The 72,089-nt window shown below is 37.8% G+C and overlaps 1 protein-coding gene across 2 annotated transcripts; it reads left to right on the forward strand.

Annotated features, from left to right (window-relative positions):
- Nucleotides 1-4,005: 4,005 nt before the first annotated feature.
- Nucleotides 4,006-34,580, forward strand: gata2a (GATA binding protein 2a). 2 transcript variants are annotated; one of them, XM_061922526.1, is made up of 6 exons: nt 4,006-4,095; nt 4,245-4,600; nt 6,553-7,125; nt 22,061-22,206; nt 32,051-32,176; nt 33,537-34,580. In XM_061922526.1, exons 2-6 carry the CDS (start codon nt 4,372-4,374, stop codon nt 33,834-33,836), a joined length of 1,374 nt encoding a protein of 457 aa, XP_061778510.1. In that variant the 5' UTR covers nt 4,006-4,095; nt 4,245-4,371; the 3' UTR covers nt 33,837-34,580. The 2 variants fall into 2 exon arrangements, with proteins under 2 accessions (XP_061778510.1, XP_061778509.1); XM_061922525.1 differs by having other exon boundaries at nt 6,553-7,124; nt 22,048-22,206.
- Nucleotides 34,581-72,089: the final 37,509 nt, after the last annotated feature.

The raw sequence follows: 72,089 nt of genomic DNA on the forward strand, positions 1-72,089 counted from the left end.
TTTTTCCCATTCAAAATGAATTGGCCAGTTTTCAAACTTCCACAATTTCCACATTTTTCAACCGATTCAAACCATTCCACTTTCAACCTATTCCAGCATTCTGGAAATTCAAACTTATTTTTTTCAGAATTTAAAAAAATTCCAGGATTTTCCAGAAATCCAGCTTTTACAAAGCTCTATATCCATCCTTTTTTTCTGGCAACTACTCCGCTCACATTTTTCAACCCACTTCAACAGTTCCACCGTCAAAAACATTCCTCTTAATCAGGACAAAAAACTAATTGTTTATTGAACTGGAAAAATTCCCGCTTTTCCAGAAATTCCATAACACCCTTTCTTATTTCAACATGTTACTACTTCAGCATTTCTCGACCGATTTGAAAAATTCCCAGACTAACCATTTCATTCAGACCTTTTAAGTTTTCTACTATTTTCCCCAAAAAATCCCAATTTTCCCGAAATTCCATTTACTCCTTCAAAATTTCTTGACTGATTTAAACAATTCCAACACCAACCAATTCAGCTCATTCAGGACATTCATGCTACTAACTATTTTTTTTTAAATCCCGCTTTTCCCCAAATTTTCAAATTTCCAGGAAGTTCCCATTGATATTTTTCACATTCAAAATGAATTGGCCATTTTTCAAACTTTCACCATTTTTACATTTTTGAAACGGTTCAAGCCATTCCACCATTCTGGAAATTCAAACTTTCCTTTTTCCGAAGTTGAAAAAAATTCCAGGATTCTTGCTTTTACAAAGCCCTATTTGCACCCCTTTTTTTTGGCGACTAGGCCTCCCACATTTTTCAACCGTTCCACCGTCAAAATATTCCTCTTAATTAGGTAATAATTACAACAACAAAAAAAAGTTGTTTTTTGAACAGGAAAAATTCCTGCTTTTCCAAAAATTCCATAATACCCTTTCTCATTTCAACATGTTACTACTTCAACCTTTCTCGACCGATTTGAAAAACTCCAACACAGTTAATTCAGGGACCATTTTCTACCATTTTCACAAAAATTGCCGATTTTCCCGAAATTCCCTAATACCATTTACTCCTTCCACATTTGACTGATTTAAACAGTTTTAAAACCAACCAATTCAGCTCATTCATGCTCCTAATCATTTTTTTTTAAATCACGCTTTTCCCCAAATACTCAAATTTCCAGGAAGTTACCATTGACATTTTTCCCATTCAAAAGGAATTGACCAGTTTTCAAACTTCCACAATTTCCACATTTTTCAACCGATTCAAACCATTCCACTATTCTGGAAATTCAAACTTCCCATTTTCTGAGTTAAAAAAAATACACGGATTTTTCAAAATTCCTGCTTTTCCAAAACTCTAGAAATTTGTACCTCCCTTTTTCAAACTTAAAAAAAATTCTGGGATTTTCCAGAATTCCTGCTTTTCCAAATCCCTATTTCCACCCTTTTTTCTGGTAACGACTACTCCCAAAATTTTGCAACGCTTTTCAACCGCTCTCCCATCAAAACATTTGTCTTAATTAGGACAAAAAACAAAGTCATTTTTTGAACTGGAAAAATTGTCGTTTTTCACGATATTCCGAAATACCATTTCTCAATCCAACATGTTGCTACTTCAACATTTCTCAACCGATTAAAAAAAAAATTCCAACACCAACCATTTCAATTCATTCAGGGACCATTCAAGTTTTTGCCATTTTCCAAAAAATCCCAATTTTCCAGAAATACCTTAATACCATTTACTCCTTTAACATTTCTTGACCGATTTAAACAATTCCAACACCAACCGATTCAGCTCATTCAGGACATTCATTCTCCTAAAACACTTTCCAAAAAATCTCGCTTCTCCCCAAATTTCCAGGAAGTTCCCATTGAAATGAATAACATTTTTCCAAGCTGCACAATTCCCACATTTTTCTACCTATTCACACCATTCCAACATTAACACATTCCACTCATTTTGGACATTCAAACTAACACTTTCCCAAGTTCCAAAGAAAATTCCAGTTTTCCTGGAAATTCAAAATCTTCAACATTCAAACAACTCTTACATTGCATTCACATACAATTCATTGTGGAATTGCCTCTTCTACAAACCCCGTTTCTATATGAGTTGGGAAATTGTGTTAGATGTAAATATAAACAGAATACAATGATTTGCAAATCATTTTCAACCCATATTCAGTTGAATATGCTACAAAGACAACATATTTGATGTTCAAATTGATAAACTCTTTTTTTGTGTGCAAATAATCATTAACTTTAGAATTTGTTGCCAGCAACATGTGACAAAGAAGTTGGGAAAGGTGGCAATAAATACTGATAAAGTTGAGGAATGCTCATAAAACACTTATTTGGAACATACCACAGGTGTGCAGGCTAATTAGGAACAGGTGGGTGCCATGATTGGGTATAAAAACAGCTTCCATGAAATGCTAAGTAATTCACAAACAAGGATGTGCCGAGGGTCACCAATTTGTAAGTAAATTGTCGAACAGTTTTAGAACAACATTTCTCAACGAGCTATAGCAAGGAATTTAGGGATTTTTACCATCTACGGTCCGTAAAACCATCAAAAGGTTCAGAGAATCTGGAGAAATCACTGCACGTAAGCGATGATATCACGGACCTTTGATCCCTCAGGCGGTACTGCATCAAAAACCGACATCAGTGTGTAAAGGACATCACCACATGGGCTCAGGAACACTTCATAAAACCACTGTCAGTAACCACAGTTGGTTGTTAAATCTGTAATTGGAAGTTAAAACTCTACTATGCAAAGCAAAAACCCATTCATCAACAACACCCAGGAACGGCGCTGGCTTCGCTGGGCCGAGCTCAATTAAGATGGACTGATGCAAAGTGGAAAGTGTTCTGTGGTCTGACAGGTCCATATTTCACATTATAATTGGAGACTGTGGACGTGGTGTCCTCCGGAACAAAGAGGAAAATAACCATCCGGATTGTTATAGGCGCAAAGTTCAAAAGCCAGCATCTGTGATGGTATGGGGGTGTAATAGTGCCCAAGGCATGGGTAACTTACACATCTGTGAAGGCACCATTATTGCTGTATAGTCCATACAGGTTTTGGAGCAACATATGTTGTCATCCAAGCAACGTTATCATGGACACCCCTGCTTATTTCAGCAAAACAATGCCAAGCCACGTCTTACAACAGCTGTTTTTTTTAGTAAAAGAGTGTGGGTACTTTCCTGGCCCGCCTGCAGTCCAGACCTGTCTCCCATGGAAAATGTTTGGCGCATTATGAAACATAAAATACGACAGCGGAGACCCCGGACTGTTGAACGACTGAAGCTCTACATAAAACAAGAATGAAAAAGAATTCCACTTTCCAAGCTTCAACAATTAGTTTCCTCAGTTCCCAAACGTTTATTGAGTGTTGTTAAAAGAAAAGGTGATGTAACACAGTGGTGAACATGCCCTTTCCCAACTACGTTGGCACGTGTTGCAGCCATGACATTCTAAGTTAATTATTATTTGCAAAAAAAATAAAGTTTACGAGTTTGAACATCAAATATGTTTTCTTTGTAGTGCATTCAACTGAATATGGGTTGAAAACGGATTGCAAATCATTGTATTGTGTTTATATTTACATCTAACACAGTTTCCCAACTCGTATAGTTCAATAATGTTATTGAAATATAAATTGCATTAGAACATGTTAATATGTTGGTTGACAATACAGCGGCGTCTTTGTGCGGAATTCCATTTTCTAAATAATCATATTAGTTAGGATCAGCAAGTATGTTAAACGTCTGTCTTAAAGCGCTAAAACGATTATCATTGTCGCCATTGTGCGGCTTGCGGAGAGACAGGAGATATTACACCGCTGATTGAGAAGTCTTTCACTTCAATTGGCAGAAAAAAAAAAAAAAAAGTAAAAAAAAAGAGCGAGGACGCAGGGAGCCAATTGCGGCGGCGCGGCTCGCCATTGGCTGAGAGCGAGGCCCCGCCCCCCCGCGGCTTGATATGGGAATTTACTGGCGCCAGTCGCGTCAGTCCGCGCCACATCTCATTAAAGATCCCCGCCAGCGCCGCGATCACACGGCCGACACTCCAGCCTGGAACAGCTGATCCACAACAGGTAGCCACAAGACACATTTTTGTCTGCTTTTATTTATTTTTGTTGATCCTGGGAGAAACACTTATTTGATAAACTTACTCTAGTGCGCCTGCGTCATTACGCGACGTTGATTCCGTATCTCTCTAAAGGTTATGATTTCTTCCTTCCAGATAACCCGGCCAGCGGGAGAAGAAGACGGTTTAGTCTGAGGATTCTATTGGTGACTTTAAACCCGACTCAACGCGGGGAGCGTGTATTATTATCAAGAGGATTAAACTTCTGGAGGGCAAACATACCATGGAGGTCGCAGCGGCAGATCAGTCTCGGTGGATGGCGCACCATCACGCCGTGCTCAACGGCCAGCACCCGGACTCGCACCACCACAGCCTGGGCCACAACTACATGGAGCCCATGGCGCCTTTGCTGCCCCAAGACGAGGTCGACATGTTCCTGAACCACTTGGACTCTCAAGGGAATCCTTACTACACCAACTCCCGGGCCAGGGTCACCTACAGCCAAGCGCACGGTAAGATGCGCCCCTTTTTTGTTTTTAAATCACCTGTTATTTAGTATTTTAGTCGTTTTTATATGCAGAAAAAAACACACAATTATTCCTGCAGTATGGGTAAAATGCGCTGATTTTTTTTATTGCATATTTTAAAAATATTTCAGTCGTTTTTATATGCAGAAAAAAACAATTATTCCTGCAGTATGGGTAAAATGCGCTGATTTTTTTTATTGCATATTTTAAAAATATTTCAGTCGTTTTTATATGCAGAAAAAAAACAATTATTCATGCAGTAAGGGTAAAATGCGCTGATTTTTTTATTGCATATTTTAAAAATATTACTCATTTTTATATGCAGAAAAAACCCACAATTATTCCTGCAGTTTGGGTAAAATTCGCGGATTTTAATTGCATGTATTAAAAATATTTCAGTCATTTTTATATGCAGAAAAAAAAACATATTCCTGCAGTATGGATGAAAGGCACTCATTTGTAATGGTATATTTTCAAATATTTTAGTCGTTTTATGTGCAGGAAAAAATAAAAATATTCCTGCAGTATGGGTAAAATGCGCTGATTTTTTTTTAAATTGCATACATTAAAAACATTCAGTCGTTTTTATATGCAGAAACATTTTTTTTCCCTGCAGTATGGGTAGAAGGCACTCACTTTTAATGGCATATTTTCAAATATTTTAGTCGTTTTATATGCAGGAAATAATAAAAATATTCCTGCAGTATGGGTAAAATGTGCTGATTTTTCAATTGAATATTTTAAAAATATTTCAGTCGTTTTCCCAATGCAGAATTTTTTTTATGCCTGCAGTATGGGTAGAAGACACTCATTTTTAATGGCATATTTTCAAATATTTTAGTCGTTTTATATGCAGAACCAATAAAAATATTCCTGCAGTATGGGTAAAATGCGATGTTTTAAATTGAATATTTAGAAATATTTTAGTCATTTTTATATGCAGAAAAAAATAATTATTCCCGCAGTATGGGTAAAAGGCAGTAATTTTTAATGGCATATTTTCAAATATTTTAGTCGATTTATATGAAGAAGAAAAAAAAGCAAATATTCCGGCAGTATGGGTTTAATGTGCTGATTGTTTAAATTGCATATATTTAAATGAAGAAAAAACTAAACAAATATTCCTGCAGTATGGGTAAAATGTGCTGATTTTTTTATTTCATATTTTTAAACATTTTTAATCGATTTATATGAAGAAGAAGAAAATCCTGCAGTATGGGTAAAATGCTCTGAATTTTACATTTAATATGGTCGAATTTAATATGTTAAAATATCGTTTTATATGCAGGAAAAAAATAAAAAATATTCCTGCAGTGTATGTAAAATGCGCTGAATTTTAATTGCATATCTCATAATATTTTAGTCATTTTATATGCAGGAAAAAATACAAATATTCCTGCAGTATGGGTAAAATGAGGTGATTTTTAATAGCACATTTTTAAGTATTTTAGTCGTTTGTATAAGCAGGAAAATGATGAACCCATTTTTGTTTTTATTACATATTCAATATTTTTGTCCTTTTTAAATGCAGGAAAAAAATCCTGCAGTATGGATAAAATACACTTATTTTAATTGCATGTTTTCAATATTTGAGGAAAAAAATAACCTTGGTGACATTTTCCCTGCATATTGAGCAACATAAAAGGAATTTGTATGACAGCCAAAGGAAAGGGAAGTGTGTCATTTAACCCTCTCTGCTCGGGCAGGGAGAGAGAGAGAGACTTCCCGGATATAAAATAAAAAAAACCGCAAAATTCACTGTTAACAATCCTTACTCGGAGGGCTGCAGCTGGGAAGAAGACACTTTCCCCCCCCCCAGACGTTCTGTTATTTAAGTTTGTCACTTTGAAAAAACGCGTCATAATTCATCAGGTTTTTGGATACAATTTGAAAGTTTGGAGAAAAAAAGCTGGACAATAAGATATTTGCAATTGCAGCTCGTCTCACTGGGAACCAGGTCTGCCGGCCACACCTCATCCACAGCCCCGGCATTCCCTGGCTGGACCCCGGCAAGGCGGCCCTGTCCGCCGCCCACCACCACAACGCCTGGGCGGTGAGTCACTTCAGCAAACCCGGCCTGCACCCGACCAGCTCCGGCTACCCGTGCAGCAGCAACACCGGCACGGCTCCGGTGTCCTCCCTCACGCCGGCGAGCCACTCCAGCCCGCACCTCTACAGCTTCCCCCCTACCCCGCCCAAAGACGTGTCCCCGGACCCGGGCCCCACCTCCCCCACCTCCACGTCGACCAGGATGGACGAGAAGGAGTCGCTCAAGTACCAAATGCCGCTGTCGGACAGTATGAAGATGGAGAGCTGCAGCCCGCTGCGCGGCGGCTTGGCCTCCATGAACGGCCAGGGCCAGGCCACGCACCACCCGATCCCCACCTACCCGGGCTACCCCCTGCACACGCCGCATGAGTACAGCGGGAGTCTCTTCCACCCCGGTAGTCTGCTCGGCTCGTCGTCCAGCTTCACGCCCAAATGCAAAAGCAAAGCCCGGTCGAGCTCAGGTGAGTCCATGGAGGTTTTTTTTTTTAATTTTTTTTTTGTTTTTTTTTTAAAAACACACACTTAAAAAAAATAAAAAATAACATGCATTATAAAAAAAGTGATAAAATAGTTTGTTTTTAATTAATGCATTTTACTATGTATTAGGCGAGTTAAAATAAACCGTGTTTAATTCCGTTAAATGCTGACACGAATAACGTCGTGTCGTGACGTGTTTTTTTGTTTTTTTTTAAACGCGCCCTTTATTGCACTTAAAAAAACGAGGGAGTCACGACGTCCTGGCTCCTGCCGTATCCTGTATACCTCCGAGGGAACAAATCACGACCTCCACCCCTCCCTGCAGCCCCCACGCAACAAACAAAGAACAGGCGACAGAGTCCCGCTGTTTGTGTTCTTAAGCACGGCCGTGGCGCGTCGAAGGAGCCCACGCAGCTTTTCTCCTCTTTGCGCCAGCTTTGTGCCTTTCCAATTATTCAGAACTGCAAAATATATCGTTGTGATGAGCTAAACATGTAAAAAGACATTTTAGATCGGGGCCACATGGAGGAAAAAAGTAAAAATCACGGCCAGATAACTTAAAAATAAAAACGACTTCAGTGTGTTTTCTTGGTTTAAAAATAGAACAAGCACAATCTAAAATCATAATGTTGTTGTGTTTTTTTTTTTTTTACAATTACCTGTATACTTTGTTTGCCGTTATTTATATTTTCTAAATAAATTATGTGAAAATATTAATCAGTCAACTAATGAGGTAAACGTGTAAAACCTCATTTTAGATTGGGGACCACATGGAGGAAAAAAGTAAAATCACGGCACGATAACTTAAAAATAAGGACGACTTCAGTGTGTTTTCTTGATTTAAAAATAGAACAAGCACATTCTAAAAAAATACATACAAATCATGTTTTTTTTTTCTACAATTACCTGTATACTTTATTTGTCTTCATTTATATTTTCCAAATACATTATGTGAAAATATTAATCAGTTAACTAATGAGGTAAACATGTGAAAACTCATTTTAGATTGGGGGCCACATGGTGGAAAAAAGTAAAATCACGGCAGGATAACTTAAAAATAAAGACGACTTCAGTGTTTTTTTTGGGTTCAAAAATAGAACAAGCACATTCTAAAAAATATATATACAAATCATAATGTTGTTGTTGTTTTTTTTTACAATTACCTGTATACTTTATTTGTAGTTATTTATATTCTCTAAATCAGGGGTCTCAGACACGCGGCCCGCGAGACGTTATTTTGCGGCCCCCACCTTAATATGAAAGTTTAATATTAGTGCGGGCCGTGAGTTTTATATGGATGGCCCTTGACAGCGTTGTGTTATTTGGCTCCAAAATGGCTCTTTCAACGTTCTGGGTTGCCTACCCCTGCGTTAGTGGAAAAGCGGCAAATGAGTGGAAGCGACAGAGACGTTGCCATGGAGACGAGGGTTTTCTTACATGCCCAACTGCAATCACACCGCGACACCTGTCTGTCAGTAATAACAGTCCCCGATAACCTGGACCAATTCAAACTGTTATTTGTAGAGATGTCCGATATAATTTCCTTTAAAATGTAATATCGGAAATTCTCGATACTAGTTCCAAAAATTAAAATGTATGACTTTTTAAAACGCAGCTGTACGGAGTGGTACACGGACGTAGGGAGAAGTACAGAGCGCCAATAAACCTTAAAGGCACTGCCTTTGCGTGCCGGCACAGTCACGTAATATCGACGCCTTTTCACACGCACAAGTGAATGCAAGCCATACTTGGTCAACAGCCATACAGGTCACACTGAGGGTGGCCGTATAAACAACTTTAACACTGTTACAAATATGCACCATACTGAGAACCCACACCAAACAAGAATGACAAACACAATTCGGGAGAACATCCGCACTGTAACACAACATAAACGTGGCAGAAAAAATACCCAGAAAGCCTTGCAGCACTAACTCTTCCAGGATGCGAAAATATTTTATTTTCTTGCTGCTCAGTCCCACCCAGACTCTGCATCCAGTGGCCCCCAGGTGAATTGAGTTCGAGACCCCTGCTCTAAATAAAGTTAAAGTACCAATTATTGTCACACACATACTAGATGTGGCGAAATTATTCTCTGCATTTGACCCATCATTAAATAAATTATGTGAAAATATTAATCAGTCAACTCATTGGTGTTATTTCCAATCTATCAAGGTAAAAAAAAATACATCAAAATCTAATTACAGGATGTTATTTATGTAGTTTGATCATATTCCTAGGTGGTTTATTTTGTACATACATAGCAGGGGTCAGCAAACTAAAATGTTGAAAGAGACATATTGGACCAAAAATACAAAAACAAATCTGTCTGGAGCCGCAAAAAATTAAAAGCCATATTACATACAAATAGTGTGTCATGAGATATAAATTTAATTATGAGGACTTAAAGGAAACTAAATCAGGTGAAATATAGCTACAAATGAGGCTTAGTAATGCAATATGTACATACAGCTAGCCTAAATAGCATGTTAGCATCAATTAGCTTACAGTCATGCAGTGATCAAATATGTCTGATTAGCACACTCCACACAAGTCAATAACATCAACAAAACTCACTCAACGTTATAAGTTTGGTGGACAAAATGAGACAGAAAAAGAAGTGACATAAAACACGTCTTAGAAGGTCGGAGAAAGTTTTGCATGTAAACGAACTATGGTGAGTTCAATGACCGCCAAAATTAGTAGGACAATACGGCGTTTACCAAATACTCGAATTAGTGAAGCATGTTAAAAATAAACAGTGTGCTTTATAGCAATTAGGGAGGTTTATGTCATGTTTGTCCTCCTACAGAAACCAAATTAAAACAAGAAATATGTTTTTTCCCCCTCATCATTTCCATTTTTCATTTATTTTGGAAAAAGCTCCAGAGAGCCTATAGGGCGGCGCTAAAGTCCAGAGCCGAGGGTTGCCGACCCCTGATATAAAGCATCTATAAAGATACAAAGAATTGCTATTGCGACCTCTAGTGGACACATTTAGAACAGCAGTTTCTTTCATTAAAAAAATTCAGGTTAATTTTTACACTTAGCAAACTCATCAGGCCCACGGGCCGTACTTTTGACACCCCTGCGTCATAAGAATTGAACGCACAACAGATGTATAAACTGTTGTGTCGTCAAATAACTGGTGGCCATTGTTGTTTGATCCATTTTGGACAATGGCTGTCAGATCGTCTGACGGATGTGAGCTTTTGTCGGCCAAAAAATGTTGTTCTTTGACATTTTAATAGAGGCCTGCCTGCACGTGTCGGAATCAGGAACTGTATCGACTATGACATTATAAAAAAAAGAAGAAGAAAAAAAGACGCTTATCTGTTAAAGTGGATGTCCAGCGTCAGGAAATGTTGATTGATTGGTGCAGGAAAGGCCACGGTGACATTTCAGCTGTCAACACACACAAACACACACCGATATAATAATAGCAAAATACATCCATACATATACACATACATACATACATACATACATACATATATATATAATATAATAACGAGTTGACTTGGTGATTAATCACAAAAAAACTATCTCATGTTACTTTACCATGACCACAGACATTATGACGGTCAGTGATCAGGTCAATGAGTGAGGAGACTCCGACTGGTGGTAAATTTCGCTTCAAAATACACCCCGATTGCACTTAAATACAGTTTTTAACCATCAAGTGAGGTGCATTCAAGTAAAACATTGGGGAGAAAAATGGTGGGCTCTTTTTTTTAGTTAATTTAAATCAAGCAAGCGAGGAATAACCTGTGATTAATCATGATTAATCACAAAGTGTGAATAATACGGTTTAAAAATAAATTATATATATATGTATATATATATATATATATATATATATATATATATATATGTATATATATATATATATATATATACAAACACATACAGTATATATACATACACACGCACACACATATGTGCATATATATATATACACACACACACACAAATATACATATATACACACATTTTTGCATATTTATATACACACACATATATACATACATTTATATACATACATATATATATACACACATACATATATATATACACACACACGCACATATACATATATACACACACAAATATATATATATATATGTATACACACATATATACACACACACACACACACACACACACACACACACATATATGTATATTTACACACATATAAACATATATGTACACACACATATACACATATATATAAATATATATATACACATATATACACACATATATACATATATATAAATATATATATACACAAATATACACACATATATAAATATATATATACACATATATACACACATATATATACACACACATTTATATATATTTATACATACATATATACACACATATATATACATATACGCACATATATATACACACACACATATATATATATACGTACATATATATACATGTAAATTTACACACACACACATATATATATATATATATACTGTATATACATACATATATATATATATATATACATACTGTAGATATATACATATATATATATATATATATATATATATATATATATATATATATATATATATATATACACTGTAGATATATACTGTATATATATATATATATATATATATATATGTATATATATATATATATATATATATATATACTAGGCCTGGAAAATTTAAGGAGTTAGCGTATGTGATTAATCACCCAAAAAATGGTGCATTATTCGTATATGAATGCATATTAATCACACTATTTTTGATACTCTTTACCTTGACCGCAAATGATTATACGGTCAGAAATCATGTCAATGCATGCGCCAGTGAAAAGATGAGCCAGGAAACTGCGACTGGTAGTACAGTTCTCTTCAAAATACACCTCAACGGGACTTTGGATAAAACCAAAGGCAATTGCACATAATGCAGCAATTAATTCTCGTATTGAAGCAAAATACACATTAAATCGACAAACAAAACATATATTTGAGAGAAGGTTAGTAGTACATGGACAATAAGCAGTGGACGACAAACAACGCTGGGGAAGTATACATCCACGGCAATGTTGACAACAAAAATAACAGATAAGTTACTGGATTTTTCGGACTATAAGGCACACTTAAAATCCTTTCCTTTTCTCAATAATCCACAGTGTGCCTTATAACCCGGTGTGACCAATGTAAGACATTATTCTGGTTGTGCTTACAGACCTTGCAACAATTTTATTTGGTACATGGTGTAATGATAAGTGGGACCAGTAGATGGCAGTCACACATAAGAGATACACGTCGACTGCAATATGACGCCAGTAAACAACACTAGACCTTTCAATTGAGAATATAAAACATTACAAACGACGCTGAAAAATCTGTCAAAATGCTTTAGTACGACTTTGATAGATAGTCGGAGCTTTACGGCTACCATAGTCAGGCGTATTGTGCTTCAACATTTGGGTATTATTATGGTGCGTGTATAAGGACCCCAAAATGGCACCTTTTACCGGATTTATTTGGCGTTTTGTTTTGCAATATTGTGCAAAACTAACTTTTCATATCTTCTGGTATCTGTTGATGTGTATTTGGGATTTACATAAATCCTGAAAATTTGCATTCATCCGCCACTGTAGCCCGTGTCGCCGTACTCGATAAGCTTCGTCTTTGTTTCTATCTTTTTGTTATGGGACATTCATTCTCCGCTGTTTCCATTTCTAATATAAAGTAGGTTAAAGTTGTATCTTATAGCTGTCAGTGGCCTTGCTAAAAACATACCGGTGTCGTGAGTTTACATTATTCACCCAAGGAACTTTTGTTTTTAGAGAATTCCGGTCGGACGGTTTTTCACGGGACACATTTTCCGCGTTGTTTCACTAGTAAGCCACCGAAGAGTAGATTCTGCTCCGTTATTGATTGAAGTAAAATCTGTAAGTCCATAAAACAGCTCCTTCTTTTGACACTTCTTCCACTCCCGTCCACTAAGGGGTGAATACTTTTTTCAAGTGAAGCCACAAAAATAAGACCGCCCGCAAAATGGCGCATCCTGAAGAGAGGGTCTTGAGCGACTTGAAGATAGTTTGTAAAACATAACCTTTGCAAAATTTGAACCAAAGAACCTCCATTACATGTTTTGTCGACCACAAGATAGAGTTTTAAATGTAGAAAATAAAATAAATCATAATATGACCCCTGTAATGCGCCTTTTGTATAAAATTATCCGGAATAAACTTTATAATCTGCTGCGCCCTGTGGTCCGAAAATACGGGAAGCAATGTTTTTGTAGAAAATGTGATTAATCATGATTAATCTAAACTCAAAAGTGGTTCATTTGACTTGAAAAAATAAGAATATTTTGACAGCTCTAATATTAGGGCTGTCAAATTCTTCTTTTTTAAAGAGTTAACATTAATGTGATTGATCACTATAATGCATAGATAGATAGATAGTACTTTATTGATTCCTTCAGGAGAGTTCCTTCAGGAAAATTAAGTATGGCATTAATCATGCATATACAGAGATTAATCACAGCATTTATTTGGACCATGCTTGCTCTTCTACCTTAACCGTGGATAGGCAGCGTGGATGGTGATACGGACAGTGATCATATAGTGTAGGGGTCGGGAACTTTTTTGGCTGAGAGAGCCATGAAAGCCAACTATTTTCAAAAAGTACTTCCATGAGAGCCATTTAATATTTTTTTTTAACACTGAATACAACTAAATGCGTGCATTTTTAAGAAAGACCAACATTTTTAGAGTATGATAAGTCTCTTATTCTTTTTAATAACATTGGTATTCTGAAGATAATGAATAACATGCTTCTTACCATTAATGCGACTTCTTGTGCTGCATGGTTTTGTAATCTGGTTATTTTTAACACTGTGATTACTAGAGTAATTATCCATTACCGAATTTTTCGGAGTATAAGTCGCACTGGAGTATAAGTCGCACCTGCCGAAAATGCATAATAAAAAAGGGAAAAAACATATACAAGCTGCACTGGAGTATAAGTTGCATTTAAGGGGAAAATGTATTTGATAAAACCCAACACCTAGAATACACATTTGAAAGGCAATTTAAAATAAATAAAGAATAGTGAACAGGCTGAATAAGTGTACGTTATATGAGGCATAAATAACCAACTGAGAAGGTGCCTGCTATGTTAACCTAACATATTATGGTAAGAGTCATTCAAATAACTATAACCGGCCAAACTATGAAAAAAAAACTGCGACTTATAGTCCGAAAAATACTGTTGATAGATAGATAGTACTTTATTGATTCCTTCAGGAAAATTAAGTATGACATTAATCATGCATATACAAAGATTAATTACACCATTTATTTTGACCGTGGATCGTGATACGGACAGTGATCATATAGTCCAAAGATGAGCGAGGAGACTCAAGGCCGTTGAGCTCGCTGTGGAAAAGCCTGGACTTTAGATAACACTGTTAAAGTAGAACAATTGAAAAATGTTCCTATTTGACACTCTGACAGTAAAATTGCATTTGTGTCCAAATATCAAGGTCTTTCTTAAAGTTAATTTAAATAATGCATTTAAGTAATTTACTGCGATTGATCTGATTAAATAATGTAATTGTACAACATCATTGTATATACCGTATTCTTCGGAGTATAAGTCGCACCTGCCGAAAATGCATAATAAAAAAAGGGAAAAAACATATATAAGCCGCACTGGAGTATAAGTCGCATTTTTGGGGGGAAATTTATTTGATAAAACCCAACACCTAGAATACACATTTGAAAGGCAATTTAAAATAAATAAAGAATAGTGAACAACAGGCTGAATAAGTTTACGTTATATGAGGCATAAATAAGAACTGAGAAGGTGCCTGCTATGTTAACGTAACATATTATGGTAAGAGTCATTCAAATAACTATAACATATAGAACATGCTATAAGTTTACCGAACAATCTGTCACTCCTAATCGATAAATCCCATGAAATCTTATACGTCTACTCTCTTACGTGAATGAGCTAAATAATATTATTTGATATTTTACGGTAATGTGTTAATAATTTCACACATAAGTCGCTCCTGAGTATAAGCCGCACCCACGGCCAAACTATGAAAAAAAACTGTGACTTATAGTCCGAAAAATACGGTACTTATCATGTTAAGCAAATTTCTGCTCAGATTTATCTGAGAGCCAGATTCAGTCATCATCAGAGCCACATCTGGCTCTAGAGCCATAGGTTCCCTTCCCCTGATATAATGCAAAGATGAGCGAGGAGGCTCAAGACCGTTGAGCTCGCTATGGATAATCCTGGACTTTAGATACAACTGTTAAAGTAGAAAAATGGAAAAATGTTCCTGTTAGACCAGTGGTTCTTAACCTGGGTTCGATCGAACCCTAGGGGTTCGGCGGAGGTCAAGACCCACCCGACTCATCATGTAAATAAAAACTTCTCTCTATCGGCGTATTACGGATACGGCAACAGCAGAAGTAATTTGTTGTGAGTTTATGCACTGTGTTGGTTTTGTTCTTTGAACAAGGTGATGTTCTTGCACGGTTCATTTTGTGCCCCAGTAAAAAAAAACATGGTAACACTTAGTATGGGGAACATATTCAACATTAATTTGTTTCTTATTAACATGCAAATTAGTAACATATCGGCTCTTAACTTGTCATTATTAAGAACATGCTAATGCCTTATTCGGCAAGACTTTATTATAACCCTAACCCTCTAACCCTAACCCTAACCAAATAACTCTAAATTAAGTCTTTGTTACTCAGAATTAGGGCTGCAACAACTAATCGATTAAAATTGATTATAAAAATAGTTGGTGATTAATTTAGTCATCGCTTCACTGGATCTATGCTATGCACATGTGCAGAGGCTACTTTATTTATTTATTTGAAAAAAAAATATATATATATATATATTAGGGCTGTGAATCTTTGGGTTTCCCACGATTCGATTCAATATCGATTCTTGGGGTCATGATTCGATAATATATCGATTTTTTTCGTTTCGATTTGATTCTCGATTCAAAAACGATTCTGTATTCATTCAATACGTAGGATTTCAGCAGGATCTACCCCAGTCTGCTGACATGCTAGCAGAGTAGTAGATCTAAAAAAAATATATATATAATTGGAAAGGACAATGTTTTATCAACTGATTGCAAAAATGTAAATTTGTTTTAACTATTAAACAAACCAAAAATATGACTTATTTTATCTTTGTGAAAACATTGGACACAGTGTGTTGTAAAGCTTATGAGATGCGATGCAAGTGTAAGCCACTGTGACACTATTGTTCTTTTTTTCCATTTTTATAAATGTCTAATGATAATGTCAATGAGGGATTTTTAATCACTGCTATGCGGAAAATATAACTAATATTGATACTGTTGGTGATAATATTCATTTTTGTTTCAGTACTTTTGGTTTGTTCTGTGTCGTGTTTGTGTCTCCTCTCAATTGCTCTGTTTATTGCAGTTCTGAGTGTTGCTGGGTCAGGTTCGGTTTTGGAATTGGATTGCATTGTTATGGTGGTTTGTTGGATTGATAAAAACAAAAGAAGAACAAAAATATCTATTCTGAATCGCACAACGTAAACGATTCGATTCATATTCGAATCGATTTTTTCCCACACCCCTAATATATATATATATATATATAAAAAATAAACCTTCATTTATGAACTGCAACATTTACAAACAGCTGGGAAACAATAATCAAAATAAGTATGGTGCCAGTATGCTGTTTTTCAATAAAATACTGAAAAGGATAGACATGTAGTTCGTCTCTTTTATCCGATTATCAATCGATTAATCGAAGTAATAATCAACAGATTAATCGATTATCTAGTTAGTTGTTAATTACAGCCCTACTTAGAATATGGTCCAAAAAACTCTTAATTAAGTCTTTGTTACTTAGAATATGTTACCAAAAACACATACCGTCCGTATTTTTCAGACTATAAGTCGCACCCACGGCCAAACTAAGAAAAAAACCTCGACTTATAGTCCGAAAAATACGGTAACTCCGTCTTGAATTTGAAAAAAAAACATTTAAATTGTATTAAGAAGGTTAAGAAGCACTGTATTAGACATTCTGACAGTAAAATTGCATCTGTGTCCAAATATCACGGTCTTTCTAAAAGTTAATTTAAATAATGCATGCAAGTAATTTACTGCGATTGATCAGATTAAACAATGTAATTGCACAATATTATTGTAGGTATATTTTACAATCCCTTCCTTTCAAATTAGCCCCAAAACCCGACCCTCCTCTTCTTTGCCTGCCCTTTTTTTTTTTTTTTTTTCCAAAGAAAACCTTTCATCTTCCCGTTTTTCTTAATTTCAACACTAAACGTTACGTAAGACGCCGGCCCTCGCTGATGAATATTTAACGCACTAAGGACCCCCGCTTTAATGCGCTTTGCCGGACTTGCGAAACACTTGAGGGGAAGACAAAGGAGGTATAAAAAGCAGCGAGATGCATTTCAAAAGGAACCGAGCTTCTTTTTTTTTTTTTTTTGTAAGTTGCTCAGGTCAAATTCCATTGTAGAGCGAGGGTGGGACATTGGGTGTCGCTGGTATTATATCAGCAATAATGAGGCCATACTCTGGGGAGAACGGGATACTCGAATTAGGAGAGTTGAGTAACAGGCCCGTTCGGTAGAGCAGTGTTTTTCAACCACTAGTGTGCCGTGAGAGATTATGTAATTTCACCTAATTGGGTTAAAAATATTTTTTAAAAACCAGTAATTAGAATCCGTAAATGTGCCGTTGTTGAGTGTCTGTGCTGTCTGGAGCTCGGCGGACTAACTGTGTAATACGCTTCCATATCAGTAGGTGGCAGCAGATAGCTAATTGCTTTGTAGATGTCGGGAACATTGTTTGTTGTGATCAGGAAGCGTTTAGGTAAAAAATTTATATAACACTTCAACCAAAAACAAATAAAAGGCGAGTGCCGCTAAGCATCGATATTCAGGGATGGCGATGCAAAATGAAACTAAAACTGAACTGGCTGCAAAGTAAACAAAAACGAAAAGAATGCTGGACGACAGCAAAGACTTACAGCGTGTGGAGCAGACGGCGTCCACAAAGTGCATCCGTAACATTATCCCCCCAAAGAGGGATAGCATCCGCACAACTTAAAACAGTCTCGATTGCGAAAACGCAGCAGGTGCGGGGAATAGCGTTCAAGTAAGACATGAAACTGCTACAGGAAAATACCAACAAAAGAGGAAAAGCCACACTGAAAAAAAAAACTCATAAGATTTACTTAGGTAAAATTTAATGCTGCAATATCAAGTAACAAGGGAATTCTACTTACCATATAACATAACAGTTGTGAAGATATTAAGTAACAGTTACTTAATTACATCCAAGTTTTAAGTTATATTTATTTAAACAAATTAAGTAAAGTCTACTTGTTTTACATCGGCGGGAACATCATTTCCCTCAAAATTTTAAGTACATTTTATACACCATATTTCCTTGAATAGCCGTCGGAGCGCTAATTATTTTAAAACCTCTTCTCACTCCTGCGCTTATCAATGGCGTCCAGGATAAAAATGAGTGTAATTTCAAAGACTTCAACAGAATTTTATTCTGCGGCCGCGGCACGGTGGTCGGGGACTTTATTCTACGCTATGCTGTTTACATGCCGGAAGGACGCCTGCGTTTCGCTGTTTCAGATGCGTAATTGCAACGCATACTTTGGTCAACAGCTATACCTTTTACACTGACGGTTGTGATACAAACAACTTTAAAATTCTTAATAATATATGCCACACTCTGTGAACCCACACCACACACATTTCTGATAAACCTCGACTCTGTAACACATTATAAACGCAAGTTAAGAATTACCCACAAGGCCACCTTGCAGTGCTCTGTGAAGTTGGCCAGAACCTGTTGTCCTGTGCGCATGCGTTTCGAAACACTGGATTTTCGGAGTAAAGTTTATGTAATATTTTTAGGTTTATGTACGTACAACTATTAAACCAGGGGTGTCAAACTCAAATACAGAGTGGGCCAAAATTTAAAACTGAACGAAGCCGCGGGCCGAGGTTGAACAAATTAATCCTCTAATAGTGACCCAAACAAGTTTTGCATTGAATATTGACCAAGCAGGGCTTATATAACTTTATAGTGACATGCAAAACCGAGTTTTAAATAATAATAATTAAAAAATATCAATGGCATATCAAATAAAATAAAAATACAAATTGAATGCCTCTTTTCGGCGGCGGGTTTGAGTTGGGTGGGGGGTTTGGTGGTAGCGGGGGTGTATATTGTAGCGTCCCGGAAGAGTTAGTGATGCAAGGGGTTCCGGGTATTTGTTTGGTTGCGTTTATGTTGTGTTACGGTGCATATGTTCTCCCGAAATGTGTTTGTCATTCTTGTTTGCTGTGGGTTCACAGTGTGGCGTATATTTGTAACAGTGTTAAAGTTGTTTATACGGCCAACCTCAGTGTGACCTGTATGGCTGTTGACCACCAAATATGCCTTGTGTGTGTGTATGAGCTGCATATATCATGTGAGTGGGCCGTGACGCTGTTTGTATAGAGGAAAAGCGGACTTGGCGACATGTAGAGAACGCCAAAGGCAGTGCTTTTATGGCCCGCCCCCAATATTATTGTCCGGGGGGGGGAAATCGGGAGAAATTCAAGAGGGGCACTGAACTTCGGGAGTCTCCCGGGTAAATCGGGAGGGTTGACGAGTATGAGTATTAGTGGCGAATGTGGCGTTACAGGGGCGGGCCAGCTCTAATGTTAATTTGATATTAGGTTGATTGGCAACACTAAATTGGCCCTAGTGTGTGAATGTGAGTGTGAATGTTGTCTGTTTATCTGTGTTGGCCCTGCGATGAGGTGGCGACTTGCCCAGGGTGTACCCCGCCTTCCGCCCGATTGTAGCTGAGATAGGCGCCAGCGCCCCCTGCGACCCCAAAAGGGAATAAGCGGTAGAAAATGGATGGATGGATGCCTCAAGGGCCAAATTAAATTTCACAGCGGGCCAGAGTTTGACACCCATGTATTAAACATTTAAATAGTATGAGAAAACTTAAGTGAAACTTACTCTTCCCCCATAAGGGACGGCGTGGCGCAGTGGAAGAGTGGCCGTGCGCAACCCGAGGGTCCCTGGTTCAATTCCCACCTAGTACCAACCTCCTCACGTCCGTTGTGTGGGTGAAGTTGTATCCGCTTTCATCAAGTGCTTTCTGGTACGGGGGGGTTGCTTGGTCGAATTCAGCTTTGCTGGATGACAGCATCGATAGCCTTTTATTAATTCCGGTAGGTATTCTTTTGGTGGTGGTGGGTGGGTGGTTGCTGTCATGGTGCACGTATTGGAGTGTTGTGTTGGGTTTCGTGAATGGTTGGTAGCTGTTATGTATATTTATATATGGTTATATACATATGACGGCGTGGCGCAGTGGAAGAGTGGCCGTGCGCAACCCGAGGGTCACTGGTTCAAATCCCACCTAGAACCAACCTCGTCACGTCCGTTGTGTCCTGAGCAAGACACTTCACCCTTGCTCCTGATGGGTGCTGGTTAGCGCCTTGCATGGCAGCTCCCTCCATCAGTGTGTGAATGGGTAAATGTGGAAGTAGTGTCAAAGCGCTTTGAGTACCTTGAAGGTAGAAAAGCGCTATACAAGTACAACCCATTTATTTATCATTTATAATTCATGTATTACGTTAATAAAATGTTTAATTTTACTTAAGTAACTGTAGTTCTTACTGAATGTTAAAAAATATTAGGTATAAATTATGATAATAGAGTTTACAGCTCCAAAAAGTCACTTTTTTCAGTATATTAAAATAGGAGCGCAGGACAGAACTAAAACACTACACACAGGAAAACAGCAAAAAAACTCCAAATAAGTCACGGCGTGATGTGACAGGTCGTTACTTTACACATACTTTGAGAGAAGAGCTATAGTGATGCATGGTCGGTCATATCCAACAATTGCGATAACAACTTTTTATCGTCAATCCAATCCAATCCACTTTATTTATTTAGCACATTTAAACAACAATAACGTTTCCAAAGTGCTGCACAGCCATGTTAAAAACAATTGTAAAAAAAAATAAAATAAAATAGAATAAAAAAAAGTATATATATATATATATATATATATATATATATATATATATATATATATATATATATATTATGCTCCACCAATGACTGAATAAAAACTAAAAATAAATAAATATAAAACCAATAAAAACAATATAAAAACAAATATGATTAAAAACTATTTTAAAGGGTAAAATCAATTAAAACAGTAAAATAGAAATCAAAGTGTATAAAAAACCCAACAGAGAACAGAGGACCACACAACTCACGTAGTGTTAAAAGCCAAAGAATAAAAGTGGGTCTTAAGACGAGACTTAAAACACTCCACTGTGGAAGCAGTTTGAACATGGAGGGGCAGAGTGTTCCAGAGCTTAGGGCCGACCACAGAGAAGGCCCTGTCTCCCCTGGTCTTAAGTCTGGTCTTGGGCACCACGAGCTGGAACTGGCTCTTGGACCTCAATATAGGCTATATATATGTCAATATAGGCTACTGAGTTTCATTTTTCAATGATTTCTGCGGGTTGGTGTGCCTTATGGATTTTCTCAATGAAAAAAAACGTGCCTTGGCTCGGAAAAGGTTGAAAAACACTGCGGTAGAGAGTCAAACTGGTGTGGGAGAAATACACGAAGGGCGGAATTTTTACTGTTTTCTGGCTGGATTTCAACACAATTGTTAAGTTTGCAATGTCTTCAGCTGACGAATGTATAATTTAACGTTAATAACACACATGGACACAGTCCGTTCGGGTCGTCGGGGCAGACATTGTGTGATGCTGACCGAGCCAGACATTTTTAATTATATAAAATGTTTTCTTCTCGCCTGTTGAATTATACGCAGAGGGCCGTGAGTGTGTGAACTGCGGCGCCACCTCCACCCCTCTGTGGCGACGGGACGGCACCGGCCACTACCTGTGCAACGCCTGCGGACTCTACCACAAGATGAACGGCCAGAACCGACCGCTCATCAAGCCCAAACGCAGACTGGTGAGTCCCGCTCGTATGCTTCACTACACGGGGAGGAGAAGGCATCCAGATATGAGCAAAAAGCAGATGCTTGCGAGACAATTGCAGGAAAGTTATATTTTCCCTATGATCTTCCGGTAATTGTTTGTTGCCCTCGCCCCCTGATGATCCACCTTCATGACCTACTACTACTCTGCTACTATTGCCATTGTTCCTGTTATCATTATTGCTGCTACTTCTGATACTGTTACTGATACCAATGCCCATGTTGCTTCTGTTAACATCACGGTGGAGAGACTGGGATGCTGATATCACCGCATGGTCGTCAAGCATCCACAACAAAGTGGTTTTTACTGAGGGCCACATGGCAGTTATGGTTGGCTCCTAACAGCGAATACTATTATAACACAGTTTTTCAATGCATTTTATCAGAAGATTTTTTTTAAAACTAATATGTAAAAAAAAAATGCCAGGGAATTAAAATAAAATGTAAAAAAATAAATATATGTTAAATTGCAATAATTTCACCTCAAAATGTAGTGTATTTAATGAAAATGGAAAGACAATTAAAATAATTAAATAAAATAAATAATTAAATATTATTATAATATATATATATCTATAATTTTATATATTATTAAATACAAATTAAAAATAAAATGTGTACAAAATACAATTAAATTAAAGACAGTTAAAATAATTAAATAAAATAAATAATTAAATATTATAATTATAATATTATATTATATATATATTATAATCAAATAATAATTAAAATAAAATGTATAGAAAATATGGTAAATTGCAATGATTTCACCTCAAATGTAGTGTATTTAATGAAAATGGAAAGACAATTAAGATAATTAAATTAAATAATGTAATATTATAATTATATTAAATTATATATATTATATTATATATTATATCTAAATAAATAATTAAAATATAATGTATAAAAAATATGGGAAATTGCAATAATTTCACCTCAAAATGTAGTGTATTTAATTTAATGGAAAAACAATTAAAATAATAAAAAAAATTTTGGATTAAATACTATTATATTATATTATATATATAATATTATATATATTATATTATATATTGTAATAAAATAAATAATTAAAATGAAATGTATAAGATATGGTACATTGCAATGATTTCACCTCAAAATGTAGTGTATTTAATGAAAATGGAAAAACAATTAAAATAATTAAACAAAATAATTAAATATTGTTATAATTATAATAGTATATTATATATATTATATTACATATTATAATAAAATAAATCATTAAAATAAAATGTATTAAAAATATGGTAAATTGCAATGATTTCACCTCAAAATGTAGTGTACTTAATGAAAATGGAAAGACAATTAAAATAATTAAATAAAATAAATAAGTAAATATTATTATAATTATAATATTAAATTTATCGTATTATATATGATATATATATATATCATAATTAAATTAATAATTTGAATAAAATGTATAAAAATATGGTAAATTGCAATAATTTCACCTCAAAATGTAGTGTATTTAATGAAAATGGAAAAACAATTAAAATAATGAAATAAAATAATTAAATATTATATATATATATATATATATATATATGTATAATATTATAATTAAACAAATAATCAAAATAAAATGTGTAAAAAATACGGTAAATTGCAATAATTTCACCTCAAAATGTAGTGTATTTAATGTAAATAGAAAAACAGTACTGTTGTTTTTATGATACAAAAAGGCAGCTCAGTTGCTAAAATTTTACTATAAAATTGACACTTGTTTCTCTTACGGTAATTTTATTTTTATTTTTTAATTTTGGCAGTTGAGCTGCTATTTTGAAAAAAATATACATATACATTTTTTTTTTTTTGCGCAAATCAACAACTGAAGAATTTTCAGTGTATTACTGTAAATGTTGTACATTTACCATGAATTGATTAACGTGGGCTCCGAGTTAAACAAGTTGGAAAACTTATTTGGGTGTTACCATTTAGTGGTCAATTGTACAGAATATGTACTGTACTGTGCAATCTACTAATACAAGTTTCAAGCAATCAATCAATCAATCAATGCCAAAACGGCACCACAGTTCATTACAGTAAAAAAAAGTACAGTTTTATTCATTTAGGGAAAAATACTGTAAAAACCACAGTAAATTTTAAAATGTACTCTCCAAGTACCACCATATCGACCAAGATCAGAAAATATTTATTCAACCTGTATATTTATTTGTATGGCCACTATAACATTACACAGTTTGACCAGTAACACTGTCTTTGAATATAGTAAAATAAAAGGATGGATGTATTAAACAGTAATGGAAATAAATAACTTTTACAAAATATCAATTTTAGCCAAGTCAATGTATTATTATAAAAATGCTTGATATGTTTAATAATTACTAAATTGATGATAGTTAAATTATAAATTACAAATAATTAGCTGAGACAGGCTCCAGCAACCCCCCGCCACCCCGAATGCGACAAGCGGTAGAACATGGATGGATGGATGGTTTCCTTATGTTTTTCCTGTGTTAAATACGAACGTTAGAAAGACTATCAGCATTTACACATTAACTTCCTTAACAGTTTATAATGGAAATGTTTATTATTATAAATATGCTTGTTGTGTTTATTAATTCAATGAATTATAGTTAAATTATGAATTACAAATAATTAGTTTCTTTATGTTTTTCATGTGTTAATTATGAATGTTAGAAACAGCTAAGACTATCAGCATTCACACATTAACTTCTTTAACAGTTTATAATGGAAATGTTTATTATTATACAGATGCTTGATATGTTTAATAATTAAATGAATGATAGTTCAATTATAAATTACAAATAGTTTGCTTATGTTTTTCATGTGTTTATTAGGAATGTTAGACTATCAGCATTCACACATTAACTTCATTAACAGTTTATAATGGAAATGTTTCTAATTAAAAAGATGCTTGATATGTTTAATAATTAAATGAATGATAGTTCAATTATAAATAAAAAATAAATGGCTTCCTTATGTTTTTCATGTGTTAATAACAAACGTTAGACTATCAGCATTCACACATTAACTTCTTTAACAGTTTATAATGGAAATGTTTATTATTATACAGATAATTGATATGTTTAATAATTAAATGAATGATAGTTAAATTATAAATTACAAATAATTAGTTACCTTATGTTTTAAATGTGTTAATTAGGAATGTTAGAATGACCATCAACATTCACACATTAACCTCTTTAACAGTTTATAATGGAAATGTTTTCCTGAGTTGTTCCTTAGCCACAGAAACGAGGGAAGAGAAAAAAAATAGCCCATTCCATTTTCCACTGGCTCTGCCTATGTGGCCGCAGCTTTTTGCATTTTCAACTCAAGTGTTTGTCAGAGCCGTGTTCAAAGGGGCATCCAGTTGTTTCCTATCCGGATATCTGCCCGGCCCAGATAAGGAAGTCAGGCTCCCGGCTGTTTCCGCCTTCACCCGGCACGCCGCATTCTCTCTGGCCAGACTGACATATACTGTAAAGAGATTATCACAACACTAGAGGAGCCGCTTATACGCTGTAAAGAGATGGGCCGAGAGGGTGTGGGAATTGGAAAATACATGGATTTACGTTCCTCTCCTGTTTATCACTCTCGCTGTGCGACAATTGGGGTGCAAAGCTTTTTTTGGTGCTGAAATGTTGACTTGATTCTATTATTTTGCATTGGAAATGAAATGGGAGTGTGGCCGGGCGACAGTATCACCGTGCACCTGGGTTTCATTTCAAGGAAAAAAAACATGGATGCTGCTCAGACCCAGAGGGTTGGTGCATGTAAAGTTAATGTTTCTTATTATGTGTGTGGAATTGATCTGCAATGGAGGCGAGGCAGCAGAGTTGTCCGTGGCTCGTGGTTCACTTGAACTACTCCTTAAAATAATATAAATTAAAAAAAAGCAAAACATACATTCAGTGTCTTAACTATTAATGTATTTTGGTTACAAACAGTCCCAAAACTTTGTTTATTTACTAAATGTGCCCCCAAACATTTTTGTAGTATTTTTTTTTATTTTCAAATTTGCCTGTTTGTTTACAGCAGGGGTCCCCAAAAAGTTATATATATATGTATATATATATATATATATATATATATAGTGATATATAATAGAATAGAAAGTACTTTATTGATCACTGGGGGGAAATTCAGCAAATATCAGATATATCAGTTTGTAAGTGTGTTTATTTTGTACCCTTTGTGTTTATATTTCACATTTTGTTGCATTTTTGTCGCGTTTCACTTGAGTGTGAAATATGTCGATCGGAAGGGGGTGTGGCGTTCATATTTTCTCAATATTCAGTGTTTTATCGTTCGTAGAAAATTGTAAAATTCAATTACGTTTTTTTTAAGGCGGTCTGTCATAACGTTTTTAGCATTCAACCAGACATTATTGTGACGTTTTATATTAATTTTCCTAAAAATAGAAACACCGGCCCCCAGACACATTTTTTTTTGTCTAAATGTGGCCCCCGAGTCAAAATAATTGCCCAGGTTTGCTTTAGAACTTTGTTGATATGTACTGTAAACAGGTGACTAATGTTTGTGAGTTATCGTACACGGTTTGTTGCATTTTGGTTGTTTCACTTGATTGTAAAATATGTCGATTGAAAGGGGGTGTGGCGTTCATATTTTGTCAATATTCAGTGTTTTATCCTTTGTAGTAAAATGTAAAATTCCATTACGTTTTTTTAAGGCGGTCTGTCATAACGTTTTTAAGCATTCAACCAGACATTATTGTGACGTTTTATATTAGTTTTCCTAAAAATAGAAACACCGGCCCCCAGACACATTTTTTTTTTGTCTAAATGTGGCCCCCGAGTCAAAATAATTGCCCAGGCCTGCTTTAGAACTTTGTTGATATGTAAACAGGTGACTACCGGTAATGTTTGTGAGTTATTATACACAGTTTGTTGCATTTTGGTTGTGTTTCACTTGATTGTAAAATATGTAGATCGAAAGGGGGTGTGGCGTTCATATTTTGTCAATATTCAGTGTTTTATCCTTCATAGAAAAATTTGAAATTTCATTATGTTTTTTAAGGCGGTCTGTCATAAAATTTTTAGCATTCAATCAGACATTATTGTGAGGTTTTGTATTAGTTTTCCTAAAAATAGATATACCGGCCCCCAGACACAATTTTTTTTCTCTAAATTTGGCCCCCGAGTCAAAATAATTGCCCAGGCCTGCTTTAGAACTTTGTTGATATGTAAACAGGTGTAGTGAGTTATTGTACACGGTTTGTTGCATTTTGGTTGTGTTTCACTTGATTGTAAAATATGTCGATCGAAATGGGGTGTGGCGTTCATATTTTGTCAATATTCAGTGTTTTATCGTTCGTAGAAAAATGTAAAATTCCATTACGTTTTTTTAAGGCGGTCTGTCATAACGTTATTAGCATTCAATCAGACATTATTGTGAGGTTTTGTATTAGTATTCCTAAAAATAGATATACCGGCCCCCAGACACATTTTTTTTTTGGTCTAAAAGTGGCCCCCGAGTCAAAATAATTGCCCAGGCCTGCTTTAGAACTTTGTTGATATGTAAACAGGTGTAGTGAGTTATTGTACACGGTTTGTTGCATTTTGGTTGTGTTTCACTTGATTGTAAAATATGTCGATCGAAATGGGGTGTGGCGTTCATATTTTGTCAATATTCAGTGTTTTATCTTTCGTAGAAAAATGTAAAATTTCATTACGTTTTTTAAGGCGGTCTGTCATAACGTTTTTAGCATTCAATCAGACATTATTGTGAGGTTTTATATTAGTTTTCCTAAAAATAGATATACCGGCCCCCAGACACATTTTTTTTATCTAAATGTGGCCCCCGAGTCAAAATAATTGCCCAGGCTTGCTTTAGAACTTTGTTGATATGTAAACAGGTGTAGTGAGTTACTGTACACGGTTTGTTGCATTTTGGTTGTGTTTCACTTGATTGTAAAATATGTCGATTGAAAGGGGGTGTGGTGTTCATATTTTGTCAATATTCAGTGTTTTATCGTTCGTAGAAAAATGTAAAATTCCATTACGTTTTTTTAAGGCAGTCTGTCATAACGGTTTTAGCATTCAATCAGACATTATTGTGACGTTTTATATTAGTTTTCCTAAAAATAGAAACACCGGCCCCCAGACACATTTTTTTTTTGTCTAAATGTGGCCCCCGAGTCAAAATATTTGCCCAGGCCTGCTTTAGAACTTTGTTGATATGTTAACAGGTTTGTGAGTTATTGTACACGGTTTGTTGCATTTTGGTTGTGTTTCACTTGATTGTAAAATATGTCGATTGAAAGGGGGTGTGGTGTTCATATTTTGTCAATATTCAGTGTTTTATCGTTCGTAGAAAAATGTAAAATTCCATTACGTTTTTTTATTTTAAGGCGGTCTGTCATAATGTTTTTAGCATTCAACCAGACATTACTGTGAGGTTTTATATTAGTTTTCCTAAAAATAGAAACACCGGCCCCCAGACACGTTTTTTTTTTTGTCTAAATGTGGCCCCTGAGTCAAAATAATTGCCCAGGTTTTCTTTAGAACTTTGTTGATATGTACTGCAAACAGGTGACTAATGTTTGTGAGTTATTGTACACGGTTTGTTGCATTTTGGTTGTGTTCCACTTGATTGTAAAATATGTCGATCGAAAGGGGGTGTGGTGTTCATATGTTGTCAATATTCTGTGTTTTATCGTTCGTAGAAAAATGAAAAATTCCATTACGTTTTTTTTAGGGCGGTCTGTCATGACGTTTTTAGCATTCAATCAGACATTATTGTGAGGTTTTGTATTAGTGTTCCTAAAAATAGAAACACCGGCCCCCAGACACAATTTTTTTTTGTCTAAATGTGGCCCCCGAGTCAAAATAATTGCCCAGGCCTGCTTTAGAACTTTGTTGATATGTAAACAGGTGTAGTGAGTTATTGTACACGGTTTGTTGCATTTTGGTTGTGTTTCACTTGATTGTAAAATATGTCGATCGAAATGGGGTGTGGCGTTCATATTTTGTCAATATTCAGTGTTTTATCTTTCGTAGAAAAATGTAAAATTTCATTACGTTTTTTAAGGCGGTCTGTCATAACGTTTTTAGCATTCAATCAGACATTATTGTGAGGTTTTATATTAGTTTTCCTAAAAATAGATATACCGGCCCCCAGACACATTTTTTTATCTAAATGTGGCCCCCGAGTCAAAATAATTGCCCAGGCTTGCTTTAGAACTTTGTTGATATGTAAACAGGTGTAGTGAGTTACTGTACACGGTTTGTTGCATTTTGGTTGTGTTTCACTTGATTGTAAAATATGTCGATTGAAAGGGGGTGTGGTGTTCATATTTTGTCAATATTCAGTGTTTTATCGTTCGTAGAAAAATGTAAAATTCCATTACGTTTTTTTTAAGGCAGTCTGTCATAACGGTTTTAGCATTCAATCAGACATTATTGTGACGTTTTATATTAGTTTTCCTAAAAATAGAAACACCGGCCCCCAGACACATTTTTTTTTGTCTAAATGTGGCCCCCGAGTCAAAATATTTGCCCAGGCCTGCTTTAGAACTTTGTTGATATGTTAACAGGTTTGTGAGTTATTGTACACGGTTTGTTGCATTTTGGTTGTGTTTCACTTGATTGTAAAATATGTCGATTGAAAGGGGGTGTGGTGTTCATATTTTGTCAATATTCAGTGTTTTATCGTTCGTAGAAAAATGTAAAATTCCATTACGTTTTTTTTAAGGCAGTCTGTCATAACGGTTTTAGCATTCAATCAGACATTATTGTGACGTTTTATATTAGTTTTCCTAAAAATAGAAACACCGGCCCCCAGACACATTTTTTTTTGTCTAAATGTGGCCCCCGAGTCAAAATATTTGCCCAGGCCTGCTTTAGAACTTTGTTGATATGTTAACAGGTTTGTGAGTTATTGTACACGGTTTGTTGCATTTTGGTTGTGTTTCACTTGATTGTAAAATATGTCGATTGAAAGGGGGTGTGGTGTTCATATTTTGTCAATATTCAGTGTTTTATCGTTCGTAGAAAAATGTAAAATTCCATTACGTTTTTTTATTTTAAGGCGGTCTGTCATAATGTTTTTAGCATTCAACCAGACATTACTGTGAGGTTTTATATTAGTTTTCCTAAAAATAGAAACACCGGCCCCCAGACACGTTTTTTTTTTGTCTAAATGTGGCCCCCGAGTCAAAATAATTGCCCAGGTTTTCTTTAGAACTTTGTTGATATGTACTGCAAACAGGTGACTAATGTTTGTGAGTTATTGTACACGGTTTGTTGCATTTTGGTTGTGTTCCACTTGATTGTAAAATATGTCGATCGAAAGGGGGTGTGGTGTTCATATGTTGTCAATATTCTGTGTTTTATCGTTCGTAGAAAAATGAAAAATTCCATTACGTTTTTTTTAGGGCGGTCTGTCATGACGTTTTTAGCATTCAATCAGACATTATTGTGAGGTTTTGTATTAGTGTTCCTAAAAATAGAAACACCGGCCCCCAGACACAATTTTTTTTTGTCTAAATGTGGCCCCCGAGTCAAAATAATTGCCCAGGCCAGCTTTAGAACTTTGTTGATATGTAAACAGGTGACTAATGTTTGTGAGTTATTGTACACGGTTTGTTGCATTTTTGTTGTGTTTCACTTGATTGTAAAATATGTCGATCGAAAGGGGGTGTGGCGTTCATATTTTGTCAATATTCAGTGTTTTATCCTTTGTAGAAAATGTAAAATTTCATTACGTTTTTTTAAGGTGGTCTGTCATAACGTTTTTAAGCATTCAACCAGACATTATTGTGATGTTTTATATTAGTTTTCCTAAAAATAGAAACACCGGCCCCCAGACACATTTTTTTTGTCTAAATGTGGCCCCCGAGTCAAAATAATTGCCCAGGCCTGCTTTAGAACTTTGTTGATATGTAAACAGGTGTAGTGAGTTATTGTACACGGTTTGTTGCATTTTGGTTGTGTTTCACTTGATTGTAAAATATGTCGATTGAAAGGGGGTGTGGTGTTCATATGTTGTCAATAATCAGTGTTTTATCGTTCGTAGAAAAATGTAAAATTCCATTACGTTTTTTTTTTTAAGGCGGTCTGTCATAACGTTTTTAAGCACTCAATCAGACATTATTGTGAGGTTTTATATTAGTTTTCCTAAAAATAGAAACACCGGCCCCCAGACACATTTTTTTTTGTTTAAATGTGGCCCCCCGGGTCAAAATAATTGCCCAGGTTTGCTTTAGAACTTTGTTGATATGTAAACAGGTGACTAATGTTTGTGAGTTATTGTACACGGTTTGTTGCATTTTGGTTGTGTTTCACTTGATTGTAAAATATGTCGATTGAAAGGGGGGGTGATGTTCATATGTTGTCAATATTCTGTGTTTTATCCTTCGTAGAAAAATTTATGATTTCAGTACGTTTTTTTAAGGCGGTCTGTCATTACGGTTTTAGCATTCAATCAGACATTATTGTGAGGTTTTGTACTAGTGTTCCTAAAAAAGTAGATATGCCGGCCCCCAGACACATTTTGGGGCGGTACAACTCGGTTGGTAGAGCGGCCGTGTCAGCAACTTGAGGGTTGCAGGTTCGATTCCCGCTTCCGCCATCCTAGTCACTGCCGTCGTGTCCTTGGGCAAGACACTTTACCCACCTGCGCCCAGTGCCACCCACACTGGTTTAAATGTAACTTAGATATTGGGTTTCGCTATGTTAAGCGCTTTGAGTCACTAGAGAAAAGCGCTATATAAATATAATTCACAAAAATGTGATAATCTGAATAAAATTACATTTCTAAACGTGATTGTTTTGCTTCCTGCAGTCCGCTGCACGCCGTGCAGGCACCTGCTGTGCCAACTGCCAGACCACCACCACCACCCTGTGGAGGCGTAACGGGAATGGAGACCCGGTGTGTAACGCCTGTGGACTTTACTACAAACTGCACAATGTAAGTAGCCACCACAAAACACACACACACCGGTCGTTAACTGGTCAAGTGGGCGGACAGCTTGTATCGATTTAGGAGCGGGAGGCAGCGTGAGTGGCGAGCAAAGCCAGCTCGCCCCGTCGAGCGGAACCCACCGGCCGTCCTCCTATTTTATTATTAATCCCTGGTTGTTTGAATGGGGGGCGGTACTCCCCCGAGAGGCTGCGGGGTGGGACCGCCATTCAGTGTAACGGCGTCGGTTACACTGATGAGGATTTGTCTGAGGCTGGTCCTTTCAGGTCCGGCCAGGCCCTCGTCCTCATGTATTCAAATGGACCGAGACCACTGTTTGGTTTTGAATTAGACAAAAAGCCCAACACGCCCCTGACTCACCTTGTAATGCAACGAGAGTTTATGCAAAACGGCTACTCAATATTCATAGGCTGTAAATTAGACGTTTGGATTCCTGGCAAAGCGACACCAGGAATATTTGTTGTTCGGTTCAACCAGACCTGGGCAAATTAAAGTCGGACTGTCCAAAAATAATATTTTTTGATTTTTAAGATGCAAAGTGAAGCTGTCATTATGTGTTTCCAAATGAGTCTCGAACGATACAAAGTTCAAGACTCCTTTTTTTTTTTAAACCGTATTTAGTTTGAGAGATTTTTCTGTATTTAGACTTGAGAGCAAGGTGAAAATCAAAGAGTTGTCATGGTAACAAAAACAAACCGGGAAGTGCAAAACAGAACTAAGTGTCCAAAAAAACAAAACATAACCCAAAGGCGTGACAAAATAGGTCTGCGCTGCTGATCCGCCTCCGCTTGGGATGGTTTCCTGCTGGCTCCGCTGTGAACGGGACTCTCGCTGCTGTGTTGGATCCGCTTTGGACTGGACTCTCGCGACTGTGTTGGATCCATTATGGATTGAACTTTCACAGTATCATGTTAGACCCGCTCGACATCCATTGCTTTCCTCCTCTCCAAGGTTCTCATAGTCATCATTGTCACCGACGTCCCACTGGGTGTGAGTTTTCCTTGCCCTTATGTGGGCTTACCGAGGATGTCGTAGTGGTTTGTGCAGCCCTTTGAGACACTAGCGATTTAGGGCTATATAAGTAAACATTGATTGATTGATTGATGTACATGCTACTGATTAGCATTAGCCATTTTGCTCCTACACATTTTGGTAACGAAAACCACAACCGAGATGCACGTTGCAATCAAACAGCTGCAAGCTACAACACTTGCAGTATGAACACTTTGTAAGTCTCAACAAAGTTAATGGCAACAACTGAGTAATAACCGCGGTATTCATGATGTCAGTGCAGCTTTTGTTTGGGACACGTCGAGCTAATGTGCTGCTGCCCCCCCCCTCCCCACAGGTCAACAGACCGCTGACCATGAAGAAAGAAGGCATCCAGACACGCAACCGCAAGATGTCCAGCAAGTCCAAGAGGAACAAGAGATCCGGGGACGGCTTCGAAGAGCTGTCCAAGTGCATGCAGGACAAGGCCTCTCCCTTTGGCGCTGCCGGCGGCCTCAGCAGCCACATGACCCACATGGGTCACTTACCCCCCTTCAGCCACTCAGGACACATGCTGCCCACTCCCACGCCCATTCACCCTTCATTCGGCCACCCCCACCACACTAACCGCTCGCCGGTTTGGGCGGAGCCTCACTGAACTCCTCTTCCTGTCTGACCCACCGTGTTGCCATTACCATTAAAGCCCCCCCCCCAGCCCCCTAAACCCCTCCATAATAAGGCGGAAGCTGAGCAGACTTGTACAGTTGTTGGACCGGAGCGGCGCTCACTTGGACTTTGATAACTGCGGGTTGAGTCGATGGGACGAAGCAGAGACTCTGTGAAGAGCTTGGCATTTTTTTCCGGGGATTGATCGGCATTGCGTGTCATTCTTTTGGCTCGGTCTTCCCCAAGTCACGTCGGTACCCGCCTCACCTCAACCCTGTAGCAGGAACCCTTATTTTCTGAGATAAGCCAGAACTACTGTGGACAGCAGCTCCAGTACCGCTGAAACAAGGCAGTAGACCCAGGTCGCCGTACCCATGAACCCCGTCCTCCCTTCACATGCTGGATTGTGCACCGACAACGTTCAACTGTTTTTAAAAGACGGCCTTTTATGGAGGGGAAAAAAAACAAACAAAAAAAAACGACAGTAAATAGAGTGTTTATAAATACTTAATTGCTATTATGGTTGTTATATTTGATGTTATAATTATTGCTACGATAATTTATTTTCACTCTTTTAAGCTTTTGGTCAAAGACGTATGGAAATTGTTCGGATTTTGGTTCCATTGTTACCACGCAAAAGGAAAATGACGACTTATAGATGAAAAGTCTCCTGAGCTGTACGTTTTTATCATTTTCCATCTCACAAAAGTGAAGAAAATAAAGTTTATTACTTAAATGCAATGTCACTGCTTTTTAAATTGGGTGTTTGACATCAATCAGAAACTCTATTTGGGCATCTCTGGGTGCTTGAGTCTTCTCCGGGTACTAGTTTACTATTTTGATGCATTTTGGTACTTTTCTAATTAAAGGGGACCACAAAAAAAAGTGCATTATTAGCTTTATTTGAACAAAAAATCTTACTTATTGCAATTTGGTCCTTAAATAAAATAGTGAACATACAAGACAACTTGTCTTTTAGTAGTAAGTAAACAAACCAAGGCTCCTAATTAGTCTGCTGACGTATGCAGTAACATATTGTGTCATTTATCTACCTATTATTTTGTCAACATTATTAAGGAAAAGCTGTAAAAATAAATTATTGAAATTATGAGGGATAAGGTGGAACAAAAAATCTTACGGTACATTAAACAAATGTTTATTATTGCAAATTCGTCTTTAAAACAAATAGTGAGCATACTAAACAGCTTGTCTTTTAGTAGTAAGTAAACAAACCAAGGCTCTTAATTAGTCTGCTGACATATGCAGTAACATATTGTGTCATTTATCTACCTATTATTTGGTCCAAATTATGAAGGAAAAGGTGGAACAGAAAATATTTCGGTACATTAAACAAATGTTTATTATTGCAACTTTGTCCTTAAATAAAATAGTGAACATACAAGACAACTTGTCTTTTAGTAGTAAGTAAACAATCCAAGGCTTCTAATTAGTCTGCTGACATATGCAGTAACATATTGTGTCATTTATCTACCTATTATTTTGTCCAAATTATGAAGGAAAAGGTGGAACAAAAAATATTTCGGTACATTAAACAAATGTTTATTATTGCAACTTTGTCCTTAAATAAAATAGTGAACATACAAGACAACTTGTCTTTTAGTAGTAAGTAAACAATCCAAGGCTTCTAATTAGTCTGCTGACATATGCAGTAACATATTGTGTCATTTATCTACCTATTATTTTGTCAACATTATTAAGGACAAGTGGTAGAAAACTACTTGTTCTGTTCAGTACTCATAAACCCGTCCTCCCTTCACATGCTGGATTGTGCACCGACAACCTTCACCTGTTTTTAAAAGACGGCCTTTTACGGAGGGAAAAAAACCCACAAAAAAAAACGACAGTAAATAGTGTTTATAAATACTTAATTGCTATTATGGTTGTTATATTTGATGTTATAATTATTGCTACGATAATTTATTTTCACTCTTTTAAGCTTTTGGTCAAAGACGTATGGAAATTGTTCGGATTTTGGTTCCATTGTTACCACGCAAAAGGAAAATGACGACTTATAGATGAAAAGTCCCCTGAGCTGTACGTTTTTATCATTTTCCATCTCACAAAACTGAAGAAAATAAAGTTTATTACTTAAATGCAATGTCACTGCTTCTTAAATTGGGTTTTTGACATCAATCAGAAACTCTATTTGGGCATCTCTGGGTGCTTGAGTCTTCTCCGGGTACTAGTTTACAAATTATTTTGATACTTTTCGGTACTTTTCTAAATAAAGGGGACCACAAAAAATGTGCATTTTTAGCTTTATTTTAACAAACAATCTTAGGGTACATGAAACATATGTTTGTTATTTCAATTTAGTCTTTAAATAAAATAGTGAACATACAAGACAACTTGTCTTTTAGTAGTAAGTAAACAAACAAAGACTCCTAATTAGTCTGCTGACATATGCAGTAAAATATTGTGTCATTTATCTACCTATTATTTGGTCCAAATTATGAGGGACAATGTGGAACAAAACATCTTATGGTACATTAAACAAATTTTTATTAGTGCAACTTTGTCCTTAAATAAAAGAGTGAACATACAAGACAACTTGTCTTTTAGTAGTAAGTAAAAAAAACCAAGACTCCTAATTTAGCTGCTGACGTATGCAGTAAAATTGTGTAATTTATCTACCTATTATTTGGTCCAAATTATGAGGGACAAGGTGGAACAAAAAATATTACGGCACATTAAATATATGTTTATTATTGCAACATTGTCCTTAAATAAAATAGTGAATATACTAGACAACTTGTCTTTTATTAGTAAATAAACAAACCAAGGCTCCTAATTAATCTGCTGACGTATGCAGTAACATATTGTGTCATTTATCTACCTATTATTTGGTCCTAATTATGAGGGACAAGGTGGAACAAAAAAACTTAGGATACATTAAACAAATGTTTATTATTGCAACTTCGTCTATAAATAAAATAGTGAACATACAAGACAACTTGTCTTTTAGTAGTAAGTAAACAAACTAAGGCTCCTAATTAGTCTGCTGCCTCATGCAGTAACATATTGTGTCATTTATCTACCTATTATTAAGTCCAAATTATGAGGGACAAGGTGGAACAAAATATCTTAGGGTACAATAAAAATACATTTGTTATTGCAATTTAGTCCTTAAATAAAATAGTGAACATACAAGACAACAATTGTGTCATTTATCTACCTATTATTTTGTCAACATTATTAAGGACAAATGGTAGGAAATAAATTATTAATCTACTTGTTCTGTTCAGTACCCATAAACCCCGTCCTCCCTTCACATGCTGGATTGTGCACCGACAACGTTCAACTGTTTTTAAAAGACGGCCTTTTACGGAGGGGAAAAAAAACAAACAAAAAAAAACGACAGTAAATAGAGTGTTTATAAATACTTAATTGCTATTATGGTTGTTATATTTGATGTTATAATTATTGCTACGATAATTTATTTTCACTCTTTTAAGCTTTTGGTCAAAGACGTATGGAAATTGTTCGGATTTTGGTTCCATTGTTACCACGCAAAAGGAAAATGACGACTTATAGATGAAAAGTCTCCTGAGCTGTACGTTTTTATCATTTTCCATCTCACAAAAGTGAAGAAAATAAAGTTTATTACTTAAATGCAATGTCACTGCTTTTTAAATTGGGTGTTTGACATCAATCAGAAACTCTATTTGGGCATCTCTGGGTGCTTGAGTCTTCTCCGGGTACTAGTTTACTATTTTGATGCATTTTGGTACTTTTCTAATTAAAGGGGACCACAAAAAAAAGTGCATTATTAGCTTTATTTGAACAAAAAATCTTACTTATTGCAATTTGGTCCTTAAATAAAATAGTGAACATACAAGACAACTTGTCTTTTAGTAGTAAGTAAACAAACCAAGGCTCCTAATTAGTCTGCTGACGTATGCAGTAACATATTGTGTCATTTATCTACCTATTATTTTGTCAACATTATTAAGGAAAAGCTGTAAAAATAAATTATTGAAATTATGAGGGATAAGGTGGAACAAAAAATCTTACGGTACATTAAACAAATGTTTATTATTGCAAATTTGTCTTTAAAACAAATAGTGAGCATACTAAACAGCTTGTCTTTTAGTAGTAAGTAAACAAACCAAGGCTCTTAATTAGTCTGCTGACATATGCAGTAACATATTGTGTCATTTATCTACCTATTATTTGGTCCAAATTATGAAGGAAAAGGTGGAACAGAAAATATTTCGGTACATTAAACAAATGTTTATTATTGCAACTTTGTCCTTAAATAAAATAGTGAACATACAAGACAACTTGTCTTTTAGTAGTAAGTAAACAATCCAAGGCTTCTAATTAGTCTGCTGACATATGCAGTAACATATTGTGTCATTTATCTACCTATTATTTTGTCCAAATTATGAAGGAAAAGGTGGAACAAAAAATATTTCGGTACATTAAACAAATGTTTATTATTGCAACTTTGTCCTTAAATAAAATAGTGAACATACAAGACAACTTGTCTTTTAGTAGTAAGTAAACAATCCAAGGCTTCTAATTAGTCTGCTGACATATGCAGTAACATATTGTGTCATTTATCTACCTATTATTTTGTCAACATTATTAAGGACAAGTGGTAGAAAACTACTTGTTCTGTTCAGTACTCATAAACCCGTCCTCCCTTCACATGCTGGATTGTGCACCGACAACCTTCACCTGTTTTTAAAAGACGGCCTTTTACGGAGGGAAAAAAACCCACAAAAAAAAACGACAGTAAATAGTGTTTATAAATACTTAATTGCTATTATGGTTGTTATATTTGATGTTATAATTATTGCTACGATAATTTATTTTCACTCTTTTAAGCGTTTGGTCAAAGACGTATGGAAATTGTTCGGATTTTGGTTCCATTGTTACCACGCAAAAGGAAAATGACGACTTATAGATGAAAAGTCCCCTGAGCTGTACGTTTTTATCATTTTCCATCTCACAAAACTGAAGAAAATAAAGTTTATTACTTAAATGCAATGTCACTGCTTCTTAAATTGGGTTTTTGACATCAATCAGAAACTCTATTTGGGCATCTCTGGGTGCTTGAGTCTTCTCCGGGTACTAGTTTACAAATTATTTTGATACTTTTCGGTACTTTTCTAAATAAAGGGGACCACAAAAAATGTGCATTTTTAGCTTTATTTTAACAAACAATCTTAGGGTACATGAAACATATGTTTGTTATTTCAATTTAGTCTTTAAATAAAATAGTGAACATACAAGACAACTTGTCTTTTAGTAGTAAGTAAACAAACAAAGACTCCTAATTAGTCTGCTGACATATGCAGTAAAATATTGTGTCATTTATCTACCTATTATTTGGTCCAAATTATGAGGGACAATGTGGAACAAAACATCTTACGGTACATTAAACAAATTTTTATTAGTGCAACTTTGTCCTTAAATAAAAGAGTGAACATACAAGACAACTTGTATTTTAGTAGTAAGTAAAAAAAACCAAGACTCCTAATTTAGCTGCTGACGTATGCAGTAAAATTGTGTAATTTATCTACCTATTATTTGGTCCAAATTATGAGGGACAAGGTGGAACAAAAAATATTACGGCACATTAAATATATGTTTATTATTGCAACATTGTCCTTAAATAAAATAGTGAATATACTAGACAACTTGTCTTTTATTAGTAAATAAACAAACCAAGGCTCCTAATTAATCTGCTGACGTATGCAGTAACATATTGTGTCATTTATCTACCTATTATTTGGTCCTAATTATGAGGGACAAGGTGGAACAAAAAATCTTAGGATACATTAAACAAATGTTTATTATTGCAACTTCGTCTATAAATAAAACAGTGAACATACAAGACAACTTGTCTTTTAGTAGTAAGTAAACAAACTAAGGCTCCTAATTAGTCTGCTGCCTCATGCAGTAACATATTGTGTCATTTATCTACCTATTATTAAGTCCAAATTATGAGGGACAAGGTGGAACAAAATATCTTAGGGTACAATAAAAATACATTTGTTATTGCAATTTAGTCCTTAAATAAAATAGTGAACATACAAGACAACAATTGTGTCATTTATCTACCTATTATTTTGTCAACATTATTAAGGACAAATGGTAGGAAATAAATTATTAATCTACTTGTTCTGTTCAGTACCCATAAACCCCGTCCTCCCTTCACATGCTGGATTGTGCACCGACAACCTTCACCTGTTTTTAAAAGAGGGGAAAAAAAACCAACAAAAAAAAAACGACAGTAAATAGAGTGTTTATAAATACTTAATTGCTATTATGGTTGTTATATTTGATGTTATAATTATTGCTACGATAATTTATTTTCACTCTTTTAAGCTTTTGGTCAAAGACGTATGGAAATTGTTTGGATTTTGGTTCCATTGTTACCACGCAAAAGGAAAACGACGACTTATAGATGAAAAGTCTCCTGAGCTGTACGTTTTTATCATTTTCCATCTCACAAAAGTGAAGAAAATAAAGTTTATTACTTAAATGCAATGTCACTGTTTCTTAAATTGGGTGTTTGACATCAATCAGAAACTCTATTTGGGCATCTCTGGGTGCTTGAGTCTTCTCCGAGTACTAGCGTTGTCCTGATACTGGTACCAAAATTATTTTGATACTTTTCGGTACTTTTCTAAAAAAAAGGGGACCACAAAAAATTCAACCATTAGCTTTATTTTGACAAAACATTTTTGGGGTACGTACATTAAATATAAGTTTCTTATTGTAATTTAGTCCTTACTACATACAAGACAACTTGTCTTTTAGTAGTAAGTAAACAAACAAAGGCTCCTAATTAGTCTGCTGCTTTATGTAGTAACATATTGTGTCATTTATCTACCTATTATGAGGGACAAGGTGGAACAAAAAATCTTAGGGTACATTAAACAAATGTTTATTATTGCAACTTAGTCTTTAAATAAAATAGTGAACATACAAGACAACTTGTCTTTTAGTAGTAAGTAAACAAACAAAGGCTCCTAATTAGTCTGCTGACATATTCAATAACACATTGTGTCATTTATCTACCTATTATTTGGTCCAAATTATGAGGGACAATGTGGAACAAAACATCTTACGGTACATTAAACACATTTTTATTAGTGCAACTTTGTCCTTAAATAAAAGAGTGAACATACAAGACAACTTGTCTTTTAGTAGTAAGTAAAAAAAACCAAGACTCCTAATTTAGCTGCTGACGTATGCAGTAAAATTGTGTAATTTATCTACCTATTATTTGGTCCAAATTATGAGGGACAAGGTGGAACAAAAAATATTACGGCACATTAAATATATGTTTATTATTGCAACATTGTCCTTAAATAAAATAGTGAATATACTAGACAACTTGTCTTTTATTAGTAAATAAACAAACCAAGGCTCCTAATTAATCTGCTGACGTATGCAGTAACATATTGTGTCATTTATCTACCTATTATTTGGTCCTAATTATGAGGGACAAGGTGGAACAAAAAATCTTAGGATACATTAAACAAATGTTTATTATTGCAACTTCGTCTATAAATAAAATAGTGAACATACAAGACAACTTGTCTTTTAGTAGTAAGTAAACAAACTAAGGCTCCTAATTAGTCTGCTGCCTCATGCAGTAACATATTGTGTCATTTATCTACCTATTATTAAGTCCAAATTATGAGGGACAAGGTGGAACAAAATATCTTAGGGTACAATAAAAATACATTTGTTATTGCAATTTAGTCCTTAAATAAAATAGTGAACATACAAGACAACAATTGTGTCATTTATCTACCTATTATTTTGTCAACATTATTAAGGACAAATGGTAGGAAATAAATTATTAATCTACTTGTTCTGTTCAGTACCCATAAACCCCGTCCTCCCTTCACATGCTGGATTGTGCACCGACAACCTTCACCTGTTTTTAAAAGAGGGGAAAAAAAACCAACAAAAAAAAAACGACAGTAAATAGAGTGTTTATAAATACTTAATTGCTATTATGGTTGTTATATTTGATGTTATAATTATTGCTACGATAATTTATTTTCACTCTTTTAAGCTTTTGGTCAAAGACGTATTGAAATTGTTTGGATTTTGGTTCCATTGTTACCACGCAAAAGGAAAACGACGACTTATAGATGAAAAGTCTCCTGAGCTGTACGTTTTTATCATTTTCCATCTCACAAAAGTGAAGAAAATAAAGTTTATTACTTAAATGCAATGTCACTGTTTCTTAAATTGGGTGTTTGACATCAATCAGAAACTCTATTTGGGCATCTCTGGGTGCTTGAGTCTTCTCCGAGTACTAGCGTTGTCCTGATACTGGTACCAAAATTATTTTGATACTTTTCGGTACTTTTCTAAAAAAAAGGGGACCACAAAAAATTCAACCATTAGCTTTATTTTGACAAAAAATTTTTGGGGTACGTACATTAAATATAAGTTTCTTATTGTAATTTAGTCCTTACTACATACAAGACAACTTGTCTTTTAGTAGTAAGTAAACAAACAAAGGCTCCTAATTAGTCTGCTGCTTTATGTAGTAACATATTGTGTCATTTATCTACCTATTATGAGGGACAAGGTGGAACAAAAAATCTTAGGGTACATTAAACAAATGTTTATTATTGCAACTTAGTCTTTAAATAAAATAGTGAACATACAAGACAACTTGTCTTTTAGTAGTAAGTAAACAAACAAAGGCTCCTAATTAGTCTGCTGACATATTCAATAACACATTGTGTCATTTATCTACCTATTATTTGGTCCAAATTATGAGGAACAAGGTCGAACCAAATATCTTAGGGTACAATAAACATACGTCTGTTATTGCAATTTAGTCCTTAAATAAAATAGCGAACATACAAGACAACTTGTCTTTTTGCAATAAGTAAATAAACAAAGGCTCCTAATTAGTCTGCTGACATATGCAGTAACATATTGTGTCATTTATCTACCTATTATTTTGTCAACATTATTAAGGACAAGTGGTAGAAACTGAATTATTAATGTACTTGTTCTGTTGAGTACCCATAAACCCGTCCTCCCTTCACATGCTGGATTGTGCACCGACAACGTTCACAACTCTTACGTGGACCAGAAATGAAGCGAAAACAATGACACCAGGCCGACTGACTGGCAAAGGTAGGCTTAAATAATGCCTCTGATTAGAGGCAGGTGAGTGTCCCGAACACCAGAGTCAGGTGAAAACAATAAGCAGCCATGGCAACCAAACCAAACTCCGGTGTCACAAACAGGAACTAAAGGAGTCCAAAACTAACAGAAAATACAAAAACATGATCCGGACCACGGATCATGACACTGTTAAAATGTAATAATCACTTATTCTTCTGTTGTTTTGATACTTTACATTAGTTTTGGATGATACCACAAATTTGGGTATCAATCCCATACCAAGTAGTTCCAGGATCATACATTGGTCATAATCAAAGTCTTCATGTGTCCAGGGATGTATTTACTGAGTTTATAAACATAATATACACTTAAAAAAAAAAAAAAAAGAAGATGGTGTGATGCCAAAAAATAGACGTAGTCATAGTGGTATCGACTAGATACGCTACTGTACTTGGTCATAGAATTTAATTGAATTGAAATATTTACTTCAAACCTGCACAGTACAAATAAACATTTTTTTTTTTTTTTACATTTTGGCAGAGATATTTATGCAGGGCTTGAAAAGCGGTTGGATGAAGCAGATGCTTCTAATAGCCCAACCCCTCTCATTCATTCCACATTTAAAGGGGAACATTATCACCAAACCTATGCAAGCGTCAATATATACCTTGATGTTGCAGAAAAAAGACCATGTATTTTTTTAACCGATTTCCGAACTCTAAATGGGTGAATTTTGGTAAATTAAACGCCTTTCTGTTATCGGTCTTTTAGCGATGACGTCAGAACGTGACGTCACCGAGGTAACACACCCGCCATTTTCATTTTCACATTACAAACACCGGATCTCAGCTCTGTTATTTTCCGTTTTTTCAACTATTTTTTGTAACCTTGGAGACATCATGCCTCGTTGGTGTGTTGTCGGAGGGTGTAACAACACTAACAGGGAGGGATTCAAGTTGCACTACTGGCAAGAAATCTGCCGCCAGACCCCCATTGAATTTGCCAAAGTGTCTGCCAGCGATGCTAAGGCAGACATGGCACAGAGATGTATGGATAACCTGCAGATGCATTTGCAACGATAAAGTCAACTAAATCACAAAGGTGAGTTTTGTTGATGTTGTTGACTTAGGTGCTAATCCGACATATTTGGTCACGGCATGACTGCATGCTAATCGATGCTAACATGCTATGCTAATCGATGCTAACATGCCATTTACGCTAGCTGTATGTACATTTGAAACTAGATACCCACATTTAATGCAAAACAAACACTTACCAATCGACTGATTTAAGTTGCTCCAGTGTCTCAAGATGCGAAAGTCCTGATCGTTTGGTCCGCACATTTTACCGGCGATGCTAACATGGCAGCCATGCTATGGGCCACTTCATTAGGTACACCCATGCTATGGCCGAAAAGCGTCAATAGCTATTCGCTCAATAGCTTCAATTTCTTCTTCAATTTCGTTTTTGCCATCTGCCTCCATACTCCGACCATCTGTTTCAATACATGCGTAATCTGTTGAATCGTTTAAGCCGCTGAAATCCGAGTCTGAGCCCGAGCTAATGTCGCTATATCTTGCTGTGGTAACCGTCGTGTTGTTTGTATTGGCAGCACTGTATGACGTCACAGGGAAATGGACGGGTGGATATAGCGTTGGTGAAAATCAGGCCCTTTGAAGCAGTTTTCCGGGATATTCCGGGAGGTGTAAAATTTTGAAAAAAACTTTGAAAAATAAAACAACCCACTGGGAACTGATTTTAATTGTTTTTAACCCTTTTGAAATTGTGATAATGTTCCCCTTTAACATAATCAATATAATACAAGAACAATACTCTATAAACAAAACGAGAAAAACTCCTGTACACTAACAATACTATGAGACGAGACAAAACACACACACACACACACACACACACACACACACACACACACGCACACACACACACTCACACACACACTCTCTCTGACCATACCCCTCTCTCCCATGGCTCTGTGCTGAGGTCATCACTCTCTTTCCTCCTCGTACTTCTTCAGTACCTCTTTTTTAAACAGTGTTTTAAATTGAATCGTGCTAGAACACATTTTTAACTCATCCCCTAAGTCAGGGGTAGGGAACCTATGGCTCTAGAGCCAGATGTGGCTCTTTTGATGACTGCACCTGGTTCTCAGATAAATCTTAGCAGACATTGCTTAACATGGTAAGTAATAAATAATTCCGCTGGTAATGACAGTGTCAAAAATAACGTTCAAAATATAAAACATTCTCATGCATTTTAATCCATCTATCGGGCTTCTACCGCACCTGTTCAAGAAGTCGCATTAATGGTAAGAAGTATTTTATTTATTGTTGGTTAGCTTCAGAATAACAATGTTTTTAAAAAGAATAAGAGACTGATTATACTCTAAAAATGTTGGTGTTACTTAAAAATGCACGCATTTAGTTGTATTCAGTCTTAAAAAATATATTATATGGCTCTCACGTTAATACTTTTTAAAATATTTCGCATGTATGACTCTTTCAGCCAAAAAGGTTCCCGACCCCTGCCCTAAGTGGTTCCACAGACTGACTCCACGCAGTGAAATGCACATTGATTTTAAAGTGGTTCTAAATTTAGGCAAATATAATTTGTTGTTTCCTCTTAAACTGTAACTATGGTGATCATCTCTGTCATGGAATAGGTTCTGTATATTGGATGGTAGAGAGTTTTGGGATGCCCTAAACATAATTTGTTTTAAAATTGATCACATGGTTCACTTTAAGTTGCTTTAAGTCCATAAATAGTGGATTTGAATGATGTCTGTAGTGAACTTTGGAAACAATCCTGATGGCCTTTTTCTGCTGAGTGACTAAAGGCTGTAGATGTGATTTATATCAATCAATCAATCAATCAATGTTTACTTATATAGCCCTAAATCACTAGTGTCTCAAAGGGCTGCACAAACCACTACGACATCCTCGGTAGGCCCACATAAGGGCAAGGAAAACTCACACCCAGTGGGACGTCGGTGACAATGATGACTATGAGAACCTTGGAGAGGAGGAAAGCAATGGATGTCGAGCGGGTCTAACATGATACTGTGAAAGTTCAATCCATAATGGATCCAACACAGTTGCGAGAGTCCAGTCCAAAGCGGATCCAACACAGCAGCGAGAGTCCTGTTCACAGCGGAGCCAGCAGGAAACCATCACAAGCTGCACAAACCACCACGACATCCTCGGTAGGCCCACATAAGGGTAAGGAAAACTCACACCCAGTGGGACGTCGGTGACAATGATGACTATGAGAACCTTGGAGAGGAGGAAAGCAATGGATGTCGAGCGGGTCTAACATGATACTGTGAAAGTTCAATCCACAATGGATCCAACACAGTTGCGAGAGTCCAGTCCAAAGCGGATCCAACACAGCAGCGAGAGTCCTGTTCACAGCGGAGCCAGCAGGAAACCATCACAAGCGGAGGCGGATCAGCAGCGCAGAGATGTCCCCAGCCGATACACAGGCAAGCAGTACATGGCCACCAGATTGGACCGGACCCCCTCCACAAGGGAGAGTGGGACATAGAAGAAAAAGAAAAGAAACGGCAGATCAACTGGTCTAAAAAGGGAGTCTATTTAAAGGCTAGAGTATACAAATGAGTTTTAAGGTGAGACTTAAATGCTTCTACTGAGGTAGCATCTCGAACTGTTACCGGGAGGGCATTCCAGAGTACTGGAGCCCGAACGGAAAACGCTCTATAGCCCGCAGACTTTTTTTGGGCTTTGGGAATCACTAATAAGCCGGAGTCCTTTGAACGCAGATTTCTTGCCGGGACATATGGTACAATACAATCGGCAAGATAGGATGGAGCTAGACCGTGTAGTATTTTATACGTAAGTAGTAAAACCTTAAAGTCACAGACTTCAACACAATAGTTTAAATATGATCTGATAAATGAATGATACAATAAAAGCAGAGCATTGGTGTTCAATAACTGACATGATCTCCTCATCATTCCAACACTTTTAGCAACTTTTGTCCTCAGGTAACTTATATGAGGTTTCCATGAGATATTTTCATCTATTACTACTCCTAAGAAAGAATTTTGTTGAACATATTCTATTGGTGAATCATCAATAACAATCCTGATCGGTATATTGCTAAAGAGCATTATTTTGGTCTTCTTTAAATTCAGAGACAATTTGTTCGTGTTAAACCACGTTTTTAACTTTATCATCTCCTCAGTTACAGAAGTCAGAAGTTGCTTCACGTCGTCACCTGCACATGTAATTGTTGTATCGTCAGCAAAGAGGATGAACTTCAGCAGTGTTGATACTTGACATAGTTCATTGATATATATTATAAATAGTGTGGGTCCCAGTATCGACCCCTGGGGGACTCCACAGGTTATGTTCATGAGTGTAGATTGATGTTGGGCCATCTGAACAATCTGCTGTCTCTCATTTAAGTAGCTCTCCAGCCATTTCCCTGCCAATCCCCTTACGCCGTAGTTTTCCAGTTTATTTACCAAAATCTGGTGGTCAATGGTATCAAAAGCCTTTTGCAGGTCAATAAAAAGTCCTATAACAAATGTGTTCTTCTCCATACCATTAGTAATGTTCTCTATTAAATCAATTAGAGCTAATGAAGTTGACCTATTTTGTCGGAACCCATATTGACAATCGGATAATAATTTGTGCTTTTCAATGAAGCCACGAAGTCTATTATCGAATAACTTTTCCAATATTTTTAACAACTGTGGCAGAAGGGAGACGGGCCGGTAATTGGTGAAGTGGTGTTTGTCTCCGGATTTGAAGATGGGGATGACTTTTGAGAGTTTTATTTGTGAACGAAATTGTCCAAGTCGGAAAGATAAATTGCAGATGTGTGTGAATTAGAGATGCGTGGTTTGCGGTCTCATTCGCGGAGTCCGCGGAAAAACCGTGGGTCGGGCGGTTGACATGACGAAAAAATAGATTTTAATTAGATTCGGGCGGGTGGCGGTTGAACCATCCGGAAATATTTGATATGCATGGTTCTGGGATCGGTATCCTTTACCGTTCAAAGAGCCATTTAAGACCCGTGTCATAAAGCGAAGAAGACAATAAGAGACGTTATTATTCTCCTGAATGACTGCCGGTAGTCACTCAGATAATAAGTATTAGGGCGTGCTATGAAGCCATTGACTTTGTCGCGTTCTACAACATGTACTGTCTGTTTGTCAGTCCAGCATCATGTTGTGTGTGGTTTCCGCGGCAACACGCACACGACTGCAAGGCATACTGGGTGACACAGAGTACACTAATGGTTGTGATATAAACAATTTTAACACTCTTACTAATATGCGCCACACTGTGAAGCCACTCCAATTGAGAACGACAAACACATTTCGGGAGAACATCCTCACAGTAACACAACATCAACGCAACACAAAAAATACCCAGAATCCTTTATAATCATGACACTTCCTGACTATTTTATACCCCCCGCCCCCAATGCGTCGGTAAGGTGAGCGGGTTTGGGGGAGCGGGGATGTAAAATATATTCAGAATGTGTCACAGATACAAAGGATTCTGGGTATGTGTTGTGTTGTGTTACTGTGAGGATGTTCTCCCGAAATGTGTTTGTCAATCTGGTTGGGTGTGGCTTCACAGCTTGGCGCATATTAGTAAGTGTTAAAGTTGTTTATATCACATCAGTGTACTCTGTATCACCCAGTATGCCTTTCAATCTTGTAGGTGTGACTGCGGAAGCTGCACACAACATGTTGCCGGACTAACTTGTCATCATGATTAACGCTATTGGATAGTCGCGTGAACGTTAGCGGCTCCAATTGTCTTCATTACTCTGTGAAACAGGTTTAAATAGCTCTGTGAGTGGTAAAGGCGGCCGACCTCTGATGTATTTCAGCGGGCGGTTGGCGGGCGGGTACGGTCCTGATAAAATGTTGGTTTGGGTGGACGGCGGGTGGATGACGACCTTGGAGATGCGGATGATATAATTGCCTATCCGCGCATCTCTAGTGTGAACGGTTTGATGATTTCTTCTGCTACTTTCCGGACCGTCCTATAGCTCGGTTGGTAGAGCAGCCGTGCCAGCAACTTGAGGGTTGCAGGTTCGATTCCCGCTTCTGCCATCCTAGTCACTGCCGTTGTGTACTTGGGCAAGACACTTTACCCACCTGGTCCCAGTGCCACCCACACTGGTTTAAATGTAACTTAGGTATTGGGTTTCACTATGTAAAGCGCTTTGAGTCACGAGAGAAAAGCGCTATATAAATATAATTCACTTCACTTCACTTCGAGGTCACAGACGTCACGTAATGTTTTGTTCTTGCTTTTCTGAATAACCTCTAAGACTTCCTTTTCGACAGTCGGAGTAAGGAACATCGAATAAGTTTTTTTTTTTCAAAAAATTCCATGGGCTGTTAAGCATTAATTGGGATTTTTTTTTGCCAGTTTAGGCCCAATATTAACAAAAAACATATTGAAGCTGTCAGCAATCATCTTCTTGTCACTTATGATTTGGTCGTTCTCAACAAAAAACTCTGGATAACAAGGACTGTTTGAACCATGCCCAATAATTGTATTTAAATCCTTCCAAATTTCCTTTATGTCATTTTTCTTTTCGATTAATAGTTTGGTGGTGTATTTTTTCCTGCTTACTCTTAATATGCTGGTTAATTTATTTTTATATGTTTTGTACTTTTGTTCGGTTTCTCTGGTTTGATGTCTCAAAAAAGTCCTATATAAATAATTTTTCTTTTTGCAAGCATTCGCAAGCCCTTTGGTTATCCATTGAGTTTTTTTTAGAGTTGGTTATAGTGCATGTGTATCATAAATTGAGAAAAAAATATCATGAAATAAATAAGATGCATTTATATCTGATGTTTGAAAAACAGAATCCCAGTTTTGTTTCGCTAAATCATCTTTAAGTGCTGTTAAAGGGGAACATTATCACAAATTCAAAAGGGTTAAAAACAATAAAAATCAGTTCCCAGTGGCTTGTTGTATTTTTTGAATTTTTTTTCAAAATTTTACCGGTCCCGGAATATCCCTAAAAAAAGCCTTAAAGTGCCTTTTTTTTTCGCTCTCTGCCAAGACACTGTTCATTTTCCTGTGACGTCATACAGTGCTGCCAATACAAACAAACAATGGGAATACCACAGCAAGATATAGCGACATTAGCTCGGATTCAGACTCGGATTTCAGCGGCTTAAGCGATTCAACAGATTACGCATGTATTGAAACAGATGGTTGGAGTATGAAAGTATTGAAGAAGAAACTTAAACTATTGAGCGAATAGCTATTGACGCTATTCATAGCCATAGCATGGCCGAATAGCCGCGTTAGCATCGCCGGTAAAATGTGCGGACCAAACGATCAGGACTTTGGCATCTTGTGACACTGGAGCAACTTAAATCCGTCGATTAGTAAGTGTTTGTTTCGCATTAAATGTGGGTGGAAGGAAACGTAATATAGTTGCAAATGCATCTGCAGGTTATCCATACATCTCTGTGCCATGTCTGCTTTAGCACCGCCGGTAAATAGCATGTTAGTATCGATTAGCGTAACATGTTAGCATCGATTAGCTGGCAGTCAACATCAACAAAACTCACCTTTGTGATTTCGTTGACTTTATAGTTGCAAATGCATCTGCAGGTTATCCATACATCTCTGTGCCATGTCTGCTTTAGCACCCCCGGTAAATAGCATGTTAGCATCGATTAGCGCAGCATGTTAGCATCGATTAGCTGGCAGTCACGCCGCGTCCAAATATGTCTGATTAGCACATAAGTCAACAACATCAACAAAACTCACCTTTGTGATTTCGTTGACTTAATCGTTGCAAATGCATCTGCAGGTTATCCATACATCTCTGTGCTATGTCTGCCATCGCCGGTAAAATGTGGAGACACTTTGGTACATTCAATGGGGGTCTGGCGGCAGATTTCTTGCCAGTGGTGCAACTTGAATCCCTCCCTGTTAGTGTTGTTACACCGTCCGACAAAACACCGACGAGGCATGATGTTTCCAAGGTTCCAAAAAAATAGTCGAAAAAACGGAAAATAACAGAGCTGAGACCCGGTGTTTGTAATGTGTTGAAAATGAAAATGGCGGTAAAATGTGCGGACCAAACGATCAGGACTTTCGCATCTTGAGACCCTGGAGCAACTTAAATCAGTCGATTGGTAAGTGTTTGTTTCGCATTAAATGTGGGTATCTAGTTTCAAATGTACATACAGCTAGCGTAAATGGCATGTTAGCATCGATTAGCATAGCATGTTAGCATCAATTAGCATGCAGTCATGCCGTGACCGAATATGTCTGATTAGCACCTAAGTCAACAACATCAACAAAACTCACCTTTGTGATTTAGTTGACTTTATCGTTGCAAACGCATCTGCAGGTTATCCATACATCTCTGTGCCATGTCTGTCATCGCTGGTAAAATGTGCAGACACTCTGGCACATTCAATGGGGGTCTGGCGGCAGATTTCTTGCCAGTGGTGCAACTTGAATCCCTCCCTGTTAGTGTTGTTACACCCTCCGACAACACACCGACGAGGCATGATGTCTCCAAGGTTCCAAAAAATAGTCGAAAAAAGGGAAAATAACAGAGCTGAGACCCGGTGTTTGTAATGTGTTGAAAATGAAAATGGCGGGTGTATTACCTCGGTGACGTCACGTTCTGACGTCATCGCTACAAGACCGATAAACAGAAAGGCGTTTAATTTGCCAAAATTCACCCATTTAGAGTTCGGAAACCGGTTAAAAAAATATAAGGTCTTTTTTCTGCAACATCAAGGTATATATTGACGCTTGCATAGGTTTGGTGATAATGTTCCCCTTTAATGATCGTTCTGTTGTGGCTCTTCGATAATATTCACTATTTACAGGTTTGGATGTTTTGCAGTTATTATTGTACACCATGAACAGCAGTAAATGATCACTGACGTCACTCACTAACACGCCTCCAGTTACAGTCTGATCTATGATGTTTGTGTTTATTAGCATTCAAAAAGTTGATATTAAAGTCACCGCATACGATATATTTTTTTGTTTCTCTTAAATCATTTTTCCATCCATCCATTAAATATTTTCAAGTGGGAACCTGGTGTCCTATAAACGCAGCTTACAATAATGTGTTTCCCATTTGAAAATGATAATTCCACAGTGACAGCTGATATTTCTGTCCGCATACAAAGCCACAGCTCCTCCTTTCTTAGTTTTACGGTTGGTGCAAAACATTTCATACCCATTTAATTCAAACTCATTACAAGAATTCTCATTCATCCATGTCTCAGAAATACCTACAATATTAAATGGAGATTTGAATTGACTCAAATAGTCCTGAATATCATCAAAATGAGAGTGTAGACTCCTGCTATTAAAATGTACCAGAGATATGTTATCATCTTGCATAAATGTTTTATCAAATGTGACATCAGTATAATATAAGCCATGACTGTCAAACTCTGGCCAAGAGACTCCCAAATGTCACTGCCCCTCCCCAAAATCTCCCGGGGCAACAATTCTTCAGAATTTCTACCTATTTCCACCCGGACAACAATATTGGGGGGCGTGCCTCGAAGGCACTGCCTTTAGTGTCCTCTACAACCTGTCGTCACGTCCGCTTTCCCGCCATACAAACAACGTGCCGGCCCAGTCACATAATATCTGCGGTTTTAACACACACAAATGAATGCAAGGCATACTTGGTCAACAGCCATACAGGTCACACTGAGGGTGGCCGTATAAACAACTTTAACACTGTTAAAATTATGCGCCACACTGTGAACCCACACCAAACAAGAATGACAAACGCATTTCGGGAGAACATCCGCACCGTAACACAACATAAACACAACAGGACAAATACCCAGAATCCTTTGTATTTATGAAACTTCCTGACTATTTTATACACCCCGCTAGCAGCAGCAACCCCCCCCCCCCGTGCGTCGATAAGGTGGGTGTAAAATATATTCAGGATGTATCACGGATACAAAGGATTATGGGTATTTGTTGTGTTGCGTTCATCCAGTTTGGCATCACAACAAAATTAGGCATAATAACGTGTTAATTCCACGACTGTATATATCGGTATCGGGATATCAGCAAAAAAGCCATTATCGGATATCTCAAATTTTTATGAATGGCACTTAGTATTTTTGGCAATGCATTCAGCTCCATGTGACATAAATTATCATAATAATAATAAATAATCTTGCTCGATGTCTTCAGAAAAAACTTATTTTTTTCTTTTACATTAAACATGTTTTAGAACAGTGGTTCTCAACCTTTTTTCCGTGATGTACCCCCCGTGAACATTTTTTTTTAATTCAAGTACCCCTTATTTAGAGCAAAGCATTTTTGGTTGAAAAAAAGAGATAAAGAAGTAAAATACAGCACTATGTCATCAGTTTCTGATTTATTAAATTGTATAACAGTGCAAAAATATTGCTTATTTGTAGTGGTCTTTCTTGAACTATTTGGGGAAAAAAAAGATATAAAAATAAGTAAAAACTTGTTGAAAAATAAACAAGGGATTCAATTATAAATAAAGATTTCTACACATAGAAGTAATCATCAACTTAAAGTGCCCTCTTTGGGGATTGTAACAGAGATCCATCTGGATTCATCAACTTCATTCTAAACATTTCTTCACAAAAAAAGAAATCTTTAACATAAATATTTATGGAACATGTCCACAAAAAAATCTAGCTGTCAACACAAGTAATAGCCAGAACCCCTTGCAGCACTAACTCTTCCTGGACGCCACAAAATACAGCCTCGCTACCACCAAACCCGGCCCCCCCAATTTTTATTAAAATTTTATTTGATATGCCATTGATATTTTTTAATTATTATTGATAGGTTGAAACTATAAAGTTATATAAGCCTTGTTTGTTCAATACTCAATGCAAAACTTGTTTGGATCCCTATTAAAAGGTTCATTTTTTCAACCTTGGCCCGCGGCTTTGTTCCGTTTGAAATTTTGGCCCACTCTGTATTTGAGTTTGACACCCCTGATATAAGCAATCATTTTTGGTGTTTTGATGAGCATTTCTATCTTGATCCATTTCGCTCATAAATCTTTGTGATTTGTAGTTGATGTGGTCTGAGAAATGGATTGATTCCAAATTTTGGTAGTTTATCAGATCGTCATTCTCTATTTCAGAGGAACTATGCATATCGAGTTATTTCAAAAACATGGAAAAAGGAAGAGGGTGTGTGATCATGGTCGGATAGATTATTCATTTGTTCATGAAACATGAACGAGAGAAGAGGGCTTATGGTCAAGGACTGTGGGCCACAGACACATAACACAAACATGCACACAACAACTCGACCATTCAAACAAACACATAAACCAGGGGTAGGGAACCTATGGCTCTAGAGCCAGATGTGGCTCTTTTGATGACTGCATCTGGCTCTCGGATAAATCTGAGCTGACGCTGCTTAACACAATAAGTAATGAATTATTCCACTTGTAATCACAGTGTTCAAAATAACGTTCAAAATATAAAGATCCATCCATCCTTTTTTCCACCGCACTTGTTAAAGAAGTTGCATTAAGGGTAAGAAGTAATTTATTTATTGTTGGTTATTGTACGGCTTGCCCTCCTGGGGGTTCTTCAGACCACCAAGCACCGACATGGGAGCTTGTTTCAGGGTTACAGTATTGTTTTATTTTTCAATAAGTCTCTCAGTTGCTTTTCAGCAATTGTCTTTTTCTCGCACTCTGGCTCCAGCCCCAACCCCGTCTCTCCTCCTGGCTGCTGCTTATAACAGAGCGACAAGAGATTAGATAAAACGCACCTGTCGCTGGTTTCGAGGCCGGTCCTGGCAACACCCCGCTTCGCTGCAGGCCCGCAGGCCACGCCCCCTCCTAAGTTAGCTTCAGAATAACAATGTTATTACAAAGAATAAGAGACGTATTATACTCTAGAAATGTTGGTCTTACTTACAAATGCACGCTTTTAGTTGTGTTTAGTGTTGAAAAAATATCATATGGCTCTTATGTAAATACATTTTCAAATATTTGGCTTCTTGGCTCTCTCAGCCAAAAAGGTTCTCGACCGCTGACATAAACAATAACTCATCCACACAAACAGAAACATACACCCACACATTGAAGGCAATTAAAATAAACATGGAAAAACAAGAAGCTCCCCCCAAGGGCTTCGAAATATCCGATTACAAAAGTAAAAAACTAAGGAAGTAACATAAAAAAAAAAAAATATATATATATATTAAAGATGCGCGGTTTGCGGTCTCATCCACGGAGTCCGTGGATAAACCGCGGGTCGGGCGGGTGACATGACGAAAAAATTGATTTTAATTAGATTCGGGCGGCTGGCGATTGAACCATCCGGAAATATTTGATATACATGGTTCTGGGATCGGTATCCTTTACCATTCAAAGAACCGTTTAAGACCCGTGTCATAAAGCGAAGAAGACAATAAGAGACGCTAATATTCTCCTGAATGACTGCCGGTAGTCACCCAGATAAGTATTAGGGCGTGCTATGAAGCCATTGGCTTTGTCTCCTTCTACAACATGTACTATCTGCTTGTCAGTCCAGCATCATGTTGTGTGTGGCTTCAGCAGACACACAATCCTTTGTATTTATGACACTTCCTGACTATTTTATACACCCCCGCTAGCACCCCCCCCCCCCCCCCCCCCCCCCGTGCGTCGGTAAGGTGGGTGTAAAATATATTCAGGATTTGTCACGGATACAAAGGATTATGGGTATTTGTCGTGCTGCGTTTATGTTGTGTTACTGTGAGGATGTTCTCCCGAAATGTGTTTGTCAATCTTGTTGGGTGTGGCTTCACAGCGTGGCGCATATTAGTAAGTGTTAAAGTTGTTTATATCACAACCATCAGTGTACTCTGTATCACTCAGTATGCCTTTCAATCTTGAACGTGAAATTGCGGAAGTTGCACACAACATGTTGCCGGACCAACAATCGGTTCGTACATGTTGTTGAAGGTGTCTAAGGCAATGGCTTCACAGCACGCCCATATTCTTGTCATCAGGATGAACGCAATTGGATAGTCGCGAGAACGTTAGCGGCTCCAATTGTTTTCTTTACTCTGTGAAGCAGGTTTAAATAGCTCTGTGAGTGGTAAAGGCGGACAACCTCTGATGTATTTCAGCGAGCGGTTGGCGGGCGAATACGGTCCTGATAAAATGTTGGTTCGGGTGAACGGCGGGTGGATGACGACTTTGGTTCTGCGGATGATATAATTGCCTATCCACGCATCTCTAATATATATATATATATATATATATATATATATATATATATATATATATATGTATGTATGATGTGTGGTATCACATATTCAATATGGAACAATTTCAAAATTCAAAAAATAGCTTCCTAAATAATTCCCATTCATCACACAATTTTCTCAGTGAGGTTCGGAAAAGAAAAGAGAAAAAAGAAAAAACAGTCACGTGGCAACATGACGCGACAACGACTCAGGAAGTAAACAGATCCATGCCAGTCCGAGGCAAAGCGAACGGAGTTCCCGGAGAGCTGAAGAGGATGTTTCCTGGCCTCGTTGAGGATTCGATCCTTATCCTTGTACCGTAGACACCTCACAATCATCGTCCTGGGACGGGCAGATTGGCGCGGGGGGGCCGATGCGATGGGCCCGCATGAGCACCGGAGGATTAGCAGCCAAGGCAGGGAACCACTTGGGGATGTTGGCGGACAGGTAAGACATTTTAGAGTGAAAAGCAAATTTTATTTTCACTCGCATACAAATCATTCTAACTTGGATTGTTTCCCTGGCTTCGAGACTCTCCAGAAGGACACTGCAGCGAAGACACAACAAACTTCCTTCTTGTCTCTCATGGACACATGTCTCTTGTTGTTGACTTTGGACTAGAGACTGCACAATACGTCGAGGCGAAAAAGTCTCACTGAAGAAAAAAAATCAAACAAAAATAGTCTTACCAAGTGTGGTATGTCCATGACTCTGTGTGGGGACCCCGACTTTTAGCGGAGTTTATGAGGCTACGGCGATGAACTTTTTAGCATCTGCTGGATTGTCAAAAAAGTGTTGTTGGGATCCTTTGGAGAGTTTGATAGTTGCTGGATAAATGAGAAAAGCTTCAAAGCCAGCTTTTCGAGCGCTGTACATCGTGGAGTAGCAGGGTCGTCGCGTCACTGTAGTCCGAGGCAAAGCGACACGGAGTTCCCGGAGAGCTGCAGAGGATGTTTCCTGGCCTCGTTGAGGATTCGATCCTTATCCGTGTACCGTAGACTCCTCACAATCATCGTCCTGGGACGGGCAGATTGGCGCGGGGGGCCGATGCGATGGGCCCGCATGAGCTCCGGAGGATTAGCTGCCGAGGCAGGGAACCACTTGGGGATGTTGGCGGACAGGTAAGACATTTTAGAGTGAAAAGCACATATTATTTTCACTCGCATACAAATCATTCTAACTTGGATTGTTTCCCTGGCTTCCAGACTCTCCCGAAGACACAACAAACTTCCTTCTTGTCTCTCATGGACACACATCTGTTGTTGTTGACTTTGGACTAGCGACTGCACAGTAAATCAAGGCCGCGGAACAGAGACACACTACGGGTTAACACACACACGTCCACAAAAAAATATACGCCACACATACACACCCCATCCCCCCAATCCAACGCCCTCGACGCAAATCCCGTAGCGCCTGAGAGCTGCGGCCTACCACCATGACCTTGAACTACCTTCCCTCTGTTACTAAATATCTCGACATGTATGTTGTAATATGTATACGTGCTTTGCTATGGAGGTTTTTTTTCCCACTCCAGACTGGTCCCCCTTAGGAACTCAGTCTAGATTATATTTTTTACCCAGCGTTTACCTTTTCGTCAGCGTTCTTGTTCTGTAACCCCGTACACTGTTTGTTTGTCTAATCTTGAACAGGTTTGTGCTGAAAACAAAGTTTCGTTGTACTTGTGCAATGACCATAAAGACCTATCCTATCCTATAATTACAGTGGATACCCGGTACTTTTCAGAGGCAGTATAAGACCGAATATGATTCATTCGTATCACGGTACTATACTAATACCCGTGTACCGTACACCCCTACTGGGTACCTTACTCTACCTCTGTCCAAAACCATAGAATTAGTCGTGTTTGTGAGTTTGTCTTCAGGTGCCCTGCGATTAGGTGGCGCTGGTCCAGGGTCTATCACGCCCCTTGCTCGATATCAACCGGGATAGGTCCCAGCTTACCCGTGACCCCAACCAGAACAAATGGCGTAGAAAATCGATGGATGGATGCTTCTCAAATTTGCTCTGCCTCTCGGTTTCACTGCGTGACTTTGGAAAACTTGGCGCCCGCAGGTATCGTGAGGATTACGGGGAGCCGCGTTTGCATGTCACCTTGTATCGCTGCCTCGCCACGCCACTGAGAAAACAGCCCTGTTGTAGAAGTGTCTTTCTGTAGCCACGCAAACGCTGATGACGGTATGATCATTCAAAATCAAAAGTGATATGTACTAAGAAAAGCTTTGAAAAGCCTAAAGCGTGGAAATTGCTTGGTCAGGCTCCTCCTCGAACTGTGATGGCTCGTTGTTAAGAGAAGGCCTCTTTTGTGAGGCTGAGCCCCGGGCTGGCCCATGGTAGCCTGGACCCAGACATTAGACTCCAGAGAAAGAAAAACACATGCCCGCATGCTTGCAAACACAAAGAAAAGTTTATCCATTACTCAATTTTTTTTAACTACAACATTTTATGGACAATAGGACACAGCAGATTATAAGGCACTCTGCTGATGGGTGGGTCTACCCAGGTCTATTTTTACACAAACCCCGTTTCCATATGAGTTGGGAAATTGTGTTAGATGTAAAAATAAACAGAATACAATGATTTGCGAATCCCTTTAAACCCATATTCAATTGAATGCACTACAAAGACAACATATTTGATGTTCAAACTGATAAACTTTTTTTTTGTTGTTGCAAATAATACACTGAGAATTTCATGGCTGCAACACGTGCCAAAGTAGTTGGGAAAGGGCATGTCCACTACTGTGTTACATCACCTTTTCTTTTAACAACACTCAATAAAAGTTTGGGAACTGAGGAAACTAATTGTTGAAGCTTTGAAAGTGGAATTCTTTCCCATTCTTGTTTTAAGTAGAGCTTCAGTCGTTCAACAGTCCGGGGTCTCCACTGTCGCATTTTACGCTTCATAATGCGCCACACATTTTCGATGGGAGACAGGTCTGGACTGCAGGCGGGCCAGGAAAGTACCCGCACTCTTTTTTTACGAAGCCACGTTGTTGTAACACGTGCTGAATGTGGCTTGGCATTGTCTTGCTGAAATAAGCAGGGGCGTCCATGAAAAAGACGGTGCTCTGATGGCAGCATATGTTGTTCTAAAACCTGTATGTACCTTTCAGCATTAATGGTGCCTTCACAGATGTGTAAGTTACCCATGCCTTGGGTACTAACGCACCCCCATACCATCACAGATGCTGGCTTTTCAACTTTGCGTCGATAACAGTCTGGATGGTTGGCTTCCCCTTTGGTCCGGATGACACAATGTTGAATATTTCCAAAAACAATTTGAAATGTTGACTCGTCAGACCACAAAACACTTTCCCACTTTGCATTAGTCCATCTTAGATGATCTCGGGCCCAGAGAAGCCGGCGGCGTTTCTGGATGTTGTTGATAAATGGCTTTCACTTTGCAGAGTAGAGCTTTGACTTGCACTTAGAGATGTAGCAATCAACTGTAGTTAGTGACAGTGGTTTTCTGAAGTGTTCCAGAGCCCATGTGGTGATATCCTTTAGAGATTGATGTCGCTTTTTGATGCAGTCTGAGGGATCGAAGGTCAGGGTCATTCAATGTTGGTTTCCGGCCATGCCGCTTACGTGGAGTGATTTCTCCAGATTCTCTGAACCTTTTGATGATATTATGGACCGTAGATGTTGAAATCCCTAAATTTCTTGCAATTGCACTTTGAGAAACGTTGTTCTTAAACTGTTTGACTATTTGCTCACGCAGTTGTGGACAAAGGGGTGTACCTCGCCCCATCCTTTCTTGTGAAAGACTGAGCATTTTTCTGGGAAGCTGTTTTTATATCCAATCATGGCACCCACCTGTTCCCAATTAGCCTGCACACCTGTGGGATGTTCCAAATACGTTTTTAATGAGCATTCATCAATTATATCATTATTTATTTCCACCTTTCCCAACTTCTTTGTCACGTGTTGCTGGCATCAAATCCTAAAGTTAATGATTATTTGCACACAAAAAAAATGTTTATCAGTTTGAACATCAAATATGTTGTCTTTGTAGCATCCATCCATCCATTTTCTACCGCTTATTCCCTTTTGGGGTCACTGGCGCCTATCTCAGCTACAATCGGGCGGAAGGCAGGGTACACCCTGGACAAGTCGCCACCTCATCGCAAGGCTCTTTGTAGCATATTCAACTGAATATGGGTTGAAAAGGATTTGCAAATCATTGTATTCTGTTTATATTTACATCTGACACATTTTCCCAACTCATTAGGAAACAGGGTTTGTATAAGTTTGCTGGTTTCAAGAAATGTAATGCCGAGCGTCATCATTATGTCAAGATAATGGCACTCGCATTTACTTCATTTAAGAATATTTTTCAACATATTGAGAAAAAAAAAGGTCTCATTTTTTTTTCTACCAAAAAAAGTGCACTTGTTATTAGTGAGAATATACTTATTTTAAAGGTATTTTTGGGTTCATTGAGGTTAGCTAATTTGACATGTTTTAGAAAGTCTCGACGAGCCAAATTTTCTTGTTCTTTTGGCAAATAATTTTCCTTAGTTGAAGTAAAATACCCCCAATTTTTGTATTTTTTTTGGACTTTTTGCAATGTATCTCTTATGTGTCGCTGCCATCTCCCTTATAATTACACCATGGACCAAATTAAATTGCTCAGGCACAAACAGAATAATGCGCAGTGTGTTTTTTTTTTTTTTTTTTTTCTAAAAAATAAAAGGGTTTTAAGTGCACCTTATAGTTTGAAATCCACGGTGCATGCATTTGCAAATCCTGAGTCATGAGAAAAGTTGAGAGAGAGTCACTATGTCTCCCTCAGCCCGCCGCCCTCTTTCTTGGCTGCGGTGATTGGAGTGAGAGGAAGGACAGCGGGTCTTTAGCGGGATGGAGAAGAGGAAGGAAAGGCAATCAGGCGACCTGAGCAAACACGTGGGGTTCTGCTCCGACCATTTACACACAGATGTGCACGCAGCTGAGGCTGCCAGGAAGCAGGCGTCGGCTCTTGCTCCCTCACCTCATCCTTTTTTCTTTCTTTTTGTTTGTTTTCTTCATGTTTTTAGACTCCCCCCCTCTCTCGTTTGTAGTCTTTATTGGCAACTCTTTTCGGTTTCTCTATTTTTGTTGGTACTTTCCCCCCCCCCTTTGGAAGATTACAGTAAAAAAAAAAAAAAAACGGGCTGAAGAGATTTTGAACAGAGCCAACAATTAATGAGTCTGCTCGATTAGGGCCAATTAGAGTTCAGCATGCCCTCTCACACACACCCAGGAGACAAACTGGCGATTAAAGTAACTAAACGCTGACTATTACCCCTCCTTGAACTCTCCACCCTGCTCACATCTGCTCCAGAGGTTGATCTGCTGGGGTTTCCCACAGGCGTGATACGTTCCAACTGGAAGTAATGGTGAGTGAGGTGCTATTTTGTTTACAGTTTTACTAATGAACCCAGTTGTCACACTGCATGATATCTTACACTGTGGACTCACCCTCCATTTATTCATCTATTGGCCTCGATTTATTGGTGGACCTGGAATCTAAACCTGGGTTACCAATGCAGGTGTACAATAACTCACAAACACTAGTCACCCGCTTACATATCAACAAAGTTCTAAAGCAGGCCTGGGCAATTATTTTGACTCGGGGGGCCACATTTAGAGGAAAAAATGTGTCTGGGGAGGAGGAGTATATTTATAGCTAGAATTCACTGAAATTAAAGTATTTCTTATATATATATATATATATATATATATATATATATATATATATACACACATACATATATCTATATCTACAGTAAATACATATATACATACACAGATATACATATATCTATATATACATACATACATATATACACACATACATACATATATCTATATATACATACATACATACATATATATATATACATATATACATACATACATGCACATATATACATATATACATACATATGTAGGTGTGGGAAAAATCACAAGACTACTTCATCTCTACAGACTATTGAGGGGTTCCCTCAATCAAATCTCCTGATGATTGAGGGAACCCCTCATGAAACAGTTCTGTAGAGATGAAGTAGTCTTGTGATTTTTCCCACACCTACATATTGCGCTCTACCACGGTATCGAGCTCTATTCTCTGGATAAGCCAATCAAGACATATATACATACATATATATACATATTTACATACATATATACATACGTATATATACACATATACATGCATATGCACATATATATAAATATATGTACACATACATATAAATACATACATATATATACATATATATACACATACATATACATAGTATATATATATATACACATACATAGTATATATATATACATACATATACATTGTATAAATATACATATATATATATATATATATATACACATACATAGTATATATATATACATACATATACATTGTATAAATATACATATATATATATACACATACATACATACATACATACATACATATATGTATATATATATATATATATATATATATATATATATATATATATATATATATATATATATATACATATATATATACCAGGGTTTCCCACACATTCATTTATTTGTTGCGGCCCGCCACAAAAGAATTACGGCCGCCACAAATAAATAAATAAAAAATGTTTTAAATATATATCTTTTTTTCCGGCTTTTGACTCGCTCGACCGCTCATAAAAGCAATGGGACTCTGTCTGTGAATGGAGCTTGTAATTACATATTATATAAATATTATATAAATATGTATATAAAGTGTTGTAATTATATTCCAACTCCGCGTTCTTCTTGGTCATCGCCGCCGCCGCCACGCTGTCCGTGATTCCAATGAGGTGTAAAACTACGATGCTGTTTACTTCTACCTACCTTGTAAACGGAAGAGTGGCGGTAAACAATAGACTCCAATTGGCTGTTCTGCCGTATCTTTTTCCATTCTTTGCAGCGACACTTGAATGAATGTGGAAGCGCACGTGTGTCATAATCAGCTGAATAAAAACGTACCAATAGTCGTATTATTAGTCCAGAATTTTAACGGTCTCCTTGGACCGCTTCAATAAGGAGACGGTAGCAGAAAAAAAACGGTAGTTGGTATACATCCCTTAATTGTGTCGAGTATTTCTCCGGTCAGTAAGTCTGCAGTGACTTCTCTGTTATTCTATTGTATTGCACCTCAAAAATGGTAGCTGAGATGTGAGAGGTCAGATATTAGAGGTGCTCAATGTAATTGATCTACTCTTAAAGGGGAACTGCACTATTTTGGAATTTTGCCTATTGTTCAAATAACAGACGTCATAAGGGACACATCTCACCCTGGACGTAAACTTTTTTGAACTGCTGCCCTCCGGCAGGAGCTACAGGACGACAAAATGCCGGATAAACAGATTTAAGAACACTTTTTACCCGAGAACAAGAGTGTTGCTGAACACAAGACAAGAAAAACTGTGCATGAGAGCTGTGTGCTTGGTATTATGTATTTTTATCTATTTATCTATGTTCTTATGTGTTAGTATGAATTTGCACTGAATTAGTTTTTGCTTACAATTTCGTTGTACAATGTACAATGACAATAAAGGTCTATTCTATTCTATTCTATTCTAAAACCATAGATGTATTTTGTTGTTGTTGCATTCTAAAGATAAAAAAAATGTCCAAAAGATGTGGCTAACGGGAGTCTCATGTCTTCAAAGCCCTCAAAAACAGTGGTTCTTAACCATAGGGCCGCCAAAAAATATCTGTTTCTGCAGCCGTACTCAGTTGTGATACACTTTACCACCACTTGTGGCAGTATCAAACCTCTTAAGCGCAAAAATGATAACTAAAGTGGTGAAGCTAATTTGACAGTTAAGTTTAGCAATATTAATTAATAATTAAGTTTTTTTTTTTTCAATCACAACACAATTTTATCTACATTTATTTGTCCTTATGAGTCCCGTATGCAGTGTATTTAGTAAGGCTGTGAATCTTTATGCACCACACGATTCGATTCAATCTTTGGGGGTAACAATTTGATTCAGGATCGATTCTCGATTCACAACAATTCAAATATTAATACACTTTTAATAACATAGGTGGCAGTTCTATGATTAACTACATTACTACATAAAATAGACAAACAACTCTGACCAATTTCTGTATTACTCAAAGGAACACTGCTTTGTTTAATAAAATTATAGCCAAACATTTAATAAAGTCAAATACAAATAGAGCAACAAGAAAAGTATCCACCACTTCACTTTTGTAAAGTAAATCTATACAAAAGAAATGGGCATCTACAAGCCCTGTTTCCATATGAGTTCAGAAATTGCGTTTGATGTAAATATAAACGGAATACAATGATTTGCAAATCATTTTCAACCCATATTCTGTTGAATATGCTACAAAGACAACATATTTGATGTTCAAACTGATAAACATTTTTTGTATGTGCAAATAATCATTAACTTTAGGATTTGATGCCAGCAACACGTGACAAAGAAGTTGGGAAAGGTGGCAATAAACACTGATAAAGTTAAGGAATGCTCATCAAACACTTATGGAACATCCCACAGGTGTGCAGGCTAATTGGGAACAGGTGGGTGCCATGATTGGGTATAAAAACAGCTTCCCACAAAATGCTCAGTCTTTCACACGAAAGGATGGGGTGAGGTACACCCCTTTGTCCACAACTGCGTGAGCAAATAGTCTAACAGTTTAAGAACAACGTTTCTCAAAGTGCATTTGCAAGAAATTTAGGGATTTCAACATCTACGGTCCATAATATCTTCAAAAGGTTCAGAGAATCTGGAGAAATCACTCCACGTAAGCGGCATGGCCGGAAGCCAACATTGAATGACCGTGACCTTCGATCCCTCAGACGGCACTGTATCAAAAACCGACATCAATCTCTAAAGGATATCACCACATGGGCTCAAGAACACTTCAGAAAACCACTGTCACTAAATAGAGTTGGTCGCTACATCTTTAAGTGCAGGTTAAAGCTCTACTATGCAAAGCGAAAGCCATTTATCAACAACACCCAGAAACGCAGCAGACTTTTCTGGATGGACTGATACAAAGTGGAAAAGTGTTCTGTGGTCTGACGAGTCCAAATTTCCAATTGTTTTTGTAAATATTTGACATTGTGTCATTCGGACCAAAGGGGAAGCGAACCATCCAGACTGTTATCGACGCAAAGTTGAAAAGCCAGCATCTGTGATGGTATGGGGGTGGATTAGTGCCCAAGGCATGGGTAACTTACACATCACCATTAATGCTGAAAGGTACATACAGGTTTTGGAACAACATATGCTGCCATCTAAGCACTGTCTTTTTCATGGACGCCCCCGCTTATTTCAGCAAGACAATGCCAAGCCACATTCAGCACGTGTTACAACAGCGTAGCTTCGTAAAAAAAAAAGAGTGCGGGTACATTCCTGGCCCACCTGCAGTCCAGACCTGACTCCCATCGAAAATGTGTGGCGCATTACGAAGCGTAAAATACGAGACCCTTGATTGTTGAACGACTGAAGCTCTACATAAAACAAGAATGGGAAAGAATTCCACTTTCAAAGCTTCAACAATTAGTTTCCTCAGTTCCCAAACATTTATTGAGTGTTGTTAAAAGAAAAGGTGATGTAACACAGTGGTGAACATGCCCTTTCCCAACTATTTTGGCATGTGTTGCAGCCATGAAATTTTAAGTGAATTATTATTTGCAAAAAAAAAAAAAAACGTTTATGAGTTTGAACATCAAACATCTTGTCTTTGTAGTGCATTCAATTGAATATAGCAGGGGTCGGCAACCCGCGGCTCCGGCTCTTTGGCCACTCTGATGTGGCTCAGCTGCATAATCGCCAACCCCCCCCCCCCCCCGATTATTGCGGGAGGTTTCCGGATTTTGGTCCTTCTCCCGGAAATAACCGGATGCTAACATTCTCCGATTGTCACCTGGACTACAATATTGCGGGCGTGCCGTGATGGCTATACTTTTAACGTCCCCAACAACATGTCATCGCGACCGCTTTCACACCATGCTATCTGCGTGCCGGCCGGACCCATGTATTTCGCTGCTTCTGTCACCACATGTAGGAGATTGCAAGGCATACTTGGTCAACAGCCATACAGGTTACACTGAAGGTTGTTATACAAACAACTTTAACACTTACTAATATGTGCCACACTGTGAACCCACACCAAACGAGAATGACAAACACATTTCGGGAGAACATCCTCATTGTAACACAACATAAACAGAACCGAACAAATACCCCGAATCCCATGCATCCCTAACTATTCCTGGCTACATTATACACCCCCGCTAGCACCAAACCCCCTCCGTGCGTCGGTTAAGGTGGACAGGGTTTGGTGCTAGCGGGGGTGTATAATGTAGCCAGGATTCCCAACTCATATGGAATCGGGGTTTGTATATTCGATATATCGCCAAGCCGCGATCTCAAATAACCGAGGGCTAACATTCTCAGATTTTCACCTGGACTACAATATTGAGGGCGTGCCGTGATGGCTATACTTTTAACGTCCCCAACAACATGTCATCGCGACCGCTTTCACACCATGCTATCTGCGTGCCGGCCGGACCCATGTATTTCGCTGCTTCTGTCACCACATGTAGGAGATTGCAAGGCATACTTGGTCAACAGCCATGCAGGTTACACTGAAGGTTGTTATACAACCAACTTTAACACTTATTAATATGTGCCACACTGTGAACCCACACCAAACGAGAATGACAAACACATTTCGGGAGAACATCCTCACTGTAACACAACATAAACAGAACAGAACAAATACCCAGAATCCCATGCATCCCTAACTCTTCCTGGCTACATTATACACCCCCTCCGTGCGTCGGTTAAGGTGGACGGGGTTTGGTTCTATGTATGATGTAGCCAGGATTCCCAACTCATATGGAATCGGGGTTTGTATATTCGATATATCGCCAAGCCGCGATCTGAAATAACCGAGGGCTAACATTCTCCGATTTTCAACTGGACTACAATATTGAGGGCGTGCCGTGATGGCTATACTTTTAAAGTCCCTAACAACATGTCATCGCGACCGCTTTCACACCATGCTATCTGCGTGCCGGCCGGACCCATGTATTTCGCTGCTTCTGTCATCACATGTAGGAGATTGCAAGGGATACTTGGTCAACAGCCATGCAGGTTACACTGAGGGTTGTTATATAAACAACTTTAACACTCTTACTAATAGGTGCCACACTGTGAACCCACACCAAACGAGAATGACAAACACATCTCGGGGGAACATCCTCACTGTAACACAACATAAACAGAACAGAACAAATACCCAGAATCCCATGCATCCCTAAATCTTCCTGGCTACATTATACACCCCCTCTGTGCGTCGGTTAAGGTGGGCGGGGTTTGGTGCTAGCGGGGGTGTATAATGTAGCCAGGATTCCCAACTCATATGGAATCGGGGTTTGTATATTCGATATATCGCCAAGCCGCGATCTGAAATAACCGAGGGCTAACATTCTCCGATTTTAACCTGGACTACAATATTGAGGGCGTGTTGTGATGGCTATACTTTTAACGTCCCTAACAACATGTCATCGCGACCGCTTTCACACCATGCTATCTGCGTGCCGGCCGGACCCATGTATTTCGCTGCTTCTGTCATCACATGTAGGAGATTGCAAGGCATACTTGGTCAACAGCCATGCAGGTTACACTGAAGGTTGTTGTACAACCAACTTTAACACTCTTACTAAAATGTGCCACACTGTGAACTCACACCAAACGAGAATGACAAACACATTTCGGGAGAACATCCTCACTGTAACACAACATAAACAGAACCGAACAAATACCCAGAATCCCATGCATCCCTAACTCTTCCTGGCTACATTATACACCCCCTCCGTGCGTCGGTTAAGGTGGGCGGGGTTTGGTGCTAGCGGGGGTGTATGATGTAGCCAGGATTCCCAACTCATAGGGAATCGGGGTTTGTATATTCGATATATCGCCAAGATGGAGAGCTGTTGGCAGAAAGAGTGGATCTACTTGCTGAATAGCGGCCTAAATAGGAACAAACCTCAGCCAACATGCAAGCTGGAGCAAAACGCTGTGGGTGCAGGCTGCACCGGGTGGTGTGCTGCCTTTGCAGCCATCCAGCCAGCAAGCTGGGGCCGGGCGGGCTTGGCCGGACTCCTGGTGCTTGAGAGCAGGAGGGGGGGGGGAGAGAGAGAGACAGCACTCTGCAATGAGGCCCTCCAGAGGGGAGAACGAGCAGCCCGACCAAAAATAATACAACATTCTGCCAGAGTTAGTATCCCCTGAACGAATGCATCCACAGACCGGGAATTGACTAAATGTGACAAAAATTATTATTTTTTTTGTACGAAGCAAGGCAGTATTTCATAGGTAAGATTAATATTCTAATGAATGTGTCTGCGTCATATTACAAAAATATGTCTGCATGTGCAAACACAGCTTGACTTTCTCCCCCAATCAAATATTTCAACACGAGGATTTACGGACCTCATCCAGCAAGTCTCTGTAGAGCAAGAGATGATTTGAAGAAGTCATCTTTACTAAACGTGCCTCATGAATGATGCGACACAAAAGAGCCATAAAATAGGATGTTACTTATCTTTGCAATCAGCGGTGGAGATGGAGTACAGAGATCTTATAGCCATTGGAGGGGCGAGCATGGCGGCCACCTAGATCACAGCGGAGATGTTTACGACCTCAACCTGGAACTGGATGTTTCGACTCATCCAGACTCCTCAAGCCCCCTATCCCCCCCCCATCCTCGTCGTCCCATTGCTTGTTCCCTACATGTAATTCTTCATCTCTTTGTGTTCCTCCTCTCCGACTCCCACTTGTTTCTTGTCTCCGTCTCCCCCGGAATATTTGTTTTTTCATCAAATTGAATTAGGGGAATCAAAAGGTATCCCCCGACCATCCTTTTACCAAGTTGAGTTAGGGAGAGAGGGGTGCTTAAGATGAAAGGAAGTGGAGTGCAGTTCAGATTCAGGTCTTTGCCTGTGTTGCAGTTTGGGGGGGTTGACCTTTGCTTGGACCCAACGAAAGAAAAGCATGGCTTCTTCCTAAGAACCCTAGAAGGATATTAAAGTAGCAATAGAGGACGATATTGAGAAAGTACAAACCCCGTTTCCTTATGAGTAGGGAAATTGTGTTGGATGTAAATATAAACAGAATACAATGATTTGCAAATCCTTTTCAACCCATATTCGATGTTCAAACTCATAAACTTTAGTTTTTTTTGTGCAAATTATAATTAACTTAGAATTTCATGGCTGCAACACCTGCCAAAGTAGTTGGGAAAGGGCATGTTTACCACTGTGTTACATCACCTTTTCTTTTAAAAACACTCAATAAACGTTTGGGAACTGAGGAAACTAATTGTTGAAGCTTTGAAAGTGGAATTCTTTCCCATTCTTGTTTTATGTAGAGCTTCAGTCGTTCATACTGCGCCAAACGTTTTCGATGGGGGACCGGTCTGGACTGCAGGCAGGCCGGGAAAAATTCTCACACTCTTTTTTTTAACGAAGCCACGCTGTTGTAACACGTGCTGAGTGTGGGTTGGTATTATCTTGCTGAAATAAGCAGGGGCGTCCATGAAAAAGACAACGCTTAGATGACAGCATATGTTGTTCCAAAACCTGTATGTACCTTTCAGCGTTAATGGTGCCTTCACAGATGTGTAGGTTACCCATGCCTTTGGTAATAATGCACCCCCATACCATCACAGATGCTGGCTCTTGAACTTTGCGTCGATAACAGTCTGGATGGTTGGCTTCCCCTTTGGTCCGGATGACACAGTGTCGAATATTTCAAAAAACAATTTGAAATGTGGACTCGTCAGACCAAAGAACACTTTTCCACTTTGCATCAGTCCATCTTAAATTATCTCGGGCCCAGAGAAGCCGGTGGCGTTTCTGGATGTTGTTGATAAATGTATTTCGGTTTGCGTAGTAGAGCTTTAACTTGCACTTACAGATATAGCGACAAACTGTATTTAGTAACAGTGGTTTTCTGAAGTGTTCCTGAGCCCATGTGGTGATATCCTTTAGAGATTGATGTCGGTTTTTGATACACGGTCATTCAATGTTGGTTTCCGGCCATGCCGCTTACGTGGAGTGATTTCTCCAGATTCTCTCAACCTTTTGATGATATTATGGACTGTAGATGTTGAAATAACTACATTTCTTGCAATTGGACTTTGAGAAACGTTGTTCTTAAACTGTTTGACTATTTGCTCACGCAGTTGTGGACAAAGGGGTGTACCTCGCCTCATCCTTTCTAGTGAAAGACTGAGCATTTTTTTGGGAAGCTGTTTTTATACCCAATCATGGCACCCACCTGTTCCCAACTAACCTGCGCACCTGTGGGATGTTCCAAATAAGTGTTTGATGAGCATTCCTCAACTTTATCAGTATTTATTGCCACCTTTCCCAACGTCTTTGTCACGGGGCATCAAATTCTAAAGTGAATGATTATTTGCAAAAAAAAAAAAATTCCCAACTCATATGGAAACGGGGTTTGTACAAACACACGACTTGTTTACCCGCCTCTTTGTTTATTGACACGGCAAAAGCAGAAGTGGCACCGAGGCTAAGATGACTAAGCTCTTAACTGTCTGAAGTGCAACAGCCACCAGTCGCTGTGAATATGCGACGCTGGGGGCCCGAATGTGAATGAACTTCCTCATTTCCGGGATAAATAGACATTCATAGAAATACCCCACTTAAGGTTTCTGACCACTGGTTACATTGCACAAAAAGCACAGTTATGAAGTCTCTCCATGGAAACTTGCCCCAGCACAGTGCTTAACAGTTTTCAGATGAACCCACGTCGCCGTGATGTAATCGACAACAGCCTTGACAGTAAAGACTGACGCACAAAAAAAGCAGAGCCGACGGCAGATAATCACTGATGACCTCTGCTGACAGGAAACAACCGCAGCCTGACCTGTCAGAAAAAGCCAATCACATGGAAGATCTCTCTGAATGTCAGAAATTAGTTTGAAAAAGTCAAATGTGTTTGAGATCTTGCATCATTTCACCTCGACTTTGTCCACTGTGGCCTTTTACACCTTCTCACACTGTCGACACTGCTTGCCTTATAAAGCCAAACATCATGCATGATTTGGGTAAATAAAACCCCCCACAACGTTGTGTAAATGGTAAACAAAAACAGAATATAATGATTTGCAAGTCCTTTCTGACCTTTATTCAATTGAATAGACTGCAAATACAAGATATTTAAAGGCCTACTGAAATGAGATTTTCTTATTTAAACGGGGATAGCAGGTCCATTCTATGTGTCATACTTGATCATTTTGCGATATTGCCATATTTTTGCTGAAAGGATTTAGTAGAGAACATCCACGATAAAGTTCGCAACTTTTGGTCGCTAATAAAAAAAAGCCTTGCCTTTACCGGAAGTAGCGGACGATGTCAAGAGGTTGTGGAGCTCCTCACATCCTCACATTGTTTACAATCATAGCCACCAGCAGCAAAAGCTATTCGGACAGAGAAAGCGACAATTTCCCTATTAATTTGAGCGAGGATGAAAGTTTTGTGGATGAGGAAAGTTAGAGTGAAAAAAAAAAGCGACGGCTCCAGTGGGACTGTTTCTGATGTGATTAGACACATTTACTAGGATAATTCTGGAAAATCCCGTATCTGCTTATTGTGTTAATAGTGTTTTAGTGAGATTATAAAGTCATACCGGATGGCTGCGGTGAACGCCAGTGTCTCTGAGAGAAGCCGAGGAGCCAAGATCACAGCTGCCTTTTTGAGCTGTAGGAGGACGTCGCATATTCCACTCAAGT

This window comes from Nerophis ophidion, linkage group LG16 (assembly GCF_033978795.1).
Source record: "Nerophis ophidion isolate RoL-2023_Sa linkage group LG16, RoL_Noph_v1.0, whole genome shotgun sequence".
In the NCBI taxonomy this organism is placed as follows: domain Eukaryota; kingdom Metazoa; phylum Chordata; class Actinopteri; order Syngnathiformes; family Syngnathidae; genus Nerophis; species Nerophis ophidion.

What these genes read in the sequence shown, in the direction of transcription:
- gata2a (XM_061922525.1), top strand. Translation starts at nt 4,372, where the DNA reads ATGGAGGTCGCAGCGGCAGATCAGTCTCGGTGGATGGCGCACCATCAC. An exon ending in TCAAGCCCAAACGCAGACTG is followed by an intron (nt 22,207 to 32,050) that starts GTGAGTCCCGCT and finishes TGCTTCCTGCAG; the next exon opens with TCCGCTGCACGCCGTGCAGG. An exon ending in TTTACTACAAACTGCACAAT is followed by an intron (nt 32,177 to 33,536) that starts GTAAGTAGCCAC and finishes CCCTCCCCACAG; the next exon opens with GTCAACAGACCGCTGACCAT.